Source organism: Tachyglossus aculeatus, chromosome 22, assembly GCF_015852505.1.
Source record: "Tachyglossus aculeatus isolate mTacAcu1 chromosome 22, mTacAcu1.pri, whole genome shotgun sequence".
Taxonomy (NCBI): Eukaryota; Metazoa; Chordata; class Mammalia; order Monotremata; family Tachyglossidae; genus Tachyglossus; species Tachyglossus aculeatus.
The window spans coordinates 44,289,484-44,361,572 of record NC_052087.1 but is presented as its reverse complement, the minus strand read 5'-3'; the positions used below and the strand labels follow the sequence as shown (position 1 = coordinate 44,361,572).

Here is a 72,089-nt window from a genome sequence, read left to right as displayed (position 1 = left end):
TAGTTGAATGGAATGCTTTTTCATGGGACCCAATAGCCATAAACAAAATCAAAGGGCAACCCATCAATCACCTTAGATTTCTAAAAGGTCCTCAAGGTGACATGCAAAAAAGGATTCTGAACGTCTCATTTTAGGGAGCTTCATCTTGCACTTAAGTCAGACACTGCCTTCGGAAATGAAAAATTCACCTTGTCCAGTTGGGTTATCTTAGCCCAATTGTTCCAGTCCTTAACAGCAGATGGTGAAAGGAAGGTGGCATTTTCATCCTGGAGTCATCCGATCCTGATTATGACCAAAATGTCTAAGGAAAGAATAACTGTATTGGTCAGATGTCCCAAAAGCCTCTTAACAAAGATGATCTTCATTAAGATTAATTAATTGAATGATTTAGTAAAGAGAGAAGCAGCATGGCTCAGTGGAAAAAGCATGGGCTTTGGAGACAGAGGTCATAGGTGCAAATCCCAGTGCTGCCAATTGTCAGCTGTGTGAGTTTGGGCAAATCACTTAACTTCTCTGGGCCTCAGTTACCTCATCTGTAAAATGGGGATTAAGACTGAGTCCCCCATGGGACAACCTGATCACCTTGTAACCTCCCCAGCACTTAGAACAGTGCTTTGCACATAGTAAGTGCTTAATAAATGTCATTATTATTATGACTTCTAGACTGTGAGCCCACTGTTGGGTAGGGATTGTCTCTACATGTTGCCAACTTGCACTTCCCAAGCACTTAGTACAGTGTTCTGCACACAGTAAGTGCTCAATAAATATGATTGATTGATTGATTGATTGATTATTATTATTATTATTCAGTTCCATGGCCCTGACAGGGAATGGAAAACAGACAGCTTAAACACTTCCCTGTGGACTGTAAACTCTCTGTGAGCAGGGATCACATCTATCAACTCTGTGGTACTATACTATCCCAAGCTTCTGCACAGAGTAAGCGCTCAATAAGTACAATTGAATGAATCTTTGAATCTGTAGAGTAGTATTCATTCATTCATTCAATCATATTTATTGAGCGCTTACTGTGTGTAGAGCACTGTACTACGCGCTTGGGAAGTACAAGTTGGCAACATATAGAGACGGTCCCTACCCAACAACGGGCTCACAGACTAGAAGTGGGAGACAGACAACAAAACAAAACATATTAACAAAATAAAATAAATAGAATAAATATGTACAAGTAAAATAAATAGAGTAATAAATATGTACAAACATATATACATATATACAGGTGCTGTGGGGAGGGGAAGGAGGTAAGGCGGGGGGATGGGGAGGGGGAGGAGGGGGAGAGCAAGGAGGGGGCTCAGTCTGGGAAGGCCTCCTGGAGGAGGTGAGCTCTCTGTAGGGCTTTGAAGGGAGGAAAGAGTAGAAAGAGTACTGGACGGGAAATCAAGGGATCTAATTCTAGCTCTGTCATTTGCCTTCAGTGACCTTGGGCAAGTCACCTTACCATGTCTCAGTTTTCTAATCTGGAAAACAGGACTGTGCGTCTCATGTGGGGCAGGGGCTGTGCTGGACCTGTAGGTAATCCAGCACTTGGCATTATTGTAATTTCTTTATTTTAATATCTGTCTTCCCCAGTAGACTGTGAGCTCCTTGTGGGCAGGGAGCATGTCTACCCACCCTACTGTTTCATACTATGTTGAGTGCTTAGTACAGTGCTCTGCACATAGTTGGCTCCCAGTAAATACAATTGTTTGATTGATAGGGCCAGGGCTTTTAATTTGACTGCGACTTCAAGGAACAGTGACTAGCAGGGGTCAGAGAAAAGGTGGAGAAAACAGAGTTACAGTGCTGGCTTAGCTGCTGCCAATATTTCAGGCAAGGAATCTCTGGAACAACACGTTCCTACCCAATTGCATCTGAAAGTTTTGCCAATTGCATTTTTACTTTAGGTTCAATTAGAGAGAGAATCATAGACATGGACTTTCAGGGGATGTTTCAAAGACTGTTCCAGTTTTATTTAAATAATACTAATGATAATCAAAAAATGAAAAAGAAGCACCAGAGAACTGGTCGATAGGGAGATACGATTTCAGAGAGATGGATGGACAGACAGCTGACTTTCGTAGATGCAGTGTATACATTCCACACAATTTGACCACGGTTAAAGGGTATTTATATTCTGATGTGGATAAAATCGAACATGTCAACACTAATGCATTTTTCGAGGAGAATCACTATTTTTGCCATAATTTCCATGGAAAATTTGTGTGCACATGCCGTAATAGACACATTTATAACGTCAAAAGGATTCAATTTTCTTTTCAATCATACTACAGTATGAATAGCTTTTCCTATTGAATTTAACAATGAGGCACATTACCAAAGTCTAAAGGATGGGACACTCTGCTTGCTCTCATGAAAGTACATCAAACAATGTATATAATACATTGTACAATGGTGCCGGGTTAACTGGTCCTTTACAGGCGTTTGTTTCTAATTTCCTTGTGTCAGCAGAATGTCGTTTTTATTTAAATTTGTCAGTAAGAACGGGAACCACTCAAACCCAGTTTGGCTTTCCAAGTTATTAGCAGAGCATTTTAATGTCATTTAAAGGGTAGCCAATGCATTTGTTTCAAAAAAAGATTAGCGAGACATCTTGACTGAAAGGGATAGCCTGAGCTAAGAATGAGTTTCAACTGCACTTCTGCCTTTCTCTTCAGCCTTCCCTTCCCTCCTCTTCTCTCCCCTTCTTTCTCTAGACTCTACACTCATTATGCACAGAGAACGTGTTGCTTTGCATATAGTAAGCACTTAATGCCATTATTATTATTATTATTGTATTGTACTCTCCCAAGTGCTTAGTCCAGTGTTCTGCACATAATAAGCACTCAATAAATATGATTGATTTCCCTTCGGGTTCTCTCCTGATGCCAGTCCGTCATTCCAGAGCCATTGTATGCAACACTAGTGGGCTTTTAGGGTGTGAGGCAGAGTGGATTATTTAGATTTAAAGAAATAGACTTTTGTCTCTGACTTGACCGTCTTCAAAAGAGAAAACTTGGCAAATGCAAATTTAACAAAAGAATGGGCCTCTAGGTAACTCATGCCAAGGGGATTATAAAGAAATTGGAAAGCTGTGACGGTGCAGGAAGCAAAACCACTCGTGATGTTTCTTCCATTCCTTTAGAGCTGGGCTGTGTTTTTGATTCATTTGAGTTCAAGGTACTCTGTAGCAGCCGGTGGCATCACTGAGGAGCCAGACCTAGGAAGCTGTCTGCCTTCCTCGCTGACTGACCGGGGGAGGAGAGTGGACCACCACTCCCTGCCCCTTGGCCAGTGCCATTGAGGTTTTAAAAAATGCTCTTTCGTTCCTCACCTCAGAGCTCTCTGAGGGAGCTCACCATAGCCCCTTTCTCCTCCTTTTTCCTCTCGGCTTCTCACTTGTAGCAGAGGCTCTGGCCAAGTCCACAGCCCGTCGAGCTGCCAGGATTCTGTGGCTTTGAGGATCCCAAAGTGAACTCAGACATTTGAACAAACATTGCATTTTGAAAAGCCACAGGGTTTTGTGTGTTTCTGGCAAGGGGGACAGGGGTAAAGAGGGTGAGGTTGCCCCTCTCTCCTCCCATTGAAATCATTCTTGAATGGCATTCGGAGGAATGGGTCAGGCGGCATCTTCTGTTCTCACTTTCTTCTCTGAGAAGGCAAACAAACGCATCGCTTGTACTTCCAAGTTGGGGTTTTCTTTTCCTTAATCCCTTCAGTGGGCTGTCTTTTCTGGGATGAGGAAGAAATCAGCTTTGGAGTCAGAAGTCATGGATTAAAATTCTGGCTCTGCCAATTTTTCAGCTGTGTGACTTTGGGCAAATCACTTAACTTCTCTGGGCCTCAGTTACCTCATCTGTAAAATGGGGATTAAGACTGTGAGCCCCCCGTGGGGCAACTTGATCACCTTGTAACCTCCCCAGTGCTTAGAACAGTGCTTTGCACATAGTAAGTGCTTAATAAATGCCATCATTATTATTATTATTTGTCTACTGAGGGACCTTGGGCAAATCACTTCTCCTCCTCCCCCTCCCATCCCCTCACTGTAGGGGTTCCTCAAGGTTCAGTTCTTGGTCCCCTTCTGTTCTCGATCTACACTCACTCCCTTGGTGACCTCATTCGCTCCCACGGCTTCAACTATCATCTCTACTCTGATGACACCCAAATCTACATCTCTGCCCCTGCTCTCTCCCCCTCACTCCAGGCTCGCATCTCCTCCTGCCTTCAGGACATCTCCATCTGGATGTCTGCCCACCACCTAAAACTCAACATGTCCAAGACTGAACTCCTTTGTCTTCCCTCCCAAACCCTGCCCTCTCCCTGACTTTCCCATTAGTGTTGATGGCACTACCATCCTTCCCATCTCACAAGCCCACAACCTTGGTGTCATCCTCGACTCTGCTCTCTCGTTCACCCCTCACATCCAAGCTGTCACCAAAACCTGCCGGTCTCAGCTCCGCAGCATTGCCAAGATCTGCCCTTTCCTCTCCATCCAAACCACTACCCTGCTCGTTCAAGCTCTTATCCTATCTCGTCAGCCTCCTCTCCAATCTCCCATCTTCTTGTCTCTCTCCACTTCAATCCATACTTCACACCGTTGCCTGGATTGTCTTTGTCCAGAAACGCTCTGGGCATGTTACTCCCCTCTTCAAAAATCTCCAGTGGCTACCAATCAACCTACGCATTGGGCAAAAACTCCTCACCCTCGGTTTCAAGGCTCTCCAACTCCTCGCCCCCTCCTACCTCACCTCCCTTCTGTCCTTCTACAGCCCAGCCCACACCTTCCACTCCTCTGTCGCTAATCTCCTCATTGTGCCTCGTTCTCGCCTGTCCCGCTGTTGACCCCCGGCCCACGTCATCCCCCTGGCCTGGAATGCCCTCCCTCCCCACATCCGCCAAGCTAGCTCTCTTCCTCCCTTCAAGACCCTACTGAGAGCTCATCTCTTCCAGGAGGCCTTCCCAGACTGAGCCCCCTTCTTTCTCTCCCCCTCCTCCCCCTCTCCATCCCCCCGCCCTACCTCCTTCCCTTCCCCACAGCACCTGTATACATGTATGTATGTTTGTATGTATTTATTACTCTATTTATTTATTAGTTTACTTGTACATATCTATTCTATTCATTTTACTTCGTTAATATGTTTTGTTTTGTTCTCTGTCACCCCCTTCTAGACTGTGAGCCCACTGTTGGGTAGGGACCATCTCTATATGTTGCCAACTTGTACTTCCCAAGCACTTAGTACAGTGCTCTGCACACAGTAAACACTCAATAAATATGATTGATTGATTGATTGATTGATTCTTTGTGCCTCAATTTCCTGATCTGTGAAACGTGGTTTAAGCCCTTTTTTTTGTTATGACTGTAAAGTGCTTACTATGTGCCAGGCACTGTACTAAGTCCTGGGGCAAATACAAGATATTCTAATTGGATTCACAGTCTAAGGAGGAGTACATATATTTCATTTTCATTTTACATATGAGGAAACAATCACACTGCAGTGAGGTGACCTACCTAAGATCATACCGTAGGCAAGTGGTGGACCTGGAATTAGAACTCAGATCCTCTGACTCTCAGGTCAGTGTTCTTTCCAATAGGTCATGATGCTTCTCTATTCTGCAGCAAAATCCAAGTAGCCAGTGAAATTCTAGGCATCATCATAAAGGGCTACAAAATCATGGTATACTGCACTGTTTGACTGCTATACTCTAGAAGTGAGAGAAGGAATGGAGAAAGATCATTAGGATGATTAGAGGGAGAATGGGTGGAATATCTTCAGTGTCTGTAGGTGAAGGCTGAAACGGAACCAAATTTATGCCTACCAATAAATGTCTATCAATGGCATTTTTTTTTTTTTACTTTCAGAGCATTGTACTAAATGCTACGTTAGATTTGGTAGACATAACCTCTGCCTTCAAGTAGTTTTACAGTCTACTTTGTGCGGAACATTGTACTAAGCGTTACAACAGAGTATGCAGACATGATCCTTCTCAGTCAGTCAGCCCAGTCAGTCATATTTATTGAGTGCTTACTCTGTGCAGAGCACTATACTAAGCATTTGGGAGAGTACAATAAAACAATAAACAAACATGTTCCCTGCCTACAACTAGCTTACAGTCTAGAGAAGAGTTTAGCCTCTAGCAAACTGTATTCAAACTCACAAATAGTTTGGATGAAACAAACTCAGAATTGTGTACCAAATCCTACAGAGCTAGAACTAAGAGGAGTTAGACATCTAAGGAGAAGTTGTACTTGAGAATCTGAGAGTTCAGGCTGTAACCCTGAAGCTCTGAGTTTTCCTCCACCTGCCCCCTCCCCACCTTCCTCCCAAACACTTCCTTTCCCTCCAAACCCAACTGAGCAGGGTTCAGAAAAAAGTCAAGTGTCCTCAGAACTTGGTCCCATTCACAGGGAAAGCCTTTTCGCATCTCCTTTCATAATGTCTCCTTCCATCTGCCTTGTGCCTCTCCTTTCTCTGGGAATGCCTTTCAGATCCACGCACAAGAGCCATATTTGAAGAATGAGTCTGGGTATTAATTTGGGTCCCTGGTGATATCGATTCATTACTCTCTCCGATTTTAATAGTGCACACTCTCAGGTTGGTATATTTCTGATTAATGAGCCACTTGTTCTGCATCACAAAACAATTGAAGAATACCCTTCTCATTTCAGTGGATTGTGGTGGAAAATTAATTATGCACTGACCTTCCCTGCTGCTCTTGACTTAGGAGAGGATATCTGTAGCTCACCTGACAAGGCATAACCATATCTCCGGGTTAGGAGTGAAGGGTATAGAATGACCCATATCAGTGAGTCTTCTCTAATCTAAATCTAATCTCCATCCCATTCTTTTAGTAGTTCCTGCCACCTCCCCACATCTCACTCCCAATGCTCCATCATTCCCTCACCCACACCCCTCAATATGTGTCCTTTAGTGAATAAGAGCTATGAAAATAATAATAATGATGGAATTTGCTAAGGGCTTACTATGCACCAAGCACTGTTCTAAGTGCTGGGGTAGATATAAAGATATCAGGTTGTCCCACGTGGGGGCACAGTCTTAATCCCCATTTTACAGATGAGGTAACTGAGGCACAGAGAAGTTAAGTGACTTGCCCAAAGTCACATAGCAGACAAGTGGCAGAGACAGGATTAGAACCCATGACCTCTGACTCCCAATCCCGTGCTCTTTCCACTAAGCCACACTGCTTCTCTAATACATGATATATATTAAGTTCTTAATATGGTCCAAGCACTATACTAACCTCTGGGGTAGATTCAAGAAAATCAGTTGGACATTGTAGCTGTCCCAATCAATCAGTTAATGATAATAATAATAATAATAATGATAATAATAATAATAATAATAATAATAATAATGGCATTGGTTAAGGGCTTACTATGTGTGAGGCACTGTACTGAGTACTGGAGTGGATACAAGCAAATTGGATAGGACACAGTCCCCATTCCATGTGGGGCTCACAGTCTCAATCCCCACTTTCCAGATGTGGTAACTGAGTCACAGAGAAGTGAAGTGATTTGCCCAAGGCCACTCAGCAGACAAGTGGCAGAAGTGGGATTAGAACCCATGACATTCTGACTCTGAGGTCCATTCTCTATCCACTACGCCATGCTGCTTCTCATAGACTGTGAGGCCCATATGGGACAGAGACTGTGTCCACCCCGATTCATTCATATTCACCTCAGCACATAGCACAGTGACTGGCACATAGTAAGTGCTTAACAAATGCCATAATTATTATCATTATTAGATACTCAATAAATTCCATTATTACCATGCCGAGCACAAGGTATTGGACAGATACTGTACAGTACCTGGTCCTCTTGAGGGTTCTGGGATAGAATTAAATACATCACCCCCTCTCTACTATGCTCTTCAATTCTGTCTCCATGAAAGGATGAAAATCATCAACAACTGCTTGTCTACTAGCTAATAAAAGTTCTAAGTTTGGAAACAGTAAAAGAAAACATCTGCCCTTTCACTAAATTCTTTCCTCCACCTCAACCAAACCTCCCTGGAAACAAAGCTAAAACATCTTTCCAACAGGCGTCACTTTGAAGAAAACGTAGTGTCTTTCTCCTGCCTTTGTAGGCAAGCAGAGCATGACAGAATGCTGAATTGCAGGTGAAACAAAGCACTAGAAACCATTCCTGGAGAATTAAAAGACAGAATTGAACAAGTATGCATAGATGCTAACTCCATGGGGCTAAAATAACCTCAGCCATAGGAGCCAGACTTCCACCCTGGATCATTCCAGGTCCCAGATGGGACCTGAGAAATTCCATCATTGAGAAGCGGTATTACCTAGAAGATAGAGCACAGGCCCGGGACTCAGAAGGACCTGTACACTGTAAATTCATTGTGGTCAGGGGATGGATCTACCAACTCTGTTCTATTGTACTCTCCCAAGTGCTTAGTACAGTGCTCTGCACACTGTAAGCATTCAATAAATACAATTGATTTATGAATTGACCTGGGTTCTAATCTCAGCTCTGTCACTTGTCTGCTGTGTGACCTTGAGCAAGTCACTTCACTTCTCTGGATCTCAGTTACCTCATCCCCATAGAACATCCCAGCGCTCAGTACAATATCAGCATTTAGTAAGCACTTAACAAATACTTTTTTCTTTTAAGATTATGAATTGGAGGTGGAATATGGACTGTGTCCACCCTGATTTGTTCATATTCACCTCAGCACTTAGTACAGTGCCTGTCACATAGTAAGTGCTTAACAAATACCACAATAAAAAAGACCTGAAAAGATCCAAAATGGTACTTCCTGGCCTGTTAGGTCTTTGCAACTCATCTCCTCCTCATTCGTTTCCTCCCCTATCCACCCCGCCCCCGGCTAAAATCCTTGTTCCCTTTTCACCACCACACTTGCAAAGGAAATTTCCTTCAACTTTCTTTCTTTAGTTTTGAAAGTGAATCCATGGTGATGCTGCCCCTCTGCCTGCAAAGAGTAATGAAGAGGTGACTGAATGGTGTGTTCTGCCCTTTGGGATTCTATTCCAGGTTATCACCCACCACACATGCACAGGGCTTCTAGGGTCAGTATAACCCAAGCAGCACTGCTAAATGTCTGACAATTTAGCACTGGCTTGGGGGAATTCTCAACACAGGTAAGTCCTTTAAGAGGAAATAAATAAGCAGCGACAGAAGTCATTGGGCACAAAGAACCATCAACATGGAAGAGAATGAGTAGCTTCAAGAGACGTAAAAAATGCAACCCAGTGTCCACTTCTCCCTAGTGAATCACAACTCTGGTTCTCTTTGTCACATCATTTCCCTTCCCTGTCATCCTGACTCAGAGGACTTGGCTCTGATGATCTGACAGAAATTGAATTAATGCAGTCATACTCCCTGACCTTACCAACAGGGCTGTCAAGAGCACGGCATATTAAGCCAAAGCACAAGGCATCAAGAGGTGCTCCACAAATGAAAATTTCAGGATAAATCTTCAGAGAATAAAGGTGGTTGAAAAGGTCAGTGGAAGAAAGGAAAAGGAGGTGGGACAGGGAGGCAAAGGAAGGAAGAGAAGAGGGGAAAGTGGAAAAGTAGGGATTGGGATGTATGGAAGGGGAGGTGGAGGAGAGAAGGATGAAAGGGATGAGAAAAGATGAGAAAGATAAAGGGAGAGAGAGAAGGAACAGAGAAGAGGTGAAAGAGATAGAAGGAAAGAGAGGAAGGAGTGAGAGCGAGGAGAGAACAAGCATGAGAGTGGGAAGGAGAGCAAGCGAGGCCTGGAGGAAAGAACATGAGCTTGGGAGTCAGAGGACCTGGGTTCTAATCCCAGCTCCACTATCATCTGCTGTGTGACCTTGGGCAAGTCATTTAACATGCCTGTGCCTCAGTTACCTCATCTGTAAATTTGGAGTAAATTTGTGAGCCCCGTGCATTACATGGACTTTGTCAAATCTGATTGTATTGTGTCCACCCCAAAACATTATGTGATAAATAGTAAGTGTTTAAAAGATACTACAAAAAAGAGTGAGGGGGAAGGAGAGTTAGAGTGTAAGAGGATGAGAGGGAAGGTGGGTGAGGGAGAGAGATAGAGACAGAGAGAGAGACAGAGAAAGGCACAGAAGGTGAGGGGAAGGCAGAGAGACAGAGATAGATACACAGAGAAAGAGACACAGAGAGAGAGATGGAGGCCTTGAAATCAGCCTTGCTTTCCTGACAATCAAAGAAAGGAATCTGCTAGGCCTGTCAACTCGCAACGCAGAATGAACAGGAAACCAGAGCCACCTGGAGGGACAAAGTTGAAGAATCAGAAAATCTTCCCACCTTTTCCTAGTGGGTTTTCCTCTGAAGTGAATGGACTTCAGTCTTCTCTTTAGGGTAATCCACTGGTTAAAACTCTTCATAGTGTGGGGGCTCAAAGTCACATCACTAACCTTTTACACGAGCTTCAACTTCACTAATATGTAGCAAAGAAAACTCAGTTTCATCTTGTACATATTTACTCTTGTACATATTTACTATTCTATTTATTTTGTTAATGATGCAGTGTGGCTCAGTGGAAAGAGCATGGGCTTTGGAGTCAGAGGTCATGGGTTCGAATTCCGGCTCTGCCACATGTCTGCTGTGTGACCTTGGGCAAGTCACTTAACTTCTCTGAACCTCAGTTACCTACCTCATCTGTAAAATGGGGATTAAGACTGTGAGCCCCATGTGGGACAACCTGATCACCTTGTATCCCCCCCCCAGGGCTTAGAACAGTGCTTTGCACCTAGTAAGTGCTTAACAAATGCCATCATCATTATTATTAATATTTAGCTTTAATTCTATTTGTTCTGATGACTTAACCCCTGTCCACATGTTTTCTTTTGTTGCCTGTCTCCGCCTTCTAGACTGTGAGCCCATTGTTGGATAGGGACCATCTCTATATGTTGCCAACTTGTACTTCCCAAGCACTTAGTACAGTGCTCTGCACACAGTAAGCGCTCAATGAATACAACTGAATGAATGAATGAATAGCTTTGTTTTACATCCAACTAGAATTTTATACAGAAGGACAGTTTCCCATCCCTTATCCATCAGCACTCCACAATGTACTCAATTTCTTTTCTTGGCCAAAGATGAAGCTTTTGTTCTGGAAATGAGTCAATGTTGTAGAAAAGACAAAATCTGTATGAGGAAAATGTTTCAATCAATCAGTCAATCAATGGTATTTAGTGAGCACTCAGTGTGTTCAGGGGACTGTACTAAGCACTGGGAAAGTACAACACAGTTAGTAAACACAATCACTGCCCACCAAGAGCTTACAGTCTAGAGAACTTTCATGTGAAAGATCAACCTCTCCATGAAAGAATATACCTTAATAATGGAGTTACCCAAGGAAAAGGGGCTTTGGCATATCTTTCTAGGGTTTTGGTTCCAAAATATCGAATTTAAGCTTAAATTGTCCAAAGTTATGTTTACCTTTAATTAAACTCTCTAAATTCTTAATTTGTGCAAAAGATTTTCCATGAATGTATGATCATTTTATACTAATGAATAGTTAAATGTACAAAATTGTTTGCAATCAAATAATCAAACCCCCAAAAGTGTATTTAGAGAATTTCAGTGAGTCCATTTCATAGTCTATAAAGTAAACTTGTTTGGGGTGCATTTGAAATTTGTGGAAAATGGGCATTTGATGAGAAAATGACAAGTTTTCTAGAGCAAAATTTTTTAGGTCACAACCTTCTCTTTGAGGGTAATTTTCCATTGTAAGAAACTGCCAATTTTTGAGATTGAAGAAACGTTCCTCAGAATTTCACCAAAAGACAAGGTTTTCACCCAGCAAATGATTACGGAGCTCTTGGCCCTGGTGCTTGTCTTGTAATTATAACTTCCATCTTTCTCAGATTCCTAGAAATTTTAATTTTATAGGCCCAGGATTATCCACTTATCACTCCAAAACTGTCTTTGCACAGAAGAAATGCAGGCCAGAACTGAGTGTGTGTAATCTCTGAAAAAATGATTTTAGTTATCCACAAAAGACAATATGACACCAATCAATCAATGGCACATATCATGAGCACATATCATGTGCAGAGCACTGTACTAAGCACTTGGGAAACTACAGCTTATTAATTTTGGTAGACATGACCTCTCCACATGGTGCTGTCAATAGAGCATGAGCCTGGGAGCCAGAAGGACATGGGTTCTAATGCCAGCTCCGCCACTTGTCTGCTGCATGACCTTGGGCAAGTCACTTCATTTCTCTGTGCTTCAGTTACCTCAGCTGTAAAATGGGGATGGGGACTGTGAGCCCAACATGGGAAAGAGACTGTGTCCGACCTGATTTGCTTGTATCCACCCCAGTGCTTGGTACAGTGCCTGGTGCATAGTAAGCATTTAACAAATACCATAATTATTAAGGAGCTTACAGTCCACAGCAGGAGACAGATATTAAAATAAATTATGGATAGGGGAAATAGTAGAGTATAAGGAAATATACCTAAGGGCTATGAGCTGGGCTGAGTATCAGAGGGCTTAAACGGTATACAGCCAAGTACGTAGTTGACACGGAGGGGAGAATGGGTAGGGGAAAGTCAGAGAAGGCCGCTTGGAGGATATGAGATTTTAATAAGACTTTGAAGGTGGGGAGAGTGGTGGTCTTGTGGATATAAATGGGGAGGGAGTTCTGATTCTTCATTCATTCATTCAATCGTATTTATTGAGCACTTAATGTGTACAGTAAGATAAGCAGCGTGGCTTAGTGGAAAGAGCATGGGCTTTGGAGTCAGAAGTCATGGGTTCAAACCCTGGCTCTGCCAATTGTCAGCTCTGTGATTTTGGGCAAGTCACTTAACTTCTCTGTGCCTCAGTTACCTCATCTGTAAAATGGGGATTAAGACTGTGAGCCCCCCGTGGGACAACCTAATCGCCTTGTAACTTCCCCAGCACTTAGAACAGTGCACATAGTAAGCACTTAATAAGTGCCATAATTATTATTATTACAGAACATTGTACTAAGCGCCTAGGAGAGCACAATATAACAATAAACAAGCACATTCCCTTCCCATGCTGAACTTACCATCTAGAGGGAAGATGGGGGTGAGAGTTTGGTGATGGGATAGGTGAGATCAACGACAAGACAGTAGACTGGCATTAGACAGGTAGGTTGCAGAAGTGCTCTTACAACCTGGCTGTGAATTAACAAGCCTCCATGTCTGCATCAAACATAAATTCCTTATCATTGGCTTTCAAGCATTGAATCAGCTCACCACCTCCTACCCCTCCTCACTGACCTCCTACTCCAGCCCAGCCCACACACTTGGCTCTTCTGGCCCCAGCTTGCTCACTGTGCCCTGACCTCATCTACCTCACCGCCGACCCCTTTCCCTCGTCCTCCCTCTAGCCTCTAACTCCCTCCATTTCTATATATGCCAAAGCAGCACTCTCCCTACCTTCAAAGCCTTATTAAGGTCACAACTCCTCCAGGAGGCCTTCCCGGATTAAGGTCTCTTTACCCCAGCCCCCTCTCTTTTCTGCATAATCTATGCATTTGGATCTGTGAACTTTGGGCATTTGATATTCTCCCCAACCTTTAACCACACAACACTGATGTTCTTATCTGTAAATTATATATTATAAATGATTTCTTTTTTTAATGTCTGTTTCCTTCTCTAGTCTGAAAGCGCATTGTGGGCAGGGACATGTCTACCAACTCTTTTGTATTGGACTCTCCCAAGGACTTACTACAGTGCTCTATACACAGTAAGCACTGTGGCTTAGTGGGAAGCGCCCAGGCTTGGGTGTCAGAGGTTGTTGGTTTTAATCCCGATTCTGCCACTTGTCAGCTGTGTGCCCTTGGGCAAGTCACTTAGCTTCTCTGTGCCTCAGTTACCTCATCTGGAAAATGGGGATGAAGACTGTGAGCCCCACTTGGGAAAACCTGATTACCTTGTAACCTCCCCAGCGCTTGGAACAGTGCTTGACACATAGTAAGCACTTAACAAATACCAATATTATTATTATTATTATTAAGCACTCAATAAAAAGAAAAAACGACCCTTGAAATTACAGTCTTCTGGACTGTAAACTCCTTGTGGGCAGAGAACATGCCTCCCAAATCTTTTATATTACAGTTTCCCAAGAGCTTAATAGAGCCTTCTGCACACAGTAAAGCATTCAGCAAATATGGTTGATTGACTGAGAGGGGACAACACCGGTGAGTCAGATCATTGAAAATTATCTGGTACAGGTATCACCCCAGCCAATTCAGTCCAAACCCAAACTTTTTGTTTTCCTAATAGATATTTGATCTTGAAGTCTTAAAATTATGACCCCAACAATCCACTTCATTTCAATCAATCAATCAATGGTACTTATTCATTCATTCATTCATTCATTCAATAATATTTATTGAGTGCTTACTGTGTGCAGAGCACTGTACTAAGCGCTTGGGTAGTACAAGCTGGCAACATATAGAGACGGTCCCTACCCAACAACGGGCTCATAGTCTAGAAGGGGGAGACAGACAGCAAAACAAAACATGTGGACAGGTGTCAAGTTGTCAGAACAAACAGAATTAAAGCTAGATGCACATCATTAACAAAATAAATAGAATAGTAAATGTGTACAAGTAAAATAAATAGAGTAATAAATCTGTACAAACATATATACAGGTGCTGTGGGGAGGAGAGGGAAGTAGGGCGGGGGGATGGGGAGGAGGAGAGGAAAAAGGAGGTTCAGTCTGGGAAGGCCTCTTGGAGGATGTAGGCTCTCAGTAGGGTTTTGAAGGGAAGAAGGGAGCTATCTTGTCAGATGTGTGGAGGGGGGGCATTCCAGGTCAGGGGGAGGGGGAGGATCTGGGTGGAAGAGGGAAGTGGAAGGTGAGTAATGGTAAGGGCAGTTGGGAGCAGGGGAATTGAATTTATTGAGCCCTTAATATGTGCAGAGTATGTGATAATGATAATAATAGTGATATTTGTTGAGCACTTACTGTGCACCAGGCACTGTACAAAGCGCTGTGGTGGACACAAGCAAATAAGGTTGGGTACGGTCCCTAGCCCATGTAGAACTCACAATCTTAATCCCAATTTTACATATGAGATAACTGAGGCACAGAGAAGTGAAGGGACTTACCCAAGGTCACTTAGCAGACATGTGGCAGAGCCAGTATCAAAACTCAGGTCCTCTGACTTCCAGGATTATGCTCTATCTTCTAGGCCATGCTGCTTCCCCTGCTGGAATGCAATACCATAGTGTTGATTGACATGGTCTCTGCCCATCAGGAGCTTGAGAAGCAGCGTGGCTTAGTGGCAAGAGCACAGGCTTGGGAGTCAGAGGATGTGGGTTCTAATCCTGGCTCTGCCACTTGTCTGCTGTGTGACCTTGGGTAAGCTTTTCTGTGCCTCAGGCACCTCATCTGTAAAATGGAGACAGACTGTGAGCCTCACGTGGGGCAACCTGATTACCTTGTATCTACCCCAGCACTTAGAACAGTGCTTGGCACATAGTAACAAATAGCATCATTATCATCATCATCATTATAGTTTACCTTTCTAGCAAGAAAACCAACTGTGGAGTAGAGGATATTTCATTTTCCAGGGTGGATGCTTGAAGACTCATTGTAGTAGTGGTATTTGAGTGTGGTTACAGAGTGCCTTGGTAAGCACCGGAATAGAATCAAGAAAGTAAGGTCTGACAGACCAAGTGCTTAGTACAGTGCTCTGCACACAGTAAGCACTCAATAAATATGACTGACTGAATGAATGACATAGTTTCTGTCCCACATGAGGCTCTGAAAGGAAACTGAGGCCCAGAAAAGTTGTGATGTCCACAGAAGGCAATTGCAGAGCTGGGATTAGATCGATCAATCAGTCAGTCCAAGTTATTTATTGATTGCTTATTCTGTGCAGAGCACTGTACTAAGTTCTTGGGAGAGTACAATATAGCAATATAAGAGATTTGGTAGACAAGTTCCCTGCCCATAATGAGCTTACAGTCTAAAGAGGGTGTTTCACCACAAATGTAATAATGAGAGGGCAGATCAGCATCATCTGGAGACAGTGAGAGGAGGGTTTGTGCAGGTGGAGGGTTTTGAGCAGAGTTTTGAAGGAGGGGGAGGACGTGGTTTGATGTGAGGAGAGTAAGTGAAGCAGTGAAGCCTAGTGAAAAGAGCACAGGCCTGGGAGTCAAAGGACCTAGGTTCTAATCCTGGCTCTGCTGCTTGTCTGCTGTGTGACCTTGAGCAAGTCACTTGACTTCCCTGTATCTCAGTTTCCTCATCTGTAAAATGGAGATTAAGACTGTGAGTCCTTTGTGGGTCAGGGACCGTCCAACACAATTATCTTGTATCTTGTATTTATCCCAGCTCTTCGTACATAGTAAGTGCTTAACAAATACCACCATTATTAGCATTATTATTTTTAAGGGACCTGGGCGATGGGATTTGATTTCCAGTAGTAGAACCCTTCCATGTAAACTGCATAACACTTCTATCAACACCCACCCAGATGCCTAGAATCCTGGGGAAGCAGAGTTGCAGAAGGCTGCTTGAAATAGAGGAGCTTCTGCTTCTCAGAACTCTTGGCCTTTCTCTCCCCTGTTCTTAAACCTCCATGCTGCAGAGCCAAGAAGACATGCTGGGAGATGATGACCTCATTATTTCAGCATGAAGTAAAATCACCGGTAGAGGAGGAACTGGAAATGGATCTCACACCCATTTCATCACCACACATTCTCCAGCCGTAGCCAAAGTTCACGTTTCATTCATTCTGCCTGTCACTGAACACCCGTCTTTTCCCCCCTCAAGGTGTCACAACACAAAGGGGAAGATGAGGAACATAAATTAAGGGATCTCTCTTTCACGCACACTCCCTCCCCATGAAAGGACATCTAGAAGAGACCCATCAGCTTTGTCTTCCCCAGGCCTTATTTACTGCACGCATCTGACAGTTATTAAAGAGATGTCCATGTTTGGAAAAGAAGGGAAGGAAGCTGAGCAGGAACTCTCCTGGACTTGTGGGGGGATAAGGAGTCAAAAGTGAAGCAAGTTTATCTTTCCTCCCTCCTCATAACCGACAGACAATTGCTCTCTGCCCCCCTTCAAAGCCCTATTGAAGGCACAACTCTTCTAAGAGGCCTTCCCTCACTAAGCCCTCCTTTCCTCGTCTCCCACTTACTTTTGAATAGCCCTGACTTGCTCCCTTTATTTATCCCCCTTCCCAACTCCCCCGCATTCATGTACATAACTGTAGTTTATTTATATTAATGTCTGTTTCCCTCTCTAGACTCTAAGCTTGTTGAGGGCAGAGAATGTATCTGTTATAGTGTTATGCTGTACTCTCCCAAGTGATTAGTACAACGTTCTGCACACAGTAACTGCTCAATAAATATGATTGACTGACTGACTGACAAGCATGCATCATATCTGCCTAATGCAGTTCACATCTTCCCGGAACTGATTTCCTCTTTCAGGGTCTCTTACATCCACACAAATCTTTTCAAGCCTCTCATCATTTGAGGAAAGTCACCTCTGAAGCAAAGGACAACTCTCTCCCTGCAGTTTTCTTACCCTCCCTTTTTTAACGGTATTTGTTAAGCACTTACTATGTGCCAGGCACTGTAGTAAGCACTGGTGTAGATACAAGCAAATTGGGTTGGACACAGTCCATGTCCCATATGGGACTCACAGTCTTCATTCCTATCTAACAGTAGAGGGAACTGAGGCACAAAGAAGTTAAGTGCCTTGCCCAAGGTCACACAGTGGAGAAGTAGCAGAGCTGGAATTAGAGCCCAGGTTCTTTTGACTTCCAGGCCAATGTTCTACCTATTAGGCCACTTTACTTCTCCCTCTTCTTCCTTCTCTATGCACAGTCAAGCATGCATGCACATGCACACACACACACACACACACACACACACACACACACTCTCACACAAACTTCATCAGGATCCAAATACCACTGAGGCCCCCCCAAAAAAAACACACATAAGAAGAATCCATTTTGAATGCCTGAAGAGGAGCAAGTTTTCTGTCCCCCTGTTGTTCAAAACACTGGGGTAGGATTCTGGAAGAACACTTGAGCCAAACTTTCCTAACATGTGAGCCCACATGGGTAGGGACCATCTCTGTATGTCGCCAACTTGTACTTCCCAAGCGCTTAGTACAGTGCTCTGCACACAGTAAGTGCTCAATAAATACGATTGAATGAATGAATGAATGAATCTCCACGTCACACCAAAGGCTCATTTTTATCTTGATGATGCTAAACACGATGACTTTTTTATGAATCCCTGATTAATATACTTAATATAATTAATATCTTCTGCTGCCACCCTCCACTCCTCTGCCACTAACCTCCTCAATGTACCTTGTTCTCACCTGTCCCGCTGTCGAACCCTGGCCCACGTCCTTCCCCTGGCCTGGAATGCCCTCCCTCCACACAGCCGCCAAGCTAGCTCTCTTCCTCCCTTCAAAGCCCTACTGAGAGCTCCCCTCCTCCAGGATGCCTTCCCAGACTGAGCCCCCTTTTTCCTCTCCTCCCCATCCCCCCTGCCCTACCTCCTTTCCCTCCCCACAGCACCTGTATATATTTGTACAGATTTATCACTCTATTTATTTTACTTGTACATATTTACTATTCTATTTATTTTGTTAATGATGTGCATATAGCTTTAATTCTATTTGTTCTGATGATTTTTACACCTGTCTACATGTTTTGTTTTGTCGTCTGTCTGCCCCTTCTAGACTGTGAGCCCGTTGCTGGATAGGGACTGTCTCTATTTGTTGTCGACTTGTACTTCCCAAAAGCTTAGTATAGTGCTCTGCACAAAGTAAGCGCTCAAAAAATACGATTGAATGAATGAATATACAATAAACAATTTTGAAAAACCACAGCACATCTGAATAGCTCATTAATATGAATTTAGCTAGATTCATTCGTAAGAAAAATGAAAAAGTTGTGCGGTTGCAAGCTTTAGATCAGAACATTAGATACAAAGCCCTTAGACTGTGAAACCCATGTGGGATAGGGCGGGTGTCTGACCTGATTGTATTGTATTTGCCCCAGTGTTTAGCAAAGTCCTGGGCACAAAATGCAGCCTTAACAAATGCCACAATTATCATTCAAGGGTGTGACAGAAGAACTGACTCTTTCTATTCTTCCAGAGTTATTCACATGTGTGGAGTTATTGTTTAGCTGTAACTCAGGTATATTCTATTTGTCTCCATACCTCACCTCTTTTCTACAACTCTGTCTCTTTGGACATTGGTCCTGATTTATAAAGGTCTAATGTTCAGATCAAGCATATAATACAGTTAATTGACATTTAGTTTTCTGAATCTTCAGGTTTATACGGAACTTCAAAAGAAAATATGGAGCCTTTTAACAAAGGAAACAAACCTAGAAAATAAAATTTATCACAAATGTATCTTTATGATAAAGCATTAATGACAAAGGGAAGTAAAAATATATTTTTAAAAACAATTTTTTCCCATTGGAATTCTGTTTTCATCCATTTTCTTGCATGTTTTCATGCGGAAACAGATTAGCAAATTATTTTCTTAAATTTTTTCACATGAAATGTACCAAAGATTATATGACAAGAAATTATATGGTACTAATAATTTATTTAAAAGTATATCGGTGTCTCACATTCATTTTATGTTGTGAAATCAAGTAGAGTAGAGAAATTTTTTTTTTATTCTGAACCTTCTGACCATCCCTATTGTGGAGTGAACAGTAATAACAGGTATCAGGGTGTCAATTATCTGGTGATGTACAAACCCGTTGAAGAAAAATCTATATGATATTTTAATGCCAGTCAAACAGAATGATGAGGTTTAAATTAGCTTGAAGCTACTCAAAATTCTATCTATGGCTTGCCTTCCCTGTGTGTGTGAGGGTGTAAGATAGCATTGCTCCAAACTCTCTCTCATCTGTCAGTGATTTACCTGAAGCATCTGCCTGCTTGCATATTCTCAGTTCTTTTCTGCTTTTCTCTTTCTTCTCTTGGTGCTTCCTTCCTTCCCCCTTTCTCTTCCTCCTTTCCTTCTTTTCCTTTTGCATTTTCTTTCCCCCTCTATCCACTACATAATATAATAATGGTATTTGTTAAGCACTTACTATGTGCCAAGCATTGTTCTAAACACTGGAGGGGATACAATGTAATCAGGTTGTCCCACATGGGGCTCACAGTCTTAATCCCCATTTTACAGGTGAGGTAACTGAGGCACAGAGAAGTTAAGTGACTTGTCCAAAGTCACACAGCTGACAAGTGGCAGAGCCGGTATTAGAACCCATGACCTCTGACTCCCAAGCCCGTGCTCTTTCCAATGAGCCATGCTGCAGACTGTCCCATATAGGACTCACAGTCTTAATCCCAATTTTACAGATGATGTAACTGAGGAATCGAGAAGTTAAGTGGCTTGTCCAAGGTCACACAGCAGACAAGTGGCAGAGCCGGGATTAGGACCGATGACCTCTGACTCCCAAGCCCGTGCTCTTTCCACTAAGCCACGTTGTTCTCATTGCATCAGTTTAGCATTCGATCCATCCCGGGAATGTGTCTACCAACTCAATTGTATTAGACTCTCCCAAGTGCTTTTAGTACAGTGCTCTGCACACATTAAGCACTCCATTTGTTAAGTAGGGGCCATCTCTGTGTGTTGCAGATTTGTACTTCCCAAGTGCTTAGTACAGTGCTCTGCACACAATGAGCACTCAATAAATATGATTGAATAGATGAATGAATGATTGATTGATTAACATTAACAAACAAAGTGAAACAAAGTGATTAACAAAGTCACTGTCCGACATGGGGCTCACAGTAAATTCTAGTTTCCCAAGCTAAATACAGATGGCTTTAGAGGGAAGTAGGTGTGATCATTCATTCATTCATTCAATCGTATTTATTGAGCGCTTACTGTGTGCAAAGCGTTGTACTAAGTGTTTGGAAAGTACAATTTAGCAATAAAGGGAGACAATCCCTGCCCACACGGGGCTCACAGTCTAGATCATCAATGTCAAGAGGGAGAGGGAAGAAGAGGGATCTTTGAACCTGGATGATTTCAAAATGAAATGTTATTGGACTACTGTAAGGATCTAGTTTTCATCAGGGGTAACATAGGCCTCCAAAACTCAGCCACTTCCCTGACTGACTACTGATCCTTTATTTCCCTACTCTTTTTTGTTGCCTATGCATTTGGGTCAGTAAACCCTAAGAACTTTGGGAAGCAGCATGGCCTAGTGGATTGAACGAGGGCCTGAGTGTCAGAAGGGACGTGGGTTCTAACAGTCCCCACTCCGCCACTTGTCTGCTGCGAGACCTTGGGCAAGTCACTTAATTTCTCTGTGCCTATGTTACCTCATCTGTAGAATGGGGATTTAGACTGTGAGCTCTATGTGAAACAGGGACTATATGCACCCTGATTTGCTTGTATCCATCCCAGATCTTAGTACAGTGCCTGGAACATGGTAAGTGCTTAACAAATATCTCAATTATTATTATGATTTTTAACATATGACTATTCTACGAGCAGTAGGTTTGTTTTCCTTGATGCCCCTATGACACGGTAAGTTCCTTTAGAGTCGGGATTCTATCTATTCTCCTCCATGGACCAGAGTGCCTAGAACAGAGCTATGCCTCCCAGTGGATGCTGGGAAATACTTGTTTAGTGACAGACCTTTCCCAGCGCTCCGATTTCCCGAGTCATCTGGCAGAGAGCCATGTTGTTAGGGATGACAAACTATCCTGGCTGAAAGACATTTTGCCAAGGTAAAGGGACAGAAAACAGCTGGGAACAAATGAGATCAGTTTAACCCAGGTTCCCTGGGGGTCCCCTAGATCCTGGAGTGGCATGAGCATTCAGCCGTTTTTTTCCAGGACCACCTTGTTTTTAGCTGTTCTGTCACCTGCTTGATATAGCTTTCTGTGCTCGGTGTCTTCGTGTCTGGCGGTTTTGTTTTCTGCTCCCAGCCCATGGCTTGGAAGCAGTCCCCAGGTTGCTCTGGAGCAAATGGGTGAAAGGGTATAAACTGTAGATGCTAACTGTAAGATCCTCATGGGCAGGGATCATGTCTACCAACTCTGTTGTATTGTACTCTCCCAAGCATTTTGCGTGCCCAAGGTCACGCAGCAGATATAAGGCAAAGCAGGATTAGAACCCAGGTCCTTCTGACTCCCAAGCCCACTAGAGCACACTGCTCTCTTACTCTGTGTAGAGGACTGTAATAATAACAATAATAATAACGATGGTATTTGTTAAGTGCTTACTATGTGCCAAGCACTGTTCTAAACCCTGAGGTAGATACAAAGTAATCACGTGGTCCCACATGGGGCTCACAGTCTTAATCCCGATTTCACAGATGAGATAACTGAGGCACAGAGAAGTTAAGTGACTTATGCAAAGTTATACAGTGGCAGAGCCGGGATTAGAACCCACGACCTCTAACTCCCAAGCCTGTGCTCTTTCCACTAGTGATAATAATGATGGTATGTACTAAGTGCTTGGGAAGGTACAATACACCAGAAGTATTAGACATGTTCCCTACCCATCACACACAGTTGGTGGTCCGTATCCACAGAGGCTATTAAGGACCACTCAAGAAGCAGCATGGCATACTGGAAAGAGCACAGGCTTGGGAGTCAGAGGATGTGGGTTCTAATTCCAGCCCTACCACTTGTCTGCTGTGTGACCTTGGGCAAACCACTTCATTTTTCTGTGCCTCAGTTATCTCATCTGTAAAATGGGGATTAAGACTCTGAGCCCCACGTGAGACAACTTACTCTGAGCCCCACGTGGGACAACCTAATTACCTTGTATCTACCCCAGCTCATAGAACAGTGCTTGGCACATAGTAAGCACTTAACAAATACCACCATTATTACCCAGAAAGTGGAAAATGAGCCTTTGGCAAAACTCCCAGAATCCTGCCTGCTATGATCGCCTATTACAATCCAACCTGTGCACTATGTTCCTCTAGCACCAACCTACTGTCCAGCAATTCTTACTGCTGTTCTTTTTCTGGTATAATCTTTCAGGTTTTTTAATGTTATTTGTTAAGTGCTTACTTTTTTGCCAGGCACTGTTTAAGAGCTGGGGTAGAAAGAAGATAATCAGGTTGGACACAATCCCTGTCCCATATCAGGTTCACAATCTATGTAAGAGGGATTAGGATTCAATCCCCATTTTAGAGTTGAGGAAACAGAGGCACAGAGGAGTAAAGTGACTTGCCCAAGTCCATACAGTAGACAAGTTGTGGAGCTGAGATTAGAATCCTGGTCCTATGACATCCAGGCCTGTGCTCTTTCCCCTAGACAAACTCTGTCCTTCTTAGACCGTTATTATATTTCTTAAATTCTATGTGTCGAGCATGACTGTAAGGGCTGGGATCGATATAATTTAAATAGGTTGGACAGAGTCCCTGTCCCATGTGGGACTCCCAGTCTAAGTAGAAGGGAGAACAGGTATTTAATCCCCATTTTACAGATGAGGAAACTGAGGCATAGAGAAGTTAAGCAATTCCCCATCCAGTAAGTGATTGGCAGAGCTGGGATTAGAACCCAAATCCTCTGACTCTCAGGCCTGTACTCTTTCCACTAGGCCATGCTGCTTTTATTTATTTCTTTTATTCTTTATGGTATTTGTTCAGCACTTGGGATAGATGCAAGATAACTGGACACAGGCCATGTCCCCAGGGGACTCACTGTCTTCATCTCCATTTCACAGATAGGGTAACTGAGGCACAGAGAAGTTAAGTGACTTGCCTGAAGTCACATCACAGGTGTCGCTTCATACTCAAAATCCATTTTTTATAAGAAGAAAGTTATTATTTTCAAGACAGTGACCTATCTCATAGGCCCTGTCAGAGCCTCTAGTGTTCACCTTATCTGCATGTATCAAGACGCTACCACGAGATACAGAGGGGCAGCAAGACGATTAAATATCCATCATGCCACTTTTGCTCAAGCCTAATGCAATCAGAAACACATGACTACATCAACTTATCTCCTTTGATCAAATGTGATTAAGTCAGTCATTAATTTCCAAGACAAATAAAAGATGCAAGAGCGTCCTATAATAAATGTAAATGCCTGTCATCTTAAATGATTTTTTTCCAAAGAAAGCCCCGTCTAATACAGAACTTTGTATACTTCAGAGAACAGTTGTCTTAACACGGGTTTTCATTTTAATGAAGCATTATCTATTTGTATGCATGGCCTCTTTCCTTTTTTCTCACACTGCTCATGTTGTCAAGCAAAATTTGTGCATCAGCTTGATCAAGATAATTTCATTATACCATTGTTACCATTATGACTTGGGCAATTAGTAGTTTATAAGAATAAATTTATGGCAATCTGTGATTGAGGCACATTTGCAATAGTCAGGGCGTAATAAAGCCCAATCAATTTCTTTCATTTAATATGTAGGCTGTGACCCTAGTTTTGATGAGAACTCTTAGCTATTTCATCTTTAAATAAAAAAGAATGTCTGCAAGCAATTATAGTGGTGTGTTAATTGGATATTCCTTTTTATCTCTTCTACTACAGAATGCATTGCTAACGAAATCCTTGTTTTCTCTTTCTTTCTTTCTCTCCCCACAGCCCACACCCCCCACTCCTCTCCACCCCCTTTGACTCCCCCAAACAGGATTCTCCATAATAAACCAAGATGAGCTCGGTACAGCTTTGCAAAGATCCCAAGATCTTTCCCTTCCACCCCAACACCAGTCACCAGTCCATTTCTATCACCCAGGGAAGGTCAAAACTCCACTCGGCTGAGCAGGGGTGGGATAGGGTGGGCTCCCACTGAGAAATGTCTCTTTCCCAGAAATGAGCTTAGTTGGATAAGAGAAGCAGCATGACCTAGTGGATATAACACAGGCCTGGGAGTCAGAAAGACGTGGGTTCTGATCCTGGTTCTGCCACTTGTCTGCTGTGTGGCCTTGGGCAAGTCACTTCACTTTGCCTCCGTTACCTCGTCTGTAAAATTGGGATTAAAGCCCCATGTGGGACAGTGTCTGTGTCCAACCTGGTTAATTTACATCTATCCCAGTGCTTAGAACAATGCCTGGAAGATAGTAATAATAATAATAATAATGATACTAATGATAATAATTTTGGTATTTGTTAAGCACATACTATGTGCCAAGCACTGTTCTAAGCACCTGGAAGATAAGAGGTAATCACGTTGTCCCACATGGGGCTCACAATCTTAATCCCCATTTTCCAGATGAGGTACCTGAGGCACAGAAAAGTTAAATGACTTGCCCAAAGTCACACAGCTGATAAGTGGCAGAGCTGGGATTAGAACCCACAACCTCTGACTCCCAAGCCGGTGCACCTTCCACTGAGCCACGCTGCTTCTCACTTAACATTATTATTATTATTATTATGGAAGCTGGCCAGGAGAACAAACCCACAGCAAATCCCATGGCTTTGTGATCTACCCATCTCATCTGAGTCTGATTTCATGTGTTTCATTCCAGACTGCAACAAGTTCTCTTACCATTAAAGCCTGGCAATTGATTAATCAGTGGTATTTGTTGAGTGCTTTCTCTGGGCAGAGAACTCTGCTAAGCACTTGATGGAGTAATAGAGAGTTGGCAGACTTAAACCCTGCTCTCAAGAAATTTATAGAAATAATAATGATGATAATAATAATAATAACAGTTGCAGTACTTGTTAAGTGCTTACTATATGCCAGCAGTAGGGTAGCTACAAGGTAATTGGATTGGACATAGTCCCTGTCCTACATAGGGCTCACAGTCTTAATCTCCCTTTTACTGATCAGGTAACTGAGGCACATTTAAGTGAAGTGACTTACCCAAGGTCACACAGCAGATAGGTGGCAGTCCTGAGATTAGAAACCAGGTCCTTCTGACGCCCAGGTCTATGATCTACCCACTAGACCACACTGCTTTGTCAACTACAGTCAACTAAGCCCTTATTTTCCCAACTCCCTCTCTCTTCTTTTATCACTCTTGAACTTGGGTTCCTACCCTTCATCCCCACTCAGTCCAGCAGCATTTATGTACATATCTGTAATTTATTTTAATTCCTGTCTCCATCTAGAGACTTTAAGCTCCATGTGAACAAGGATGGTGTCTCACCAACTCCACTACACTGTACTCTCCCAAGCACTTAGTACAGTTTTCTGCACACAGCAAGCGCTCAATACATAGGATTGAATGACTGATAGGCATCAGTTAAGCGGCAATAACCTGAACAACAAAGGACAGATCTAAAATGATGACTTCAAAACTGTAATTCTCATCCTCTCAAGTAATCAAAAGGTGCTCAACAAATAATGGTCACGCAATCAATCATATTTATTGAGTGCTTACTAGATGCAAAGCACTATGCGAAACATTTGGGAGTGTAAAATGCAACAGAGCTAGTGGACAAGTTTCCTGCAGTAATGAGCAATGAGTCTAGCAATGATAATCATTTTGGTATCTGTTAAGCTCTTACTATGTGCCAAGCACTTTACTAATCACTGGGTATTTACCGAAAATTGAGTCCCATTTGGAGATCACAGTCTAAGTAGGAGGGAGTACAAGTATTGAATCCCCATTTTGCAGGTGAAGGAAATGAGGCACACAGAAGTCAAGTGACCTCCTCAAAGTCACACAGCGGGTAAGTGGTAGAGGCGGGAAAAGAAGCCAGATCCTCTGACTCCCAGGCCTGCCCTCCGTCCTCTAGGCCATGCTGCTCCTGGCATTCCCATAATGCCCTCCTAAAAATCACATCTCCTCCAAGCGGTCTTACCCAACAAAGCCCTCATTTCCCCTCCACACCTACCTTCCTGCGTCATCTATATCAATCAATCAATTGTATTTATTGAATGCTTATTTTGTGTAGAGCAATGTACTAAGCTCTTGGTAGTCACATTCTTTGCCCACTGGATCTGAACCCCTCAAGCACTTGATATTCATCCCATCCTCAGTCCTGCAACACTTGTGTACATATCTTTATGCCTTCCCATTTCCCCAGTCTGTCATTTATTTTAATGTCTGTACCCTCCTCCATACCGGAAACTCCTTGTGGGCAGGGATCGTGTCTACTAACTCCATTAAATTGTCCTCTCCTGGAGGCTTAGCACAGTGCTTTGCACACAATGAGCTCTCAATTAACACCATTCTTTTTTTTAATGGTATGTGTTACACACTTACTATGTGCCAGGCACTGCACAAAGCTAGGGTAGATACAAGCTAATCAGGTTGGACACAGTTACTGTCCCACAAAGGACTCAGTCTTCAACCCCATTTTACAGATGAGAGAACTTAAGCACAGAAAATAACAATAATAATGATGGTATTTGTTTAACGCTTACTATGTGCCAAGCACTATTTTAAGCACTGAAGTGAAGTGACTAGCCCAAGATCACACAGCAGACCAGTGGCAGAGCTGGGACTAGAACCCAGGTCCTTCTGACTCCCAGGGCCATGCTCTACCCACTAGGCCATGCCGCTTCTCGTTAATTCTCAGTGCTATTCATTAATTGTTTCTGCTCCTCTCCCCAAGATGGACGCTCACCAGGCTCTGTGCCTCTGCCTCTGGACAGAGTGGCATGTCAGGGAGAATGCCCCGGCTGGCACACAGGACAGATGGCTGGCAAGGCTACTGTCTGTCATCTGCTTGGAAAGTTTGGGTATTTTGGGTAAGTGACAGCCAGTCCTTCCCTTATCTAAGGAAGGGAAGAAGGTCCTTTGTGTGTCAGAGGTTGATTGATTGATTGATTGATTGATTCAGGTAATAAGAGTAATAACTGTGGTATTTGTTAAGAGCTTGTTATGTCAGAAGGTCATGGGTTCTAATTCCACTGTGCTTGTATAATTCCAACTTGTCTGCTCTGTGGCCTTGGGCAAGTCAATTTACTTCTCTGTGCCTCAGTTACCTCATCTGTAAAATGGGGATGAAGACTGTGAGCCCTGTTCAGCACAAGGACTGTGTCCAACCCGACTTGCTTGTAATAACAATAATAATAATAATAATAATAATAATAATAATAATAGCATTTATTAAGAGCTTACTATGTGCAAAGCACTGTTCTAAGTGCAGAGGCAGTTACAAGGTGATCAGGTTGTCACACGTGGGGCTCACAGTCTTCATCCCCATTTTACAGATGAGAGAACTGAGGCCCAGAGAAGTTAAGTGACTTGTCCAAAGTCACACAGCTGACAAGTCACGGAGTCGGGATTTGAACCTATGACCTCTGACTCCAAAGCCCGTTCTCTTTCCACTGAGCCACGCTGCTTCTCTATCCACCCCCAGGGCTTAGTTCAATGCCTGGACCATAGGAAGTGCTTAACAAATACTGTGATGATGATGATGATTATTATTATTATTATTATTATTATTATTATTATTAATTTTACAATACAATGTACTCAGGGCTTGGGAAAGCACAGACCTGAAAATGAAAGGTCCTGCTAGAATGAAATCTTGTGGGCAAATCAGTCTGTCAGTTAATCATATTTATTGAGCTCTTGCTATAATAATAATAAAAATAATGGTATTTGTTCAGCATTTACTATGTACCTAGCACTGTTCTAAGCCCTGGGGTAGATACAAGGTAATCAGGTTGTCCCACATGGGGCTCACAGTCCTCATACTTATTTTAAAGGTGAGGTAACTAAAGCACAGAGACGCTAAGTGACTTGCCCAAAGTGACTTGACAAGAGGCAGAGGAAGGATTAGAACCCACAACCTCTATTTCCAAGCACGTGCTCTTTCCACCAAGCCACACTACTGCTTATTCCTGTGTAAAGAGCACTGTACTTGGGAGAGTACAATAAAACAATAAACAGACACATCCCCTGCCCACAGCGAACTTACAGTCTAGAGGGGGATGATGGGGTCATCTTCTATTTATACATTCCCAAGTGCTTAGTAGAGTATCCTGCACACAATACGTGTCCAATAAATACCACTGATCGGTGGACTGTCCCCCAGAAGAAATGGGGGAAATCATTATTCTGAAAAGGGAGCTGGCAAACATTTTCCCACCAAACATTTGTGGGTTGCCAGGGTGATTTTTTTTTTAATTCTCTCTTTCGTGGTGCTAGATTTAATTTCCTTCAGGTGTTGCAAGCAATCTTTAAGTGGTTTGGATCAGGCTGTAAAATTCCAACGGATATTTTCGGTGCATAATTGGCACATCAGGTCAGTGGCAGGTGCAGGAGGCTCCCCGAACCAAGAGCATGAAAGAAGCTGCGAGCCCAGGTTTTAATCCCAGCTCATTTCCAGCAACGAACCGGGTGCCATTCTGGCAGGCTAATGCAATTAACGTTGTCAGAAAAACAAAAAAAGAACAAACGGGTGGCCTAACCCAGCCTGGTCTTCCCCAAGCAATTATGACATTAACCTTCCACACTAGTCCTCGGCAGAGAGGGCATTCACCAGAAACTTATCCATATGTGTAGCCCGTCAGAAGCCAAGGCGGAAAACAATGTTTCCATTCTTCGAGCGATTAATTATTGTGATTAACGTTTTCCCCTCTGGCCACGAACAGTTCTGCCAAGCTGAGTCAATGCGTTGACATACTGGAGAATTGTAATGCATATCTAATTAAAGGTGACCCGAGAAGGCACGGTGTTTAGCCTTCTATGTTGGGACCAAGAAACTGTTAATCAAAACACCCTCACGCCGTGTCTCCTCCCCCCCTTTTTTTTATTTTGTGCTAATTTCAAATCCTTTCCCTGCATCAGTGAGCATATGAGATCTTCAGCCAGCTTTCATCTTTCAGAAAAATGAATAGTGCAGAAAGAACATTATCAAATGAGCTGTTGAAGAAGTCAGTGAATATGTCATTGAGTGTGACTGCTTACAGAATGAATTTAGATTTATCTCTGTTATCTTTCCCTCTCCCGACTCCCTTTCCTCCCTCAGTCTGCACGTCAGGGCTGGATGGATCATCATGAATCAGGAGGGACGGTTGCTGGGAAGGAGGCGATAGTTTCAATTGTGAGACAACTTGTTCCAGAATTAAGTTTGTTAACATTATAAATCGTCTCATTGGACCAGAGGTTTAAACACCTAGCAGTTTTTATGCATGCAATTTCTTAAAGAATTTCATTTCCATTAGGCAGCTGCTGCTTCGCAATATTCCCCATATAAAATTGCTCCATCACATCAATAGCAGCACAAAACAACTATGACAACAGCTAAGCCAAAAACATTTTTTTTTCTTTTCTCTGTCCCCGTCGGTGGGACCAAGCAAGTATTAGTCACATCCGTAATCTCCAGCTCTTGCACTCAGCAAAAAGAGTTCAGTCAATCCATGGTATGTATTGAGCACTTACTATGTGCAGAGCACTGTACTAAGCATTTCGGAATACAAGACAACCAAGTTGGTAAAATTGTCATCTAAATCCTTTCTAGTGTGCATGGTTCCTTAAATGTATTTGTTGGTAGGCCACATTGAGCGACAAGAACCGTGCCTGATTCCAAACTGTTTATTCCTTCTCAGCTCTTAGTGCAGTGTTCTGCCCACAAAGCACCTAATATACGCTATCACTCAACAGCACCAGATCCTCCCAGAATCCCCAGGATCTAAACCCAACCCCCACCATGTGCCTGCTTATGTGACTTTGAGCAAATCACTTCACTTCTCAGGAAGCAGCCTGGCCTTGTGGAAAGAGCATACACCAGGCTGTCAGAGGATCTGGGTTCTAATTTCAGCTCTGCCATCTGTCTGGGTGTGACCTTGGGCAAGTCACTTAACTTCTCTGTGCCTCAGTCCCCTTGTCTGCCAAATGGAGATTCAGTACCTGTCGTCCTTCCTACTTAAAATGTGAGACCCATGAGTTGGAGCAGAGCATTTAAGCAACCAAACCTGGAACAAGAAGGGAAATCAATCTGATGCTGGGATTCATCCTCAATTGCCATGGAAAACAGGGCAGCCAATTGGAGGTTAGGAATATTTCCTCCAGTCCCTCCCAGAAGGACAGGTGGATGAGGTCTGCTCCTTGGTCCATCCCAGCTTTGGGAAATAAGGCATGAGGGGTGAGTGATGAAGCATGCAGCTCTATGCAACCATAATCTTACAAGGAGCATATCTACAGATTATTTTTATTATACTCTCCCAAGAGCTTAGTATAGAGCTCTGCACACAGTAAGCATTCAATAAATATCATTGATGATGATGAAATAAATTAGGAATATGTACATAAGTGCTGTGGTGCTGAGGGTGGGGTGAATAAAGGGTGCAAAACCAGTTGCGAGGACAATGCAGAAAACATCTACTCACCCAAGCGGGGACTTGAATCTCGGACCATAGAATTAAAAGTCGAAAAGAGACTTCCGAACTTGATTTACAAACTGCAGACCAGTGGTGTTACCAGTGATTGGGTGTTAGATCCCAGGTCCCAAATATGGAAACAAGAAAGTTCCACCTCCCCAGCCCCTGAACCACCTGTCCACAGATGACCTGCTCCCTGCCTATAATGCTGGTATTTGTTAAGCACTTATTATGGGCCAGGCCCTGTGCTAAGCATTGGGGTGGATACAAGCAAATCGAGTTGGACACAGTCCCTGTCCCATGTGGGGCTCACAGTCTCAATCCCTATTTTGCAGATGAGGTACCTGAGGCACAGAGAAGTGAAGTGACTTGTCCAAGGTCACACAGCAGACAAGTGGCAGAGCCTGGATTAGAACCTTCTGACTCCCAGGCCCGTGCTTTGTCAACTTCTAACAACCCACCTCATCATCATCAACACTGGTATTTACCAAGTGCTTACTACGTGCAGAGCACTGAACTAAACGCTTGGGAGAGTACAATACGGCAGAGTTGGTAGAAATGTTCCCTACCCACAAGGAACTTCCAGTGTAGAGGGGGAGACCAACAATAATACAAATAATCCACCCTGGGGCTCCATGTCCATCCCCATGAAATTCCCCTCTAGACTGTGAGCTTGTCATGGGCAGGGAATGTGTCTGTTTGTTGTTATATTGTACTCTCCAAAGTGCTTAGTACAGTGCACAGTGAGCACTCAATAAATACGATCGAAAGAATTGAACGAGACAACCTCCAATTACCTGGCAGTTCTGTCTTTCTGCTTCTCCACACTGGGATCTAATTAGCCTGAAAAATCCTTCTCCACGGAGCATTGCAGAGATCCCTATAGATAAAACAAATGGTGTTTAGGTTCTCGTGGATATATTACCAACTAGTTTTCTTTTGTGATTTTATTTATTTAGACAGCATCTTAGCAGTATTCCTACCAAATTTAGAACTGAAAAATGTGGCAGGAAAAAGGAAAGGAAGCGGGATTGATGTCCATAGTGAATGCATTACCCAAGGAGCCATTTCCCTTTGATTGCTGAACATAAATATCGCCACGCAGAGTAAAATCCAAAGAAAAACTGCACCTGAGGCAGAAGCAGGAATGACATCTGAATATTAAGGGATGGAAGATGGCCTGGCTTACCCACAGCAGACTGAGAACAGAGCTGTGCACTTAAAGGACCAGAGGAAAGCTGGGGTCAGGGATTGGGGGAGAGAAATGAGTAGTGATCCTGGTGAGAAAGAAGCTAATTAAGGGGAAGGAGGGGAATCTCCCAGGGATCTTGAACAAGAATCAATCAATCAATCAATCAATCGTATTTATTGAGCGCTTACTGTGTGCAGAGCACTGTACTAAGCACTTGGGAAGTACAAGATGGCAACACATAGAGACAGTCCCTACCCAACAGTGAGCTCACAGTCTAAAAGGGGGAGACAGAGAACAAAACCAAACATACTAACAAAATAAAATAAATAGAATAGATATGTACAAGTAAAATAAATAAACAGAGTAATAAATATGTACAAACATATATACATATATACAGGTGCTGTGGGGAAGGGAAGGACGTAAGATGGGGGGGAAGGAGAGGGGGACGAGGGGGAGAGGAAGAAAGGGGCTCAGTCTGGGAAGGCCTCCTGGAGGAGGTGAGCTCTCAGTAGGGCCTTGAAGGGAGGAAGGGAGCTAGCTTGGCAGATGGGCAGAGGGAGGGCATTCCAGGCCCGGGGGAGGACGTGGGCCGGGGGTCGATGGCGGGACAGGTGAGAACGAGGTACGGTGAGGAGATTAGCGGCAGAGGAGCGGAGGGTGCGGGGTGGGCCGTAGAAGGAGAGTAGGGAGGTGAGGTAGGAGGGGCCGAGGTGATGGAGAGCCTTGAAGCCCAGGGTGAGGAGTTTCTGCCTGATGCGCAGATTGATTGGTAGCCACTGGAGATTTTTGAGGAGGGGAGTAACATGCCCAGAGCATTTCTGGACAAAGACAATCCGGGCAGCAGCGTGAAGTATGGATTGAAGTGGGGAGAGACATGAGGATGGGAGATCAGAGAGAAGGCTAATGCAGTAGTCCAGATGGGATAGGATGAGAGCTTGAACAAGCAGGGTAGCAGTTTGGATGGAGAGGAAAGGGCAGATATTGGCAATGTTGCGGAGCTGAGACCGGCAGGTTTTGGTGACGGCTTGGATGTGAGGGGTGAATGAGAGAGCGGAGTCGAGGATGACACCAAGGTTGCGGGCTTGTGAGACGGGAAGGATGGTAGTGCTGTCAACAGAGATGGGAAAGTCAGGGAGAGGGCAGGGTTTGGGAGGGAAGACAAGGAGTTCAGTCTTGGACATGTTGAGTTTTAGGTGGCGGGCAGACATCCAGATGGAGATGTCCTGAAGGCAGGAGGAGATACGAGCCAGGAGAGAGGGGGAGAGAGCAGGGGCAGAGATGTAGATCTGGGTGTCATCAGCATAGAGATGATAGTTGAAGCCGTGGGAGCGAATGAGGTCCCCAAGGGAGTGAGTGTAGATCGAGAACAGAAGGGGACCAAGAACTGAACCTTGGGGAACCCCCACAGTAAGGGGATGGGAGGGGGAGGAGGAGCCTGCAAAAGAGACTGAGAATGAACGACTGGACAGATAAGAGGAGAACCAGGAGAGGACGGAGTCTGTGAAGCCAAGGTCGGATAGCGTGTTGAGAAGAACCGGGTGGTCCACAGTGTTGAAGGCAGCTGAGAGGTCGAGGAGGATTAGGATTGAGTATGAGCCATTGGATTTGGCAAGCAGGAGGTCATTGCAAGAATTAATGCATGAGGGTGTTGAGCTCTATAAGAAGCACTTTGAAAAAGCATTTTCCTGCCCTGATTACATTTATACTCTCCAGGATATAAAATGAAGACCTGTTTATATGGTGCTCCCCTAAACACAGCGATGAAGGCAGAGGATAGTTTATCTAGCAGTAGTATAAGTCCATGTTGGTGCTTTAATTATGATATTTATGAAGTTATGCCATCTATTAAGGGCTTAGTCTGTGCCAAGCACTGTACTAAGCACTGGAGTAGTTAAATCAAGCTGGACACAGTCCAACAGGGGGGTTCACAGTCCAAGTAGGAGGAAGTAGCACTGAATTCCTATTTCACAGATGAGAAAACTAGGCAGAGGAAGTGTCTCACACTTAAAACAAATTGCTGCAATGCAAATGGAGCCAACAGAAATCAGATAACCCTTCAGGTTCAGTGGATCAGGAGATACCAGCTCCACCACTTGTCTGCTGTGTGACCTTGGGCAAGTCATTTAGCTTCTCTGTGCCTCAGTTCCCTCATCTGTAAAAAATGGGGATTAAGAGTGTGAGCCCACTGTGGGACAGGGATTGTGTCCAACCTAATTAACTTGTTTCTACCCCAGTGCTTAGAACAGTGTTTGACACATAGTAAGCACTTGAAAAATATCATAATTATGGATTTTCCCAGGGTGGGAGAATTCCAATAATAGGTGGCTTTTTGTGTGATATCACCCCGGGACACGGTTTGGGGTTTTTTGTTGTTGTTACTTTTTCACGGTTTTTATTAAGTGCTTGCTATGTGCCAGGCACTGTACTAAGCACCAGGATAGATACAAGCTAATCATATATAAATAAACTCCATGTCCCACGCGGGGCTCACAGTCTTAATCCCCATTTTACAGATGAGATAACCAAGGCATTCTAAAGTGAGGTGACTTGCCCAAGGTCACACAGCAGATAGATGGCAGAGCCGGGATTAGGACCCAGGCCCTTCTGACTCCCAGGCCCATTCAAATTCCACTAGGTTATGTTGCTTCTTATGGGATACAGCGATAAAGTAGATGGGGAGCTCTGTGCCTCTTTCAGGAAAAATGAAGTCCAGGCTTTTGGGGGGGGCATTTGGGGAAGTTGGCCAATTGTCCCCACTTCCTCCACTCCTGCCAACATCTATTGTCTCAGCCTACTTACTGTTAGGGGTGGGTGAGGAGGTGTCTATGCATCGATTGCAGAAGTAGTAGTAGTAGTAGTAGTAGTGATAGTATTTACTGAGAATCCAGTGGATGCAGTGAACTGTAGTAAGCACCTGAGAAAGAACAACAAAAACATATTCCCTGCTCTCATTGAGCTTACACTCTAATGGGAGAGACAGACACTAAAATATTTACAAATATTTGAGGGAGTCCGAGCCCCCTCTCTTGAAAGGTGAAAAGAACAGCAGTCAATCCATAGTCTATAGTGAAGGCCTTCTGTGGGCAGAGCAGTGTACTAAGTATTAGGGAGAGTACAAGTAGCATGGCCTAGTAGAAACAGCAAAGACCAACCTGAGTCCTAATCCCTGTATCACCATGGACTTGCTGTGTGACCTCAGGCCAATCACTTAATTTCTCTGTGGCTCTGTAAAATGGGAATTCAATATCTATTCTCCTTCCTACTTAGACTGTGAGCCCCATGTGGGACCTGATTATCTTGTATTTATCCCCGTGCTTAGTTTGGTACTTGGCCCACAGTAAGCACTTAACAAATGCCACAATTAATAATGATAATAATGATGGCATTTATTAAGTGCTTACTATGTGCAAGGCACTGTTCTAAGTGCTGGGGAGGTAACAAGGTGATCAGGTTGTCCCACAGGGGGCTCACAGTGTTAATCCCTATTTTACAGATGAGGTAACTGAGGCACAGAGAAGTTAAGTGACTTGCCCAAAGTCACACAGCTAACAATTGGCGGAGCCGGGATTTGAACCCATGACCTCTGACTTCAAAGCCTGTGCACTTTCCACTGAGCCACACTGCTTCTTTAGATAATATCCTCACCTTAATGGTGTTTGTGGCCAGACCAGTGCGGTGGATTCAGGGAAGAGGTGGATATTCGAAATGATGTCGAGAAAACCAGACAGAATTTGAGGATGGACTGAATATGATGAGGATGAAGGATGAGGTCAAGACTGTGGGCTTGAGAGATGGAGAAGGCGGTGGTGGTGTTAGCCAAGATGGGAAAGTTAAGCAGAGGAGAGGAAGTGGGAGGGAAGAAGAGGAGTTCACTTGTGGACATATTGTGCTTGATATACCAGTGGGACATCCAGGTAAAGATGTCCCATAGGCATGAGGAAATGTGATATTGCAGAGGCAGTTTGAGGCGTCATCTTGCATAGAGGTGATAGCTGAAACCTTGGGAGCAGAAGATCTCCTATAGAGAGTGTGAAGCGAGAGATAGGGTCACAGAACAGCATAGCCTAGTGGATAGAGCATGGACCTGGAAGTCAGAAGGACCTAGGTCTAATCCTGGTTCCACCACATCTGCTGTGTTACTTTGGATAAGTCGTTTCTCTGTGCCTCAGTTTACCTCATCTGTAAAATAGAGATTAAAATTGTGAGCCCCAGGTGGGACAGGGACTGTGTCCAACCTGTTTAGCTTGTACCTACTCTAGCACTTAGAAGAGTTCTTGGCATGTAGTAAGTGCTTAACAAAAGCTATTTTTATTATTATCATTAATATTAGAATCTTGAAGGACACCCTATGGTCAAATGCATCTTTGTGAAGAACTGAAAACTCTCAAAAATATGTTGCAAACTTGTACTTCCCAAGTGCTTAGTACAGTGCTCTGCACACAGTAAGCGCGCAATAAATACAGTTGAATGAATGAATGAATGAAAACTAATTATGGCTACTTTGTTGAAAGAAATAAAGTGTTCCTTGAGGTTGGCATCCTACAGATTTTGCCCATTACTCTCCAATAAGCCTTCATTTTCAGTCATCCTGGGATCCACATAAATATCTAGTTGCCTTTCATACTAGAAGAATACACTACCAGTGGTGAAGGCTACCTATGAGTGCATATGAGGCTAAAAAGGCCAACGTGGAGTACACTGTCCAGGCCACGTTGAACACACAAAAGAGTTGTCCTTTGTTGTGTTGCGAGAAAAATAATGAGAAATTGACTTACGGCTGCAAAAATGTCGAAATAATGTATGCAGAGAATCATGTTCTGAAGGACAAAGGTTACTAACCTCTCTGAAGATGTATCATTCCGTATTTGTGGGGCTGAAACAGCATGGCTTAGCAGAAGTAGCAGTGGATAGAGCACAGACCTGGGAGTCAGAAGTACCTGGGTTCTAATCCCAACTCTGCTACATGTCCACTGTGTGACCTTTGGCAAGTCACTTAACTTCTCTCTGCCTCAGTTACCTCATCTGTAAAATGGCGATAAGAGTGTGAGTCCCATGTGGGACAGAGACTGTGTCCAACCTGATTAACTTGTATTTACACCAGCACTTAGAACTCTGCTTGGCACATAGTAAGCACTTAGCAAGTACCATAATTATATTATTACCTCAAGGTTAATTGCCAGGGCACCTAGGTTGGGGCTGGCTTAGGTTAGGGACCCTCAAAAGAAATGGTCAATTCTGGAGAGGCAGTGTGGTCAAGTGGCTAGAGAGTGAGCCTGGGAGTCAGAAGAACTTGGATTCTCATCCCAGCTCTACCACATGTCTGTTGTGTGACTTTGGGCAAGTCATTTCACCTCTCTAGGCCTCAGTTACCTTACCTGGAAAATGGGATTAAGAACGTGAGTCCCATGTCGGAAAGGGACTGTGTCCAAACTGATTACCTTCTATCTACCCTAGCACTTAGAACAGTGCTTGGCATATACTAAGTGCTTAACAAGTACCATAATTGTCACGAAGAGTCATTTATACTGTAAAAGGATACAGTCCACTGCAGAAGAATCTTTAGAGATCATATCCAGGCAGAAGGGAGACTTGGGGGTTTCCAGTAGGAGAGACAGTTGGCCTATGCAAATGGAGGCCAAAGGCAGCCATCTTAGAACCTTGGCTCAGTACCTCAGTACTACACTACTGGATTTGAAAGGTCTTTCTCCATGTGTTCTCAAATCTAACTTTTCCACAGTCCTCCAGTGAGTGGAAATAATCTATTTTTAAGAATGGTAATTGTATTGTAATGGTATTTGCTAAGAGCTTATTATGTGCCAAGCACTGTATTAAGCACTGGAGTAGACACAAGCTAATCAGGTGGGTACAGTTCATGTCCCACATGGGCTCACAGTCTAAATCCCCATTTTACAGATGAGGTAACCAAGACACTGTGAAGTGTAGTGACTTGCCCAAGGTCATACAGCAGACAAGTGGTGGAGCAGGGATTAGAACCCAAGTCTTCTGACTGCCAGACTGGTGCTCTAAATAGATACTACTAGTCTAAGAGCTCTCTCTGTACCAAAGACACATTAATGCCCGTGAATTCAGGGTGCTCCTCATCTCCCCACAGTGTGAGAGTCCTAAGCTTTGAATGTCTAGCCTGGGGGGACTTAACAGCCACCCAAGTTCTGGGCTCCATTTGTCACAGAAGGGATAGGCTTACCTAACCTCCAAGCATTGTGCCCTTCTCCTCTTGAAATCTGGGAGAGAGACATTTCCCATCTTACTTGAGAAGTAAAGTTGCTGCTGCTGCTGCTGCTGCTATGGAAACTGCTCCTGGACAAGAAATGAAGACATACTGTCAACATGCAATAACTGCAATGCAAAGTGGCATCACTTTATAATTTTTCCTCTAAAGTCCTAAGGGAAATGACAAAGACACTGCTCTAGTGCAGGCTGCTGTCTCTCCCTCCGTCTCAATTCAAACCTGTTGGGTCTTCTGAAATCTCTGAGTTATTCCCTGGGAGCCAAGCAATACAAAGAGTATCCCAATAAAAGAACTTAAATCATGTAATCCTTTGTAATCGTTCAGTCAATGGAATTTATTGAGAGCTTTGTTTGTGCAGAGCACTGTACTAAGCGCTTGGGAGAGTACAAAACAGCAGAATTAGCAGACACGTTCCGTTCCCGTAAGCTTTAAGTCTGATGATATTGCTCTTCACTGATTCATTCAATCGTATTTATTGAGCACTTTTTGGGTGCTTTGCTTAAGCACTTGTATTAAGTGCTTAAGAGAGAACAATATAACAATAAAAGAGACATATTCCCTGTCCACAGTGAACTTTAATAACGGCTTTATGAAAATCTTACCCACATTACAAACCAAGAAAACATACTTCAGGGAATGCAAGACACAAGAGTAACAAATTCCCTCGTGAAAAGTTGCAAGCTGAAATCACGAAGCCCAAGAAAAAAGAGTCTCCAGAAAGCCATCCCTCATCCTAATGATGTCATTCCTGTCGATAAACTGATCTCTGTGGGAATCACTCCATCGCTTATCTGAAAGAAATGACATTTAAGGCCCTGCTTGGGCTACTCATGTGACCCATCAGAATCCACCCAGCCATTTAGAGTGGGTCCTTCAAAACCTATCGAAGTTCCCGGAGGGACAAGGTCCATGTCTAATTCCCACCAGAGTATCCTCTCCTAGTGCTCAATACAAATGCTCTGCACCCAGAAAGCACTTCATACAGACTATTACCGCTACTATAATGAAGACATGAAATGACTGGATAGAGACCCCAACCTACCAGCCTATTTCCTCTCCTCAGGAAACCCTGAAAATTTAGGAGATATTAGAGGACCTGACTTATTTCTCACAGATCCAGCTATAGAGCTAATCAGGTTCCCAGGAGGATAAGTTAAAAGGGTGGGGGCTGGGTGCTCCCATAATAATAATAATAAAAAAAATAATTATTGTAGTATTTGTTAAGTGCTTATTTTGTGCCAGGCACTGTACTAAGCAGTAGGGTGGACACAAGCAAATCAGGTTGGACACGGTCCCTGTCCCATGTGGCATTCACAATTTCAATCCCCATTTTACAGCTGAGGAAACTGAGGCACAGAGAAGTGATGTGACTTGCCCAAGATCACACAGCAGACAAGAGGTGGAGCTGGGATTAGAACCCATGTCCTTTAGACTCCTGGGACCACGCAGCATCCACTAGGCCAAACTGCTCCTCTTCCCCCTCATGCTTACTTCTATTTCTTGGCCCAAAGACCAGCTCTGGCCTCTCCAAGAATTTCCACATTTATATTTACCCAATCATTTTACCCATTTGGTTAATAAGTTTATGTCTGACTTTCCTGCTAGACCGTAAACTTCTTGTGGGTTGGGAATGGGAGTCCGTTCTACTTCTGCGAAGCACTTGGCTCTGTGTACTGCACTGCACAGTATACCGTTACTACGATTACTTCGGATAGGTTACACAGATGTACCCTGGCTGGAGGACTCGGGATGCTCAAGCAGAGGTGGGGGAAAGCAGATGAGAATTTGGTCGGGCATAGCTAGTGAATAGAACATGGGCCTGGAAATCAGGAGGATCTGAGTTCTAATCCCATCTCTGCCATTGTCTGCTGTATGACCTTGGGCAAGTCACTTCACTTCTCTGGGCCTCAGTTGCCTCACTTGTAAAATGGGAATTAAGACCATGAGCCTCATGTGGGACAGGGACTGTGTTCAACCTGATTAACTTGTAGCTACCCCAGAGCTCAGTACAGTGCCTTGCACATAGTAAGCACTTAAATACCACAAAAGAGGGAACCTTATAAAGAGTTTCCTGAAACTCCACTTGTATCCTATACCTCAAATTCTTGTCAATACCCATTAATTTTGTTTCTTTTTAGCTTCATTCTGTCATTTGACATACACACTTTCACAAACATGTACTCACACACACACACACACACACACACACACACACACACACACAAAAATAACAAAACACGTATATCCAGAAATAGGAATACCCAACTAGTTTGGCCCATTTCTAATAGAGAGCAAAACTTCATTAATACTTGGAACACTTTAAATCAATATTTAGACATTTAATTATTTTGCTCATTTTACTTGAATACATTAGAGGAGCTGGGTAGAACTATTAGGGCTCCCTGTGATTAACATACTTGAATCAGCAAAAGGTGGCAATTAAATAAAAATCTACTCGTTTCTTGGCCTACCATAAAAATTTACATAATTTAGCAATTATTTTATCATTTTGAATATATATTAAAAGTGGTTTTCTGTTTTTAATTGTAAGCTATATTCTACATGTTTTAATGCTCCCTGCCTTCTGAATGTACTCGGGAGTCAAATGTAAAAAATATTTGGGGTTGGCTCAGATTTACAAAATCTGTAACATCTATCAGCATAAGGTGCTCATATATTAAAGATCATTTAATGTGTTTTGCTCATTAAAAACTTATTTACAGCTTTATAATAAATTGGAGCTTTGTGAGGGATTTTCCTTTCCTGTTTGAAGTAACCCCAATGCAATCTTCAGTACCATAATAAAACACGACATTTCTGCAGGTGGTTTGCAAAGTTGTTTTATTTATGTAAGTTTTATAGTCCTTTGTTAGCCTGTTAGATACAAATGCCAATCTATAATTTGTCCTTTTACCCTGACATCTACAACCTGGGGAGGAGATAACAGCTAGACAGGGCCACAAATCTGGGTTCCCTTCTGATTGTGGGGTGAATAAAAACTTCAATCAATGAAGCAGCATGGCATAGTGGATGGAGCCTGGGCCTGGGAGTCAGAAGGTCATGGGTTCTAATCCTGGCCCTGCCACTTGTCTGTTGTGTGACCTTGGGCAAGTCACTTCATTTCTTTGGGCCTCGGTTACCTCATCTGTAAAATGGGGATTGAGAATGTGAACCCCACATGTGACATAGACTGTGTCCAACCCGATTTCCTTTATCCACCCCAGTGCTTAGTACAGTGCTTGGCACATAGTAAGCCCTTAACAAATACCATAATTATTATTTTTCCAAGTCTATTGCTTGGAAAAATATACTCTACCAAGCACCTAGAACAATGCTCTGCACAGGGCAAGCACCTAATAAATACAACTGATCGAGTTAGACCCAAAAATATATTACAGAATGCAAGGATGTGTACATTCATTCATTCATTCAATCACATTTATTGAGCGCTTACTGTGTGCAAAGCGCAGTACTAAGCACTTGGAAAGTACAATTCAGCAATAAAGAGAGACAATCCCTGCCCACAACAGTACCTACTGAGAGCTCACCTCCTCCAGGAGGCCTTCCCAGACTGAGCCCCCCTTTTTCCTCTCCTCCTCCCCATCGCCCCCCCCACTCTGCCCTTCCCCCTTCCCGTCCCCACAGCACTTGTGCATATTTGTACATATTTATTACTCTATTAATGATGTGCATATAGCTCTAATTCTATTTATTCTGATGGCATTGACATCTTTCTACTTGTTTTTTGTTTGTGTTTTTTTGTCTGTCTCTCCCTTCTAGACTGTGAACCCATTGCTGGGTAGGGACCGTCTCTATGTGTTGCTGATTTGTACTTCCCAAGTGCTTAGTACAGTGCTCTGCACACAGTAAGTGCTCAATAAATATTGCAATGGATGAATGAATGAAGCTTGGGTGACTACCAAGTGTTTAAGGGCTACAGATCCAAGTACATAGACAATGTAGAGGGGATGCTGTTGGGTAAGGGGTATGAAGGTAATCAGGGAAAGCCTCTGGGAGGACATGTGATTTTAGGAAGACCTTAAATTTGGGGAGAATCATGCTCTATTGAATATAAAGGGGGGAAGAAGTCACATCATCATCATCAGTGGTATTTACTGAGCACTTATGACATGCAGAGCACAGAGCACTGTACTAATTGTTTCGTAAAGTACAACCCAACAGAGTTAGGAGACATGTTCGCTGCTCATAATGACCTTACAATCAATCAATCATATTTATTGAGTGCTTACTGTGTGCAGAGCACTGTACTAAGTGCTTGGGAAGTACAAGTTGGCAACATATACAGTCATCATCATCATCATCATCAATCATATTTATTGAGCGCTTACTGTGTGCAGAGCACTGTACTAAGCGCTTGGGAAGTACAAGTTGGCAACATATAGAAACAGTCCCTACCCAATAGTGGGCTCACAGTCTAAAAACAGTCACAGGCGAGAGAGGTCATGAGTAAGGGGTTGGCAGTGAGATAGATGAGAAGTACAGAGAGTAGGCTGGAATTATTCATTCATTCAGTCGTATTTATTGAGCACTTACTGTGTGCACAGCACTGTACTAAGCACTTGGAAAGTACAATTCGGCAACAGAGACAATCCCTAACCAACAATGGGCTTGCAGTCTAGAAAGGGGGGTATGGACAACAAAACAAAACAAGTAGACAGGCATCAATATAATAGCAATTATAATCAATATAGCAATAGCAATATTAATCAATAATAGCATCAATATAAATAGAATTGTAGATATATACACATCATTAATAAAATCAATAGAATAATAAATTACAGGAGAAGAAACCTAAGGTTTGGGTTCTAGTAGGAGATAAGGGACATGAGGTAGGAAGGGAAGAGGTGATTACCAAGTGCCTTAAAATAGATGGTAAGGAGATTCTGTTTCATGCAAAATGCTTGAGGCAGAGCGGTGGCTGTTGGGATGGAGAAAAAGGGATAGAAACTGACAATACTGGGGAAGAAAAACGGACAGGATTTGGTGACAGACTGAGCATCGGGGTTGAAAGAGAAGGAGGAGGTCGAGGATCACGCCAATTTGCAGCCTGAGGTTGGTGTGATCACAAAGTTAGATGGAAAGGAGGATTTGAAAGTGAAGAGGGGGAGTTAAGTTCTGGACAAATTGAGTTTGAGATGCTGGTAGGTAGAATAGGTAGAGAAGGGCTGGAGTCTGATGTAATTGCAGAGAAAGAGAGAGGGTCAGAGCCTGCATGGTAGACTTGGGAGAGGTCCATATCCAGGTGGTTTTTGAAGCTGTGGGAAAAGATGACCTCTTCAAGGAAGTGAGTCTAAATTGAGAAGAGAAGAAGATCCAGAACAGACCCTTGAAGGACAACAACAGGTGGAGAGGTTGCGTGGCCTAGTGGATAGAGCTCAGATCTGGGAGTCAGAAGGACCTGGGTTCTGGTCCTGGCTCTGCCGCTTGTCTGCTGTGTGACCTTGGGCAAGTCATTTTACTTCCTCTGTGCCTCAGTTACCTCATCTGGAAAATAGGGATAAAGACCGTGAGCCCCAAGTGGGTCTGGGACTGTGTCCAACCTGATTACCTTTTATCTACCAGTGCTTAGTACAGTGCCTGGCACACAGTAAGCATTTAACAAATACCATAAAAAGGGGATTTATTCACTCACTGATTCTTGAAAACATTGTGCAAGGATGAATTGAGATGAGACATGAAATTAAGAAACAACTTACCCAGGAAGACAGAAAAAAAGGGCTGAAATACTATCCATCACTCTGTGATTATTAGGAGAAAAAAAAGTCAAGTCTGTCAGGAAAGAGAAATGTGTTACATAGAACTGAGTCTGTCAATAGTGACGTGAACAAGCACTTTATTTGCAAACTTGATAGAAAATACTATGCATCGCACAAAGATTCAGCTGGGAGTCCCCTCCCTGCCCAAATAATCCACTACAATTATTTTTAAAAATAATTTACTTCAATCTAGTGGAGGCATAGCCATAAAACACTTTAAACCCTGAAACTTTATAATCTGAACAGTTATAAGACCAGGACCCTTGGGCAGTTTTCTTGCTCCTCTGAATTTAGCCTGGGTAACACAGAAGTACCCCAGCTTCAAATGACTCCAGTGTGAGAGCTTATTATCATTATTACCATTAGTAGTAGTAGTAACAATGATAATGATAGCAATGATGGTATTTTTAAATGCTTACTATGTGCCAATCACTATGCCAAGCACCAAGATTGATAAAATAAAATCAGACAGAATTTTGGTCCCACAACAGAATAAGGGGAAGGAGACAGATATTTCTTCCCCATTTGAAAGTCTAAAATACAACTGATTCTCCCCACTCCTCAGATATCTGCAAAGCTTGACCATCCACTTTCACATCAAACAGAAACTTCTTACCATCAGATTTCAAGCAATCAGCTCATGCCCTCTTACCTTACCTCACTGATTTCCTTCCACAACCCAGCCCGCACGCTTTGTTCCTCCAATATCAACCTGTAGCCCAGGTTTGTCTATCTCACCTCCAACCCCTTGCCCATGCCCTTCCTCTGAGCCCAGGACTTCCTCTCTCTCCATATGTGACAAATCACCACTCTCCCCACCTAAAAAGCCCTGAGATCATCACACCTCCTCTATGAGCTCTCCCCACAACTCATTTCCCCTACTTCCCCTCTCTTCTGTATTACTTATACATCAACAACCAGCACCCATGTCCTAACTCCAGCTCTGCCACTTATCTGCTGTGTGAACTTGGGCAAATCAGTTAACTTCTCTGTGCCTCAGTTATCACATCTGGAAAATGGGGATTAAGACCGTGAGCCCTATGTGGGACAGCGACTGTGTCCAATTCAATTGTTTTGTATCTACCCCAGTGCCTAGTACAGTTCTTGGCACATAGTAACCCCTTAACAAATACCACAGTTATTAATTATCATTACCATTGGTTGATTGAGTGACCTGGTAAGGAACACAATCCCAGCAAGAAACCTCAGAAGGATTGATTACCCCAGATAAAACCAGATATAAAGTGTCCCCCTCTAATGAAAACTCAGTGCAGATCAGAAATGTTATTTATTAAGGCACGAAGCCGATGCATATGCATCAAAGGTCTTGGCTCTGAAGAAGTTGTAGGGATTGAGATGGGGAGTCAAAGTGGGGCGGGACATAAATTAGTAATATTCCAACTGGAAGCATTGCAGAGAGGTGGAGCTGAAGTAGGTCAAGAGCCTGAGCAAGTTAATTGGCCTCCATTTTCTACCCTGGCTTAGCACCCTGCTGACACCAAGCCCCTGGGAAAGCTAGGGGAGATTGGGAAGAGTCAGGACAGTAGCATCACACTGGCTATACTGTGCCCACAGACAAATTCAGGAATGGAGGGACAAGCATCTCTTGTACGAGTCACCCAGACTTTCCTGTCTGTCCCCTATTTAGAGAGAAGATCTCGTCACCAGGAACTGCAAATGCTCATAACAGATCTGGTATTTGAAGAAGACTTCACAAGTGGCTCAGAGCATTTGGTTGGTCAGAATCAGGAGTGATTTGATTGTGTCTAACTGCTCTATTGTACCGTCCCAAGTGCTTAGGACAGAGCTTTGCTCATGGTTAGTGTTCAATAGACACCATTAATCGAACAACTACCCAAACTGCAGAACGGTGGTCCCTTGACATTAAACGGTTGTTTTTTCCATCCCTCCCTCTTTGCCCCCTCTCTCAGGTGGAGAGAAAGAGAAATCCAGGGAAATGATAGGCTGCCGTTCCAGAGACCTCACTTGATTATCCCATTGGCCGGGGAAATGAAACGTCACAAACCATCCATCAGAGTCAGAGAGAATCAAGAAGTCCCCGAGAAGGCCCTGAGATGCCTGCTGTTTGTCTCCTGCCATGATAAACGATCAGTTCCCTCAAGTGACTTCTCTGACGGAGCAATCCATCTCATTAATGGTGTAGCCCTCAAACGTACTTTCTGATTTGTCAGCAGAGGGACCATTTTTCTTTCAGAAGACAATCTTGGGCAGTGGCGTAGGAGAGATAGTTGCCCCATTAGCCCAGGCTGGAGACCCAGATAAGAAACCAATATGACCAAGGCTGCCTTATATTGTAGTATTTTTTAAGTGCTTACTATGTGCCAAGCACTATACTAAGCACTGGGGCAGATGCAAGCTAGTCAGGTTGGGCAACTATTGTATTTATTTTGTTAATGATGTGCATCTAGCTTTACTTCTATTTATTCTGATGACTTGACACCTGTCCACATGGTTTGTTTTGTTGTTTGTCTCCTCCTTCTAGACTGTGAGCCCGTTGTTGGGTAGGGACCATCTCTATATGTTACCAACTTGTACTTCCCAAGCACTTAGTACAGTGCTCTGCACATAGTAAGTGCTCAATAAATACGATTGAATGAATGATTGAATGAATGATTGAATGAATGAATGAATGAATGACACAGTCCCTGCCCCACGTGGGGCTCACAATCTTAATCCCCATTTTACAGATGAGGTAACCAAGAAGGGACATCTCCTCCAAGAGGCCTTACCTAAGCCCTCCTTTCCTCTTCTCCCATTCTCTTCTATGTCACCCTGACTTGCTCCCCTTATTCATCGCCCCTCAGCCCCACAGTACTTATTTATATATCTGTAATTTTTTTTATTTCTATTAATATCTTTCTTCCCCCTGTAGACTGTAAGTTCATTCTGGACAGGGAATGTTTCTGTTTATTGTTGTGTTGTACTCTCCTCAAGTGCTCTTTATAGTGTTCTGCACACAGTTGTTGTCTTATGTTGTGAAGTCATGTCCGGCCCATAGCGACGGTATAGACACATCTCTCCCAGAATGCACCACTTCCATCTGCAATCATTCTGGTAGTGTATCCATAGAGTTTTCTTGGTAAAAATATGGAAGTGGTTTACCATTGCCTCCTTCTGTGCAGTAAACAAGTTGCCACCCTAGACTCTCTCCTATGCTGTTGCTGCCTAGCACAGGGGAGTTTCTATTTGTAGCAGATTGCCTTCCATTCACTGGCCACTGCTCAAACTAGGAATTGAATGGGTAGGCCTCTGCTTGACTCTCCCTCTTGTAGTCGTGACTGGTAGAGTACTGGAAACTCTCCAGGTGTGACCCAAAGAGGGGTCTGCACACAGTAAGCACTCAGTAAATTTAATTGACTTACCTACTGACAGCAGACAAGTGGTGGAGCTGGGATTAGAACCCAGGTCCTTCTGACTCCTAAGCCCATGCTCTACCCACTAGACAACACTGCTTCTCAGAAGCCAGGCAGCCCCTTCCCCAGTTACACAGTGACAGACAAATTACTTTAGAGGCCGTGGGGACTTCAATCAAGGGTCTGGGGCTTAAAGGAGAGCCCCCCTTGCCCCTAAAAATAAACCTCAAAAAATATATCTGGGTCCCCTTTTATTCTCCATCTACACCCACACCCTTGGAGAACTCATCACTGCCATGGCTTCAACTTCCACCTCTACTCAGATGATTCCCAAATCTCTCTGTCCTGCCCTGATCTTCTGTGTATTCTTGCATTTCCTCCTACCTTCAGGATATCTGAAATTGAATGTTCCTCTGATGCTTCAAGTTACCCATGTCCCCAACAGAGCTCCTCATATTGTCACGCAAACCCTGAACTCCCCCTGCCTATCCTATCACTGAACACAACACACTGCTTACTTGGTGCCAGGAACTGTACTAAGCACAGGGGTAGACACAAGATCACCAGGTCAAAAATAGTCCCTGTCCCACATGGGGCTCCCAGTCTACATCGGAGGGAGAATGATTTATTCCCCATTTTACAGATGAGGGAACTGAGGCACATAGAAGTGAAGTGACTTGCCCAAGGTCATATAGCACACAAGTGGCAGAACTGGGACTAGAACCCAGGTCCTCTAACTCCCAGGCTCATGCTCCTCCAGCACCTAGTACAGTGCTTGGCACATGGTTAAGTGATTAAAAAATACCATCATTATTATTAGGCCATGCTGCTTCCCTCAGCATTTGGGATGACCAAGTGGATCAGCCTTTTTGTAATTTTCCCAAGGGTACCTGGGAGAAAAGCAAGGCCAAGGAAGCTCCATCCAAGTGAAGGTCATTGGGTAGCCAGGGCTACCCTTCAGACACCACAACTTCCAAATCCTTGAACTTCAGTCACCTTCTTTTCTTTTTTTAATGGTATTCATTAAGTGCTTATTATATGCCAGCACAGAACTAAGTGCTATGGTAGATACAAGGTTGGACACAGTCCATGTCCCACATGGGGCTCACACTCTTAAATCCCCAGTTTAGATATGAGGTAACTGAGGTAAAGAGAAGTGAAGTGACTTGCCCAAGGTCACAGAGCAGACAAGCAGCAGAGCTGAGATGAATAATTGTGGTATTTGTTCAGCGCTTACTATGTGCCAAGCACTGTACTAAGTGCTAGGGTGGATACAAGTAAATTGGGTTGGATACAGTCCCTGTCCCACGTGGGGCTCACAGTCTCAATTTGTGTGGGAAGGAAATGTGTCTGCTTATTGTTGGATTGTACTTTCCCAAGTGCTGAGTACAGTGCTCTGCGATTGAATGAATGAATTTTTCAGATAAGGTAACTGAGGCCCAGAGAAGTAAAGTGACTTGCCCAAAGTCACACAGAAGAGAAGTAGGTTCATGCTCTATTCACCAGGTTCTCTGACTCCCAAGCTCAAGCCCTTAGGCCATGTAGTTTCACCCAGCTTTGGGATGACCAGTTGGATCAGGTATCTAGAATTTCCCTTAAGGTACCTGGGAGAAAAACAAGGCCAAGGAAGCACCACCCAAGTGAAAGTCACTGGGGAGCCAAGGCTACGCTTCAGACACCAGAACTTCCAAATCCATGATCATTCACAATTTTTTTTAATGGTGTTTGTTAAGCAGTTACTATGTGCCAGGTACTGAACGAAGCACTGGGGTAGACAAGGTCAGATACAGTCCACATCCCACATGGGGCTCAGTATCTTAATCCTCATTTTAGAGATGAGGTAACTGAGGCACAGAGAAGTGAAGTGACTTACCCAAGGTCACCACACTCCAACAAAAACAACTCTGGCAACAACTCAGGTCTTTGTGAACCACAGAATCCTTTACTGCTGTGAAAACCATCCTGATTTCTCTTTTTATGGTATTTCTTAGGCACTTACTGTGTGCCAGCCACAGTACTAAGAACTGAAGTAGATACAAGCTAATCAGGTTGGACACAGCCCATGTTTCCATACGGATCTTATAGCCAATCTCCATTATTCAGATAAGGGAACTGAGGGTTCGAGAAGTTAGGTGACTTACCCAAGGTCACACAACAGACAAGTGGCATAGCCAGGATTAGAGTCAAGGTCTTTCTGACTCCCAGGTCCATGCACTATCTAGCAGACCACACTGCTTCTCCTTAACACAGAGGTCTCTTGCTGAAAAACGAGAATTGTTTTACCGCTACCTACTCCTCTTCCAATTTTTAAATTTTAATATAATTAGTCCTCTGCCGTGGGTTATTTTTATATGAAGTACAGTTTACCCTACTGAGAGGATCTGACCGTAGCCAAGGTAAGGGGAAAAAATTCAGAACTCAAGCATATCCTAGAGATTTTGGAAATGGTTTTACCGGATGTAGAATTTTAAAATGCCACTATTACGTTCTATCTAATAATCTATGAGTAAAAATAGGCCTTTTCTTGTTCTCCTTGTTTGCAAATTGAAAGTCTAACAACTTTACCACTCAACTGCTTGATGATTAGTAGGCAGTAATTTAAACTATACACATTATGCTAAGTATCCCTATATTAATTCAGTTTGAGTGAGTTTTTATAAAATGCTTTGTTCTGCTCAATAAAGTTAATTATATGTTCTATGTTTCATAACTGAGTGTCTTGATTTTTTTAAACATAATGGCAGCTTCAGTTGCATTTTCCCTATAAAATCTGATGTGTAACAAAAAACTATCCATATAAGGAAGCAAAGCTGTACACCACACGCATAAGCTGAGAAGTGAAAAGTCCCCTTTATTTACAGTGCCTTTGCTTTGCTGGTTTGACGATATTAACCACACAAAAACATGATAAACTGCCAAATAGTGGCTGAATCTGGGAGACATGCTATTTGAGCTGTCATTTGATAAACTCCTTGGTGATCTAATAAGACAGTTGGTACTGTATGTGAAAGGGCCAACTTGTGAGGCATTGCATTTCTAATCCATTAGAATAGACTTTAGTGGTGATCTCCCTCTCTATAAATCAATCAAACATATTTATTAAGCATTTACCATGTTCAGAGCATTGTAGGAAGTGCTTGGGAAAATACAATACACCTCAGTTGGTAGAGACAAGTTCTTTCTAGGCTCATTATGGGCGGGGTACATGTCTGCTTATTGCTATATTGTACTCTCCCAAGCACTTAGTACAGTGCTCTGCACACAGTAAGTGCTCAACAAATATAACAACTGAATTGAGTTCTCTAGACTATAGGCTCCCTGAGGGCAGGGAATGTGTCTACTGACTCTGCTGCATGGTATTCTCCCAGGCGCTTAGTCCAATGCTCTAAACACAGCAAACTCTCAATAAATATCATTGATTAAATGATTTTTACCTGGTTTTTATGGGGCCCTTACTATTTGCCAGGCACTCTACTAAGCCGATAAGGTTGAATACAGTCCATGTCCCACATGAGGTTCACAATATCAATCCCCATTTTACAGCAGAGATAACTGAGGGGCAGAGAAGTGTCTTGCTGAAAGTCACACAGCCGACATGTGGCTTAGTGAGGATTAGAATCCAGGTCTTTCTGACCGCCCTTCCCCACCAAGCCCAGGTCACACTGCTTCAGAGGCAGGTAATCAAATAGCCTTGAAGTACAGCCATCTGAAAATCTGATTCCTACTAAGAACTGGATTAAATTGTGATCAAATAAGGAGAAAATTAGACTCCCATAATTTATAGTGGCAGTTTATAGGGAGCATGTAGTTTTTATCAGGAAATGTGGCATCTCCCCCAACGCTAGTTGGCCGAACTTCAACTCTGTTCACCTGAATGAAACAGCGGCCAATCTGTCTCCACCTTAAATCGTGCATTTGACAACGGGGCTGGTAACAGCATACTGTGTTGTTGCTGAAAACCCCCGCATAGAAGCTCAGTCAGATCGTTGTATATTATGATAGGCTCAGGCATTTGAACAGACACACAATGAATGCTGTTGTAATTTCTGCAGTCACAGGGCAATGAATGTTCCATGTTATTTTGCTTGTTGCCTATATGTAGGGAGCAATTTACATGGAGAACATTACTATATCTGTCATGTTCCATCTAGAAGCGCTGATGCAGAACTGCTCGGAGACAGCCGTGCAGTAGTATTGATGCTCATGGCAGAAGAGATTTAGATACCATGAAAAGCTAATGGTGTTAACTAAAGAATTCCTCCATTTACATCAGCAGAAAGGGAGCATTTAAAGGGGGATTAGTTTAAGAATGAATGGCCAAAATTCAACACCCTGAAATTGTGCAAAGAGCAGAGTATAGCAATCTTTTTTCTCCTCTTCCCAAGAGACAGTCCTCTGTGACCAAATTAAAGCTCTCCAAGATGTTCCCGTTTAGACTGGACAATTGCATGGGGGGGGGTCTCACACTGTTATTCTAAAGGATCTCTGCAGATGGAACAAGTGCAGTGAATTGTCCCTCAGTCTGGCAAATCCAAAAGTGTCAGTTTCTGCTATAAGCTCATTGTGGGCAGGGAATATATCTACCAACTTTGTTACACTGTACGCTCCCAAGCACTTTCTCTGCACAAAATAAATACCACTGCTAGATTGATCCCCTCTCGGGGTCACACCTGGAGAGTTTTCAGTACTCTACCAGTCATGACCACAGGAAGGAGAGTCAAGCAGAGGCATACCCATTCCATTCCTGGCTTGGGCAGTGGCAAGTGAGTGGAAGGCAATCTGCTACGAGTCAAAACTCACCTATGCTGGGCAGCAGCGGCATGGTGTCTATGGCATCGCTATGGGTTGGACAACTTGACAGCATAAAACAACAACAGCAGCTAGATTGGTATGTCATATAGCTCATTGTGGGAATGGAATGTGTCTACCAACTCTGCTATACTGTACTTTCCCAAATGTTTAGTAGAGTGCTCTGCACATGGCAAGTGCTCAATAAATGATTGATTGATTTGGGGTGAGGGGCACAGTGTTAATGAAGGGTGAGGGAAGAGTACAGGCCTGGGAGTCAGTGGACCTGGGTTCTAATCCCAGCTCTGCCACCTGCCTGCTGTATAATAATAATAATAATAATGGAATTTGTTAAGTGCTTACTATGTGCAGAGCACTGTTCTAAGCACTGGCGGGGGCGGATTGAAGGTGATCAAGTTGTCCCACATGGGGCTCACAGTCTTCATTCCCATTTTACAGATGAGGTAACTGAGGCTCAGAGAAGTTAAGTGACTTGCCCAAGGTCACACAGCAGACAAGTGGTGGAGCGGGATTCGAACCCATGACTGTATGACTTTACTTCTCTGTGCCTCCATTTTCTCAACTGTAAAATGGGTGTTCAATACCTGTTCTCCCTCTTACTTAGAATGTGAGAGCCTTGTGGAATAGGTACTGTCTACCAACTCTGTTCCCCTCTCAGAGTTGCACTTGGGGTTTCCAGTACTCTACTAGTCTCGGCTATGGGAGGGAGAGTCAAACAGAGGCCTACCCATTCCATTCCTAGCTTGGCCAGTGGCTAGCGAGCGGAAGGCAATCTGCTACAAGTCAAAACTCACCCATACTGGGCAGCAGCAGCATGGGAGAGAGTCAAGTGTGGAGACTCAAGTTTACTGCAGGGAAGGAGGCAAACACTTCTGTATCTTGACCAAGAAAACTCCATGGATACACACCCAGAATGACTGCAGATGGAGAATGGGGTGTTCTAGGAGAGATGTGTCCGTGGTGACGCTATGGGTCGGAAACAACTTGACGGCCTGAGACAAGACCAACTCTCTTCTAGTTTACTCTCCCAAGCACTTAGTATAGTACGCTGTTCACAGTAAGCACTCCAAATATACCATTAATAATTGTGTTAGGATTGATTTTCAATTAAACTCCCTGAGGTCAGGGTCACGTAGCTTATCCTAGACCCGCTACAATTTTATCCATGAAGGAAGCTCTCCAGTTCTGTTGTCGAGGATAATAGTGTTTGTAATCCAAGAACTGATGTTCTCTCTTTTACTAAACTGGGAGAGCAGCCAAGCATTGAGAAACTTCAATTGAAAGAATATGAAAATTCAAACTGGGAAGGAAAAATATTCTTTGTAATTTCTCCATCCTTTTCTTCAATTAAAAAATGAAAGGGGAAGCTAACTATGGGCTACTAATTTGGAAAGGCAGCAAAGAATCTGGTGCTTCTTACAACAGAATAATTTCTGCTCACAAACACCTGGGATTATTTTCTGCTGTTTGTCAAAATAATCCACCAGGCCTGTGTCCAAAATACCAGTTTCCGCAAATGACTCCCAGATCAGAGAGTGAATTACATAGACAAAAGAGTGCAAGTGAGCTAAATGTTGCTCGAGATGATTGGAAAGTATTACAGAGAAATGGGATGAAGAAGCGTGGCTCAGTGGAAAGAGCACAGGCTTTGGAGTCAGAGGTCAGGTGTTCAAATTCCAGCTCCACTAGTTGTCAGCTGTGTGACTTTGGGCAAGTCACTTAACTTCTCTGTGCCTCAGTTACCTCATCTGTAAAATGGGAATTAAAACTGTGAACCCCCTGTGAGACAACCTGATCACCTTGCATCCTCCCCAGCGCTTAGAACAGTGCTTTGCACATAGTAAGTGCTTAATAAATGCCATCATTATTACTATTATCATTATTGTTATTATTATTATTATTATTATTATTATTATAGTTCGATTGGACATTCCACAGGTGATTTTGCATTTCACACACAGGCAGTTACCTGGTTAAAAACACCTTTGTGGGGAAGAGAGACCAGAGGCTGCAAACATTTGGTGCACTAGATTTTATGAAAAGGGAAAAATAAAATCAAAATAGAAGAATTCACCATGGAACTTTCAATCAATCAATTATAATGATTGAGTGCTTACTGTGTGCAGAGCACTGTACTAAGTGTTTGGGGAAGTACAATACAACAGAGCTGATAGGCAAGATTCCTGCCCACAAGGAGCTTATAGTCTATAGTTTTTTAAAGTTACTGCATGCAGGAGCCAAAACAAAATTCCAGTTGACAGATGTTCATTTTTTCCTTCAAAATCCAGAGCTATGGTAGGAAGAAAACTAATCTAAAGAGAAACAAGGGAAAGCAGAAATAGTCTAAAAAATGAAAAATGCATTTTTGCCTTTACCTACATCTGCCTTGGGTTTGAAGGTGTTCCTGCTGAGGAGGAGAATTTATCTCTGAGTGCAAATGTGCTGGATAAAAATTCAACTAACTGCTCGATTGGAAACTCCTTTGTGGACAGGGATAGATCCTTCTATTGCAAAGTGTGTGCTACACTGTTTTGACCTTGAGCTAGCAGTTGGACCTTGAGGAGGAGAGTGTCCAGTTTACCTTGACTCGGGGGGAGACAGGCATTAATATAAATAAATTATGGGTAAGTACATAAGTGCTATATTGCAGAGAGTGGGGTGAACACCAAGTGCCCAAAAAGGTACAAAATGCAAGTGCACAGACAATGCAGAAGGGAGAGTGAGCCAGGGAAAAGAGGGCTTAATCGGGGTAAGCCTCTCGGAGGAAATTCGACCTTCATTAGGCTTTGGAGGTAGGGAGAGTGGTGGTCTGGAGTATATGGAGGGGGAGGGAGTTCCAGACCAGAGGGAGAACATGGAAAAGGGGTCGATGGTGAGAAAAATGATACAGAGATACAGTGAGCAAGCTGGCCCTAGGAGAGTGAAATATGTGGGCTGGGCTGTAGTGGGAGATCAGTGAAGGAAAGCAGGAGGGGGCAAGCTGTTCCTGAATCTTTAAGGAAGACCCCCCAGCCCATGTCCTCCCCCTGGCTTGGAATGCCCTCCCTCCACACACTTGCCAAGCTAGCTCTCTTCCTCCCTTCAAAGCCCTACTGAGCTCACCTCCTCCAGGAAGCCTTCCCATACTGAGCCCCCTTTTTCTTCTCCTTCTCCCCATCCCCCCATCCTACCTCCTTCCCCTCCCCACAGCACCTGTATATATGTTTGTACGGATTTATTACTCTATTTTACTTGTACATATTTACTATTCTATTTATTTTGTTAATGATGTGCATCTAGCTTTATTTCTATTTGTTCTGATGACTTGACAGCTGTCCACATGTTTTGTTTTGTTGTCTGTCTCCCCCTTCTAGACTGTTGTTGGGTAGGGACCGTCTATGTTGCCAACTTGTACTTTCCAAGCACTTAGTACAGTGCACACAGCGCACACAGTAAGCGCTCAATGAATACGATTTAATGAATGAGTAAGGCCAATGCTAAGGAGTTTCTCATTTAGTCTCCCTGCCCTTGTGGCCTACACTGTGAATTGACTGGGAAGGAGAGAGGGATCAGTCTGGTGTCCTAGAACAGACTCTCTCAACCCTCCTCAAATCTGCCAAATAATCATTCTTCCCCTCTTCAAAGCCCTATTGAAGGCATACCTCCTCCAAGAGGCCTTCCCAGACTAAGCCGCTCTGTTCCTCAGCTATCCCGCCCTTCCGCATCACCACGACTCGCTTCCTCTACTCTTCCCTCCTCTTCCTACCCTACAGCACTTATGTATATATGTATACTTCTATAATTCTATTTATTTATTTTGATGCCTGTTTGCTTGTATTGATGTCTGTCTCCCCACTCTAGACAGTGAGCCCATTGTGGGCAGGGATTGTCTCTCTTTATTGCTGTACTGTACTTTCCAAGCACTTAGTACAGTGCTCTGCACACAGTAAGCTCTCAATAAATATGATTGAATGAATGAATGAATGAACGAATGAACAACATAAGGATTCTGTTAACTCAGGTTGGCCTAAGCTACTAGGCCCCACTGAGACCAGCCTCCTGTAGTCTTCCAGAAGGGCTCCCAGAGCTAGTGACTCATTAGTTGTGGGGAGATCAATGAATCAGAGGCCTCCATTAACACAAAGACTGGAATTCAATTTCTCTGCATTTGACAAAGAAAGAACGCTCCTGACCTATATCCATATCAGTGTTAGCCTCTGAGATTATTGGCAAGGCTGTTTTCCAACACTCATCAACTTCCTGAAATTTTCTAGGCAACACAACAAAGAAAATAAAGCAAGTCACAACTTCTCTTGGCCTCAGTTTCCTCATCTGTACAATGGGGATTAAATACTTGTTCTTCTTCCTACTTATACTGTGAGCCCAAGTGAGAAGGGACTGTGCCCACCCTGATTACTTTGTATGTGCCCCACTGATTAAAACAGTGCTTGACTCATAGTAAGCACTTAACAAATATAGTAATAATAATAATAACAGTAGTAATGATAAATTCCTGAGAATTGTGGTAATTATTAAGTTGTTGCTACATTCCACGCACTGGGGTAGGTATGAGATTATGAGATTGGCCACATTTGGGCTCAAAATCTAGTGGGAGTTGGAGAGGAGCAAAAAGGTACTTTATCCCCTCTTCTACTGATGAAGAAAGTAAGGTTCAGAGAAGTAAAGTGACTTGCCCAAGGTCACAAAGGAAACCGGAAGCAGAACCAGGACTAGAACCCACGTTTTTCTGACTCCCAGACCTGTGCTCTATCCGGTAGGCTACACCGCTTCTCAATCCTTCAATCTTAGGAATTCAAATATTTCTGGTAAATCTCACTTCCCGAACTTATGTGAAAAAGCCTCTTTGGACACTCTGGTTTCCATTCTGCTCATGTAAGGGCAGCAATGAATGATTCATGGCTCTAGTACTTTCCTCTAATTCGATATGTCTGAACTTATTTTTAGATATTTGCCCATTTGGTGATGGGCTTTATTCAGTAGTCTTATTCACCAACCCTACCTCATGAACCCAGGAGGAAGAAAGCTGGGACTGAAGTCAATTGTGCTTCCAATGAGAAACTACTATTTCCTGGGCATTTTTTTTAAATTGTAGTTTTAACCACTAATAACGACTAATGTAAGATGCACTCTGCTATTCCTGACTACAATGCCATGAAGAATTTTCAAGGGAAGTCAATATTAGATCAATTTACGAAAGCCACTCAGGAGGGTGTAAAAGGCACCCAACATGGTTCCATTGTGGAGTACTTTAAGCACTATAGTTGACTAAGGAACATTTAAATCTATTTTCTTTTGACCTCTGAGGACTTTTAAGTGAAGAAAGAGAACTTGGCAACAGGTACAGTGTTTCTACATTAATTCTTTGATGCACTGAGTCTTTGTGGACGACATCAGGGCAAATAGTTCAGGTTAATGGAGGACCCTACTGTGGTGATTTGTATCATCTGTAATACGCAGCGGCCGAGTAACCAGGGAGATGACAGCTTTAAGCAATGGCAGCAGCCAGCCCACCACATTCACTTATGTCCTTGGAAAAAAAATATTGTGGCAGTGGTCCCAGCCCAGGCAGGGGGACGCCTCTGGGTTGCGGCAGCCAATCCACTCTTCTCCCAGCCAGGACCAAGACAAACTCTTTGATTAAAAATTAAAAAAACATGCATTCTCTGTTGGGCAAGCTTTCATTAAGTCTTTAACTACTTGGTTTATTTCCAAATAAACTTAGATGCTGCTCTATCTTGTTCGAAAAGAGTTTCTGAACTTATCAAAATAAGATGCTCAGGAAATTATCGAGATCCGTGCTCTTATCCACCAGGCCACACAGCTTCTCAATCCTTCAATCCTAGAAATTAGAAAGTTCCCGGCATTGTTTCTTACAAAGTAATCTAATCCTGGGTCCACCACATGTCTCCTGGGTTATATTGGGAAAGATACTTAATTTCTCTATGCTTTAGTTTCTTCATCTGTAAATGGGGATTGAGGCTGTGAGCCCTATGTGGGACAGGGACTGTGTCCAAACAGATTATTTTATATTTACTCCAGAATTTAGTACAGTTCCTGGCATGTAGTAAGTGTTTCATGGCTTAGTGGATAGAGTGCAGGCATGGCAGTCGGGAGGTCCTCTGTTCTAGTACCGGCTTCACCACATGTCTGCTGTGTGACCCTGGGTAAGTCTCATAAGTTCTCTGGGCCTCAGTTTCCTCATCTGTAAAATGGGGATAAGAGGGTGAGCCCCATGTGGGACTAGGACCATGTCCAACCTGAATAACCTCCCCCCTTCAAGGCCATACTGAAAGCTCACCTCCTCCAGGAGGCCTTCCCAGACTAGGCCCCCCTTTTCATCAGCTCCCCTTCCCTCCCCTGACATTGTCCCAACTAGCTCCCTTTGCTCTAACCCACCTCCCCGCTCCACAGCACTTGTACATATCTATAATTCTATTTATTTCTATTAATGCTGTTTAATTTTTCTGATGTGTATGTATATCTCTAATTCTATTTATTTATATTGATGCTATTGATGCCTGTTTACTTGTTTTTGATGTCTGTCTCCCCCCTTATAGACTGTGAGCCCATTATGGACAGGGATTGTCTCTCTTTGTTGCTGAATTGTACTTTCCAAGCACTTAGTAAAGTGCTTACTAATTCCCACCTCCCAGGACTCCCCCTCTAGGCTATAAGCTCACTGTGGACAGGGACTGTGTCTATTATATAGATATATTGTACTCTCCTAAGCGCTTAGTACAACACTTACTAGAGAAGCATGGCTCAGTGGAAAGAGCATGGGCTTTGGAGTCAGAGGTCATGGGTTCAAATCCTGGCTCCGCCAACTGTCAGCTGTGTGACCTTGGGCATGTCACTTAACTTCTCTGTGCCTCAGTTACCTCATCTGTAAAATGGGGATTAAGACTGTGAGCCCCAAGTGGGACAACCTGATCACCTTGTAACCTCCCCAGCACTTAGAACAGTGCTTTGCACATAGTAAGCACTTAACAAATACCATCATTATTATTATTAAGTAGTGTGGCCTAGTGGATAGAGCTGGGGCCTGGGAGTCAGAAGGAACTGGGTTCTATTCTTGGCTCTGCCTCTTGTCCTGACTTCACTTCATTTCTCTGGTTCTCAGTTACCTCATCTGTAAAATGGGGATTAAGACTGTGAGCTCTACTGTGGGACAGGGACTGTTTCCAACCTGATTATGTTGTATCTACCCCAGCGCTTAGAACAGCACCTGACACATAGTAAACTCTTAACAAATACCACAATTATTATTATTACTAAATGCTCAATAAATGCAATTGACTGACTGACTAGACTCAGAACTTTGGAAAGTACAGTGGAAGTGACACAAACATTTCCTACCCTCCCGTGGCTTACAGTCTAATGTTAGAGGTGGGTGGAATTGACTTTCCTACAAAGCATGAATAATGTAGTTACAAATAGCAGAAGGAAGAGCAAAGATAAACAGAGAGTAGCACAAGTATTCAAGATGAAAGAGTTGGATAACTGAATGGATTGAATGTTCCATTCAGATAGATAAGTGTTGAACCTGGGTGTAAATGCCTGGGACATCAAGAATTAACCAAGGGAATTTTTCTAGTGGAGATGAGATTTTAGGAAACCTTCAAAAGTGGAGAGACCTATATGGTTGTCATATTTAAAGAGGGAAGGGATTCCAGACAGAATGGTTGAGGATGAGTTTGGAGGCAGGAAGAGAGAGAATAAGGTACCATAAGAATGTGAGCCTTCTGGGAGAGAGGAGCACAAGCTGGGAAGTTGTGGGTAAATACTGACATACGTCTCCCAAGAGTTCTAGAAGCGCTCTCCTCCTCCCTCCTGCCAACTCACTTACTGGTCTCTGGAGATTATTATGAGGCTCCCTGCAAGGAAGCAGGTCTGGAATGTGTCTGTTTGATGCCATATTGTATTCTCCCAAGTGCTTCATACAGTGCTTTGCATACAGTAAGTGTTCAATGAATATGATTGATTGAATGAATGAATGATTCAAAAGGCTGTTATTTGAGCAGACATGGTGATGTCATGAATTTTAAGATTGGCTTAATCTGTGATTCCAGAGATATTACCTCTGATTGCCCGGTGGGATTGGTTTGACTCATTCATTCAATCATACTTATTGAGTGCCTACTCTCATTCATTCATTCAATCGTATTTATTGAGTGCTTACTGTGTGCAAATCAATCAATCAATCAATCAATCGTATTTATTGAGCGCTTACTATGTGCAGAGCACTGTACTAAGCGCTTGGGAAGTACAAATTGGCATCACATAGAGACAGTCCCTACCCAACAGTGGGCTCACAGTCTAAAAGGGGGAGACAGAGAACAGAACCAAACATACCAACAAAATAAAATAAGTAGGATAGAAATGTACAAGTAAAATAAATAAATAAATAAATAAATAGAGTAATAAATATGTACAACCATATATACATATATACAGGTGCTGTGGGGAAGGGAAGGAGGTAAGACGGGGGGATGGAGAGGGGGACGAGGGGGAGAGGAAAGAAGGGGCTCAGTCTGGGAAGGCCTCCTGGAGGAGGTGAGCTCTCAGCAGGGCCTTGAAGGGAGGAAGAGAGCTAGCTTGGCGGATGGGCAGAGGGAGGGCATTCCAGGCCCGGGGGATGACGTGGGCCGGGGGTCGATGGTGGGACAGGCGAGAGCGAGGTACAGTGAGGAGATTAGTGGTGGAGGAGCGGAGGGTGCGGGCTGGGCAGTAGAAGGAGAGAAGGGAGGTGAGGTAGGAGGGGGCGAGGTTATGGAGGTTATGCAAATCACTGTACTAAGCTTGGGAGAATACAATACAATATGAACATCAGACACATTCTCTGCCCACAACTAGACTCATGCCCCTGCTCCCAGGCATTGATCCACAATCAATGGTATTTATTGAGTGCTTACTATGTACAGAGCACTGTACTAAGCACTTAGCACAATGGCACAAGTTTGGCATTTCACACCTTCCTGTAATCCCAAATGCATGTTTGGGAAGTCACAGCTTTTGATTTTTACATGGAATGGCCAAAAACATGCACCTTTAGACTGGAAGCTCCTTGTGGGCAGGGAACAACTCTAACAACATCAAAAATAGTAACAATATCAATAATTATATTTGTTAAGCACTCAGTATTAGACCAGAACTGTACTAAAAACTAGGGGAAGCAGCACAGTGTAGTGGACGGAGCACTGGACTGGGAGTCGGAGGGTCATGGGTTCTAATCCCGGCTCCACCACTTGTCTGCTGTGTGACCTTAGGCAAGTCACTTAACTTTGTTGGGCCTCAGTTACTTCATCTGTAAAATGGGGATTGAGATTGTAAGCCCCACATGGCCTTCTCAGACTAGCCCCCTTTTTCTTCTGCTCCTCCTCCCCATCACCCCCCACTCCCTAACTCTGCCCTATCCCCTTCCCATAACACTTGTGTATATTTGTACATATTTGTTACCATATTTATTTTATTAATGATGTGTATATATCTATAATTCTATTTATCTATTTTGATTATATTGACCCCTGTTTACTTGTTTTGTTGTCTGTTTCCCCCAACTAGACTGTGAGCCCGTTGTTGGGTAGGGACTGTTTCTGTTGCCAAATTGTACTTTCCAAGCACTTAGTAGAGTGTTCTGCACACAGTAAGTGCTCAATAAATATGACTGAATGAATTAATGAGTAAATGAATGATAGGGACTGTGTTCAACCTGATTTGCTTGTATCAACCTCAGCACTTAGAAAAGTGCCTGACACATAGTAAGCACTTAGCAAATACCATGATTATTATTATTGTTATTAGAGACAAGGTGATCAGGAGGGACACAGTCTCCATCCCTTACTGAGGTCACAGCCTAAGACAGAGTGACCCTTATTCTACTGATGAGGAAATGGAAAAATCAAGTTAATTGACTTGCCCAAGGTCACGCAGCAGACAAGTGGCAGAGTCAGTACTTAGAACATGAGTCCTCTGACTACCAAGCCAGGCCTCTTTTGGCTTTGGAGTCAGAGGTCATGGGTTCAAATCCTGGCTCCTCCAATTAGCTGTGTGACCTTGGGCAAGTCACATAACTTCTGTGGGCCTCAGTTACCTCATCTGTAAAATGGGGATGAAGACTTTGAGCCCCCCGTGGGACAATCTGATCACCTTGTAACCTCCCCAGCGCTTAGAACAGTGCTTTGCACATAGTAAGCACTAACTGTGAGCCCACTGTTGGGTAGGGACTGTCTCTATATGTTGCCAACTTGTACTTCCCAAGCACTTAGTACAGTGCTCTGCACACAGTAAGCGCTCAATAAATACGATTGATTGAAAATAAATGTCATCATTATTATTACTACAATGCAGGGTACCAAGTGGATGCTCAATAAATAATACTTTTGCTAGGGTAAGGCACTGAGGAGTGTGCCCAGTTATTGAAAAGTTTGGTTTCCTTTTTTTTTTTTTATAAAAGAAAGACAGGTTTCTTCACTTCTTCTCCCTACTCAGCCTCTACACTGTAAGCTTATTGTGGACAGGGAGCGGGTCTACCAACTCTGTTATAGTGTACTTTCCCAAGCAATTAGTAGAGTGTTCTGCACACAGTAAGCACTAAATAAATTAGATTAATTGATCTCTTTGCCCTTCTGAAAGATCAACATTTCAACCCTATTCTGAGTCCTTGGAATTCTCCATACCAGCCATAATAGAAGCAGTATTTCTTGTGCCTTCTATTTAGTGGGTATTCTGTATTGAGCACTTGTGGAAATCCAGTATAGAGAAGTGGCACATTTTCCTGTCATCCAGGAGCTTCCTTCCTAGTGGGAGAGACTAATGTAAAAATGCAGTTAGAGAAGCAGAAATGAACAGCTGAAGGTACAATCATTACACAAGTTCTGAGGATGTTTGAAAGTAAAATACAGTGCTTAAGCCCGCCTGGGAAACAATCATTTTGGTGAGTCAGTTTCTCCCCTCTCTGTATAGGACCCCTATTTCTGGCACGCAGGGACAACTATCCCCAAGATTGATTGATTGATAGAACCCTCTAGGCCATGGGCCTTAAACCAAGAATCCAGATGTAGAGTAGCAGGTCAGTAAACAAACCCCATTAGTAGAATAACAACGGTCTCTTTCCATTATCCATTATCTTCAGTCCTCATTCAGGCCTGTCAAGCTCAGGTTTGACTTATTGCTCTCTCTCTCTCTCTCAGAATGTGACATAACCTTTCCAGATGCATAGAACATATTAATTTTCCCCCTGGGTACTTTCGATTTGCATTAAGTGAAACAATGCTTACTTTGCTTTCTCTTACAGCCCTAATAAATGGGAGCCGGGCTTCATTTATGGATGCCTGAGGAATTTCAGGCAAATAAATGGACTGATTCACAGGAGGTTTAGGGAGTCCAAAGACCAAATGAGGAACAATAGCTGTGTGGCCCCGAGGATAAACTGGAGGTTTGAGGGATGAAGCATTTAGTTGAGTGCATTTGGGACAACATCCTTCACCTCACAAATCTGTCAGAGATGATGTCACCCACGGTAACCAGTAGGGGTGGGGATCAGGGTGGTCAGGGGGAGACTGTCAGCAGGGAGGACGATTCCGCAAGGACCAGCTTCGGTGAGGGGCTTCCCGGTTATTCAGAGAGTCATCGTGGCATCTCCCCCTCGACATGGGACCCTCATGACCCTCAGGGGCAGCCTGCCCCCAAATCTGGGGAGGAAACTTCCAAGAAGCTGGGAAATGATAGGGCCTGGTGACAAGGGCATGGCCCTGTGAGTCAAAAGGACCAGGGTTCTAATCTTGCTCTGCCCCTTGTCTGTTGTGAGACCTTGGGCAAGTCACTTCACTTCTCTGGGCTTCAGTTACCTCGGCTGTAAAATGGGGCTGAGGACTGTGAGCCTCATGTGGGCTAGGGACTGTGTCCAACCTGATTACAGCATGGCTTAGTGGAAAGAGCATGAGATTAGGAGTCAGAGGAAGTGGGTTCTAACCATTCATTCATTCAATCGTATGTATTGAGCACTTACTGTGTGCAGAGCACTGTACTAAGCGCTTGGGAAGTACAAGTCTGTAACATATAGAGACGGTCCCTACCCAACAGCAGGCTCAATCCTGACCCCACCAATTGCCTGCTGTGTGAACTTGGGCAAGCCACTTAACTTCTCTGTGCTTCAGTTACCTCATCTGGAACCTGATTATGTTGTATCTACCCCAGCGCTTAGAACAGGGCTTGGCATATAGTAAGCACTTAACAAATGCAATTATTATCATCCTCATCATTATTATTATTATCTACCCCAGTGCTTAAAGCAATGCCTGACATATAGTAAGCACTTAAAAAAGCCATAAGAAAACATGGGGAGTCAGAGGACCTAGGTTCTAATCTGGGCTGTGCCACTTGTCTGCTTTGTGACATTGAGAAAGTCACTTCACTTCTCTGTGGCTTCAGTTACCTCATCTGTAAAATGATGATTAAATCCTACTGGATTTTCAGACTGTGATCTCCACATGGGGCAGGAACTGTGTCCAACCTGATTATTTTGTATCTATCAGTGCTTAGTACAGTGCTTGGCACACAGTAAGTGCTTAAGAAGTACCATTTAAAAAAAAGTTCTTAACAAATACCATTGATTGATTGAAGTCTGAGCATTCTATGGGAATTCACTATCTGGGAAATGTATACTAACATCATCACCCTAGCCAGACACGTTGTAGCTCCCTAGCATGTTTCCCAGCTGCTAAAATGGATTAGCATGGCAAATGCAATCAAAAAAGGAAATTTACCCATCTCTCTGATTTTCCTAGTTGCCTTTCTCTGTACCTTTTCATGTTGAAAGAATCAAACACTTCAGTCTTCTAATTCATTCAATCGCATTTATTGAGCATTTACTGTGTGCAGAGCACTGTACTAAGCACTTGGGAAGTACAAATCGGCAACAGAGATGGTCCTTACCCAACACTGAACCTCTATCTTAATCTATCTCACAGCCAACCTCTCCTCCATATCCTGTCTGTGGTTCTAGACTGTGAGCCCACTGCTGGGTAGGGACCGTCTCTATATGTTGCCAACTTGTACTTCCCAAGCGCTTAGTACAGTGCTCTGCACACAGTAAGTGCTCAATAAATATGATTGAATGAATGAATGAATGGTCTGGAACCCCCTCCCTCCTCAAATCAGACAGACAATTAATTTCTCTCCCATCCTTCAATGCCTTATTGAAGGCACATATCTCCTCAAAGAGGCGTTTCCTGATTAAGCTCCTTTCCTCTTCTCCTACTCCCTTCTCTGTCTCCCTAACTTGCTCCTTTGATTCATCCCCCATCCCACCCCCAAAGCACTTATGTATATATCTGTAATTTTTTTAATTTATATTAATGTCTGTCTCCCTACTGCAAACTCGTTGTGGGCAGAAATGTCCAGTTGTTGGGTAGGGACCATCTCTATATGTTGCCAACCTGTACTTCCCCAGTGCTTAGTACAGTGCTCTGTACACAGTAAGCGCTCAATAAATATGATTGAATGAATGAATATTGTTATACTGTACTCTCCCCAGTGCTTAGTACAGTGCTCTGCATACAGTAAGTGCTCAGTAAATACTATTGATTGACTGACTGACTGACTGAATGATTTGGGGAGAAGAGAAAGTTAAAACTTCCAGGGAAAGAATCAGCATTAACTATGATTCTTTCTACTACCAAAGAATTATAATTAGAGTTGTGTGTGTTTGTGAGTGCACAAATGAGTGATTGCGTACCTGGTGGTATTAGTGTGCACTAAGCCCCCACTTGGCACTAGAAAAGCAATATGGTGTAGTGGATAAAGCATGGGCCTGGGAGTCAGAAGGTCATGGGTTCTAATCCCGGCTCCTCCACTTGTCTGCTGTGTGACCTTGGGCAAGTCACTGCTCTGGTCCTTAGTTACTTAGAGTTACCTAGAGAAGCAGCGTGGCTCAGTGGAAAGGGCACAGGCTTGGCAGTCAGAGGCCATGGGTTTTAATCCCGGCTCCGCCACCTATCAGTTGTGTGACTTTGGGCAAGTCACTTAACTTCTCTGGGCCTCAATTACCTCATCTGTAAAATGGGGATTAAGACTGTGAGCCCCATGTGGGACAACCTGATTACCTTGGAAGTACCCCAGTGCTTAGAACAGTGCTTGGCACATACTAAGCGCTGAACAAATATCAAAATTATTATATTATTATTATTACTATTATTATTATTATTATCTCACCTGTAAAATGTGGATTGAGATTATGAGCCCCTCAAGGGACAAAGGATTGTGTCCAACCCAAGTTGCTTGTATTCATCCCAGTGCTTAGTACAGTGCCTGGCACATAGTAAGCACTTAACAAATACCATTATTATAATTACTATTACAGAATAAGCAAGCATCAAGTTCCCTGCCCATAGGGAGCTGACCCTCAAATGGGGGAGACAAACAAAAATACTGTCAAAATAAATCTAAGTGGACATGTATCCAGTAACCTAGCACCATTTAACCACCCCTTAGTTTCTTCAAAATGCTAGGGCCCCCTCCCTAAAGAACTTCATTTCCACTCTTCCTCCTCACCTAAACCCTGTCTTTTGTCTCAGTTTTTCAACCTATTATTGTCAGCAACAGCTGGTGCACAAAAGAACAATAAGGTGGCCACTCTTCTAGACTGTAAGTTTAAAGATTAGTACTTAATTGCTAAATGGGCAAGACACTGATTAGGAAATGAACAGCAGCATTGCCTAGTGGATAGAGAACAGGCCTAGGAGTCAGAGGATCTGGGTTCTAATCCCAGTTCCACCACTTGTCTGCCATGTGACCTTGGGCAAGTCATTTAATTTATCTGTAGCTCAGTTATTTGATCTGTAAAATGGGGATTGAGACTGTGAGCCCCATAGGGCTGTGTGCAACCTGATGATCTTGTATCTTCCCCAGTGCTTAGTATAATGCCTGGCACATAGTGAGCGCTTAACAAATACCAATTTTTAAAAAAGGACTTGGGGAAATGTTGAAGTGGTAGTTGGAGTTGAGGGAAGGTGAGGTCTTCTGGGAAGGCATCTGACAAAAAAATATTCTGGGGACAAACCCCTTATTCATTCCACTGACTCCAGAACCTCTGCCTCCCCTCCCAGATCCCTAGAAATATAGACACAGTAGAACTTGCAGGCAAGAGCCGAGGTGGAGGGAGAATGGGCATTTAAATTAAGAATGCTGGACATAAAGGCATTTGATGCCTCCTCTGTGCTGAACAAGCACTGGATGAAAACTGAATTGCCCAGTATAAAAATCAATAAATCAATTAATGATATTTACTGAGCACTAACTGCATGCAGAAAACTGTACTAAGTGCTTGGGAGACGACAATATAACAAAGTTGGGAGACACATTCTCTGCCCAAAACAAGCTTACAGTCAGATGGACATGCACTGTACTAAACACTTGAGAGAGTACAACAGAATTAGCAGACATATTCTTTCCTACAACGAGCTTACAGTCTAGAGATGAGCTTACAGGTCAGAGCACCATACTATGCACTTGGAAGAGTACAATATAACAGAGTTAGCAGACATATTCCTTGCCCACAACAAGCTTACAGTCTGGAGGGGGATAAATTAAGCTTTTCTTCAGTGACACCTCACAGGCCCTTCTTGACCAATTAGGCTACTTGAGCTATCCTCCTCTTCAACTACCTGGATGGAATTCTTCTATCATGAGGGTTGGCTTCCCCAGAGGGAAATCCAGTCTCCCGGGATATGACTCATTTCTCGCTTTTAGACAAAGGACCCAATGGACTTTTAGGGTCTATGGAAATCTCAGCAAAGAGTCAGAAATAAAAAGTCATGATAGAAATTAATCAGGCATGGTGTAATTCCCAAGACAAAGCATGCATCAATTAGGGGAAGGTTTGGATACAGGTATTTCAGTTCTGTTTTTCAAGAGGGACCCATAAGGTAAACTAAGCTAGTGGATTGATTATGGAAAACATCAAACTTATGATGTCAACGCAGTTGTGATTTGCTAAGCCAGACATTCATTTTCTTGTGCCCTTCTCACCATGATTACATTTTGCTTTATGTCAGAGCTTAGAAATGAAACTACCTTTTCTAACAGAAACTTTCTCTCACATCCTTCAGTGGGGAGAGTTAGATTAGTTAAGAGCCTCTTTCAATTTGTGCTTATGACTGCTGTAGCTCTCCTCCACCTTCACAGCCAGCAGAACACTGCTCTCCCTATATTCAAGGCCCTTCTGAATTCATAGCTCCTCCAGGAGGCCTTCCCAGATTAATCCATCTCACTACCCTGTCCACGCAAAACCACCACTTCAGCATAACTTCAGCACTTCGATATTCACCTTCTCCTTAAGCATGTATGTATATGTATTTATGCTCTGTTGTTTTCTTCTACAATAATAAACTGTGCTATTTGCGCCTAGGTCCCATACTAAGTAAGGGCTGAAGTAGGTAATTATAATCAAGGCAGCCACAGTCCTTCATCATCATCAATCGTAGTTATTGAGCTCTTACTGTGTGCAAAGCACTGTACTAAGCGCTTGGGAAGTACAAGTTGGCAACATATAGAGACAGTCCCTACCCAACAGTGGGCTCACAGTCTAAAAGGGGGAGACAGAGAACAAAACCAAACATACTAACAAAATAAAATAAATAGAATAGATATGTACAGGTAAAATAGAGTAACAAATATGTACAAACATCTATACATATAAACAGGTGCTGTGGGGAAGGGAAGGAGGTAAGATGGGGGGGATGGAGAGGGGGATGAGGGGGAGAGGAAGGAAGGGGCTCAGTCTGGGAAGGCCTCCTGGAGTAGATGAGCTCTCAGTAGGGCCTTGAAGGGAGGAAGAGAGCTAGCTTGGCGGATGGGCAGAGGGAGTCCTTCTCCCAGACGGGGCTCTTAGCCTAAGAGGGATGTAGAACAGGTATTGAATCCACATTTTGCAGATGAGGAACTTGAGGCATAAGAAAAGGAAGTGACTTGTCCAAGGTCATAAGGAGGCAAATAGCAAAACTGGGATTAGAATCCAGGTCCACTGACTCACAGGGTCATGCTGCTTCCCTGTAATGTATTTTAGGCTAAGATAGACTGTAGGCTCCTTGCAGACTGAGATTCTAGACTCCTCCTTCTAGACTGTGACCCCATCGTTGGGTAGGGACCATCTCTATATGTTCCTGACTTGTACTTCCCAAGCGCTTAGTACAGTGCTGTGCACACAGTAAGTGCTCAATAAATACAATTGAATGAATGAATGAATTATTGTCTCAATTCTATTGTATTCTCCCAAGAGTTTAGTACAGTGTGCTCAATAAATACATTTATTGGTAAGAGTATATATTTCATTTCCTGAGCAGGGGACTTCTAATTGTTAAAAAAACACACTGAAAATGAATGCTAGGACTAGAATTGTTCAAATATATCTAAGACCCTGGACCTCTGGAGTTATTGCCCTGACAACCTGGGAAGCAGCGTGACCTAGTGGATCGAGCACAAAACTAGGAGTCAGAAGGACCTGGGTTCTAATTCTGCCTCCACCGCTTTTCTTCTGTGTTGCCTTGGCCCAGTCATTTCACTTTTCTGGGCCTCAGTTATTTCATCTGTAAAATGACGATTAAGACTGTGAGACCCATGTGGGATAGGGACTGTGTCTAACCTGATTAGACTGTATCTACACAAGCACATAGTAAGCGCTTAACAAATACTTTAAAAAAACATACCTTTCCATTCTTCTTTTCCTCTTCTCCATAAATTACTTTGTTTTTGCATTCCTTGGTAGACTGTAAGGTGCTTGAGGGCAGGTTCATTCATTCAATCATATTTATTGAGCCCTTACTGTGTGCTGAGTACTGTACTAAGTGCTTGGGAAGTACAAGTCGGCAACATATAGAGATGATCTCTACCCAACAACGGGTTCCATGCCCCATTACTGTACTGCATTGCACTTGGTACAAAGTTTTAGCCGAGGAGCTCAATAAACACTGTAGATTAAGTATCATTCACTGCTACACAGATTGAACAACCATGGACCCAATGAACATCTAGGTTCTACCTTGTCAAATCACCTGCTATAGCAAACACATTCTGAAATACAGAATGATGTGGAGGTGGAAGGGCAGGAAGTGGTTAATGTCTGTCTCCCAACTCTAGAGTATAAGCTCACTGTGCATAGGGAATGTGTCTACCAACTCTGCCCTAGTTTCCCCGCCATGTGCATCATACACCCCCTTCTAGACTGTGAGCCCATTGTTGGGTAGGGACTGTCTCTATATGTTGCCAACTTGTACTTCCCAAGCGCTTAGTACAGTGCTCTGCACACAGTAAGCACTCAATAAATACGATTGAATGAATGAATGAATGAATGAATACACACTGCACCTTGTAAGTGTTCAGTAAATACTATTGATGAGGATGATGGGGAGGGAAAAGGGCAGGAGGGGGAGGAAGGAGGAAGAGAAATAATGTGTCCTAGTGGAAAGAGCACAGGCCTAGTAGTCAAGAGACCTAGCTCTGCATTTATTTGCCAAGTGACCTAGGTCAAGTCACCTCATTTCCTATACCTCAGTTTCCTCATTTGTAAAATGGTAAGAGATCCTTCTTCCTCCTCCCCCTTAGATTGTGAGGTCACTGTGCAATATGGACAGGAAACTGTCCACATCAAGTCTGTTATACTGTACTCTTCCAAGTGCTTAATACAGTGCTCTGCACACAGTAAGCAATCATTCATTCATTCAATTCAATCATATTTAGTGAGCAATTACTATGTCTCTGGTACTGTACTAAGCACTTGGGAGAGTACAATAGAATAATAAACAGACACATTTCACAACGAGCTTACAGACAAAGTACTTACCATTTATAATGGTACGATAATAACAGAGTTGTACCATAATCTCCTTGAGGGCAGGGAACATGTCTACTGACTCTGTTGCATTGTACTCTCCCAAGTCCCTAGTACAGTGCTCTGCACGAAGTCAGCACTCAAATAAATCCCATTGACTGACTTCCAGTTTTTTTCTTTGTAACAATTCTCTCCTGTGAGGGAATGGAATGCAACTTATGCCTTGCTTTGTGAGTTTTCCAGTTATTCCATTACAAAAGACAATTTCTCGTGATAAGTTATTCCAGCAGATAGAGGGTCATCAGTAGCATTATCTTCAAAAAACAAAAAGGATTTATATATGTGGTTATATATTTTCTGACTTTGATTTTTGTTATGTATGTATATTAATGCATGTATATGTTATATATGTATGCACATTAATGTCTGTCTTCCACTCTAGACTGTAAGCTTGTTGTAGGCAGCGAATGTGTCTGTTTGTTGTTGTATTGCACTCTCCCAAGTGCTTAGTACAATGCTCTGCACACAATAAGTGCTCAATAAATACCACTGATTGACTTAGATCCAGATGAGAGTGGGAGTAAAAAGCCAAGAGGAGGCAAAGGTAACAACAAGGTTGCAAGCTCCTGGATCCAGAAGGATGGTTGTGCTCATGGCAG

The 72,089-nt window shown here is 43.3% G+C and overlaps 2 non-coding genes across 2 annotated transcripts; one reads left to right on the top strand and one right to left on the bottom strand.

Annotated features, from left to right (window-relative positions):
- Positions 1-47,629: 47,629 nt before the first annotated feature.
- On the bottom strand, positions 47,630-47,767 carry LOC119944293. The gene has a single exon (XR_005455787.1). It is a non-coding gene; the product is annotated as a small nucleolar RNA SNORA7 (small nucleolar RNA).
- Positions 47,768-52,450: 4,683 nt separating this feature from the next.
- LOC119944294 lies at positions 52,451-52,588 on the top strand. Its single transcript, XR_005455788.1, has one exon. It is a non-coding gene; the product is annotated as a small nucleolar RNA SNORA7 (small nucleolar RNA).
- The last annotated feature ends 19,501 nt before the right edge of the window (positions 52,589-72,089 follow it).